Source organism: Nicotiana tabacum, chromosome 8 (assembly GCF_000715075.1).
Source record: "Nicotiana tabacum cultivar K326 chromosome 8, ASM71507v2, whole genome shotgun sequence".
Lineage (NCBI taxonomy): Eukaryota > Viridiplantae > Streptophyta > Magnoliopsida > Solanales > Solanaceae > Nicotiana > Nicotiana tabacum.
The window spans coordinates 929,903-1,001,991 of record NC_134087.1 but is presented as its reverse complement, the minus strand read 5'-3'; positions in this window follow the sequence as shown (position 1 = coordinate 1,001,991).

Here is a 72,089-nt window from a genome sequence, read left to right as displayed (position 1 = left end):
TTCTATAGACCTACTACCAGATACTCACCCAATATCTATTCCTCCTTTTATAATGGTCCCCACATAGCTGAAAGAGTTAAAGGAACAACTAATGGACTTGCTTGAAAAAGGTTTTATCAGACCTAGTACGTCACCGTGGGGAGCACCTATGTTGTTTGTGAGAAAGAAAGATGGTTCCTTACGAATGTGTATTGATTATAAGCAACTTAATAAGGTGACGATCAAGAATAAGTACACACTTCTGAGAATTGAAGATTTATTTGATCAGTTACAAGGTGCCAAGTGTTTTTCAAAGATAGACCTGAGGTTCAGGTTCCATCAGGTAAGGGTTAAGAATGAAGATATTCTGAAGACAACATTCAGGACTAGATATGGGCACTTTGAGTCTTGGGTTATGTCATTCGGTCTGACTAATGCCCCAACAATATTCATGGATTTGATGAACCGCGTGTTCAAGACCTTTTTAGATCTGTTCATAATTATATCTATCGATGATATATTGGTGTATTCTCATTCAGAGGATGAGCAAGCAGATCATCTGCGTATTGTGCTCAAAGTTCTAAAAAAAAGGAAGCTGTATGCGAAATTTTTTGAATGTGAATTCTGGTTGAACTCTGTAGCTTTCCTTGGGCATGTTATTTAGGGTGAAGGTATCCGGGTGGATACACAAAAGATTGAGGCAGTAAAGACTTGGCCTAGACCCACAACACCGACGGAGGTTCGTAGCTTTCTCGGTTTGGCAGGTTATTATAGGAGGTTTGTGGAAGGATTTTCTTCCCTTTCAGCACCTTTGACAAAGTTGACTCAGAAGGGAGTAAATTTTCAATGGACTGATGCTTGTGAATGGAGTTTCTAGGCATTAAAGGACAGATTAACATCAGCACCGGTTCTAACGCTTCCAGAAGGGACCGATGGTTATGTGATCTATTGTGACACTTTAGGCATTGGATTAGGTTGTGTGCTGATGCATCATGGTAAGGTTGTGGCTTATGCTTCTAGACAACTAAGAAAGCATGAGAAGAACTACCCGACCCACGATTTAGAGTTAGCTGCGGTGATTCATGCACTAAAGATGTGGAGGCACTACTTGTTTGGCATTCATGTTGATATCTATACAGACCATAGGAGCCTCCAGTACATCTTCAAGCAAAAGGAATTGAATCTATGTCAAAGAAGATGGTTGGATCTACTTAAAGACTATGATGTTGATATCTTATACCATCTGGGGAAGGGGAACATAGTAGCTGATGCCCTCAGCCGTAGATTTGTAGGTAGTTTGTCGTATTTACATCCAAAAAAGAGGGTAATAGCCGATGAGGTTCATCAGCTAACTAGTCTTGGAGTTCGGTTACTAGACTCAGGTGACGTTGGAATTACTCTTCAGGATACGACAACATCCTCTTTAGTAACTAAAGTAAAGGAACACCAGTACAAGGATCATGTGTTAGTTCAATATAGGGATACCACCCTTCAGAAGGAGAAGACGCCATTTGAAATTACAGAAGATGGGGTCCTCAGATACCGAGGACGATTATGTGTGCCTAATGTTGCAGGGCTGCATCGGCAGGTTATGGGAGAAACTCACTATTCTCGTTATTCTATCCATCCAGGAGCAACAAAGATGTATCATGATATCAGGGAAGTGTATTGGTGGGACGGAATGAAAAAGGATATAACAGAATTTGTCGCCCAGTGTCCTAACTGTCAGTAGGTTAAGATTGAGCATCAGAAACCCGGTGGGTTATTGCAAGCTATGGAGATTCTGACTTGGAAATGGGAAGTAATCAATATGGACTTCATCATAGGCTTACCTCGTACCCAGCATAAGTTCGATTCGATATGGGTGATTGTTGATAGGCTTACAAAGTCAGCCCATTTTTTGCCCGTTAGAACTACATATTCCTCAGAGGATTGTGCAAGACTTTATATTAAGGAAATAGTACGACTGCATGGTGTCCCTATATCTATTATCTCGGATAGAGGAGCTCAATTTACAGCTAACTTCTGGGGGGTCCTTCCAAAAAGGATTAGGGACTCAAGTAAGTCTTAGTACAGCATTTTATCCCCAGACAGACGGACAGGCTGAACGTACTATTCAGATACTGGAGGATATGTTACGAGCTTGTGTAATGGACTTCAAAGGTAGCTGGGATGATCATCTGCCACTTGTTGAGTTTGCATATAATAATAGCTACCATTCCGGTATTCAGATGGCTCCATACAAAGCTCTTTACAGACGGAAGTATAGGTCACCTATAGGGTGGTTTGATGTTGGAGAATCTGGATTACATGGGCCAGACCTAGTTCAGCAAGCTCTAGAAAAGTAAAGACTATCCGGGATCGACTATTGACAGTTCAGAGTCGTCAGAGTCATATTCTAACGTACGGCGACGAGATTTAGAGTTTGGGGTTGATGACTGGGTATTCTTAAAGGTGTCACCTATGAAGGGTAAGATGAGGTTTGGAAAGAAAGGCAAACTTAGCCCACGGTACATTGGGCCTTATAGGATTATTTGGAGAGTGGGCCAAGTAGCTTATGAGTTAGAATTTCCCTCGAAATTAGAGTCTGTCCATCCAATTTTTCATGTATCTGGGCGATCCTACCCGAGAGGTTCCCACGAATGATGTACAGATTACAGAGGATTTGTCATACGAGGAAATTCTAGTTGCTGTCTTAGACCGACAAATCCGTAAGCTGCGGAATAAGGAGGTAGCCTCCGGGAAAGTATTTTGGAGAAACAACAATGTGGAATAAATGACTTGGGAGGCTGAGGAAAACATGAAGTCTAGATATCCCTACTTATTTCATCATCCAGAGAAGGGTCCGACTGAGATGTCATTATAATAAGGTACGTGTATAAATTCTTGTATTGGTTATTGACGTTGGTCATGTGAGGCCATTGTCATTATTCATAATTATGGTCATGTGTGTCGTTGGGTTATTAAGCTTCTACGGGGAGAGTTGGTAGTGGTGTTGTTACAGAGATGACCTTGCCGAAGTTATATAGATCACAGAGAGTTGGACATTCGAGGACAAATGTTTCTAGGGGGGAGGATGTTACATCTCGCTTTTTTGTATGTTAAAATTTCATTTTCAGTTAACCGACATAGACTCGGGGATGAGATCATCTTGACATTAACGTACTTACGCTATTTATAACAAGCGATAAATAAGTGTTATTCATAATTTATGTTGCTCACAGTGGCCGAGAAGATATGATAGGATTCCCTTAGTGGCTTGATGATATTATGTACACCCATACCTATGCATGGCACGACATTTATACGCACGTGCATGGCATTATAAACGTTTCAGAATTTACAAAGTTATTCAGATTTAAAGATGTGTTTCTGTATTCCATGTTTCATCTATGTCTTTTACGTACTAATTTTCATGCCTTACATACTCAGTACATTTTTCATACTGATACCCTATTTCACAGGGCCTGCGTTTCATGCTCGCAGGTGTAGGTAGGCAAGCTGACGGTCCCCCTTCTTAGGATCCCTGATCAGTGAGAGTTGGCGTGCTCCACTTGATCTAGAGCTGCTTTGTTTTTGGTACGATACGTTTGTATATATATATATATATATATATATGTATATATATATATGTATGTATATATATATGTATGTATATGGGTATGACGTGGCTCAGTCCTGTCTTTGTACAACTATGTTTCCATTAGAGGTCTATAGACAATATGTCTAGTTGGGTTGTATGTGGCCTTGTCGGCTTTTAGTTTTGGATGTATAATTGTTTATAGCAGCCTTGCCGACTCGCCCACTATATTCTGCATGTATACGTACATATGCCTTGATGGCAGATTTCCTTCATGTACATTATTCTCGTAACTCAGCAGATGTTATACAGGTTCATATCCTAGACGCATGCTTAGGGGTGTTTGACAGGTAGGACTCATGCACCCGTCGCGGCCCATCGGTTTGGGTCGTGACACTAAAGTAGGCCCAAAGCAAATCCTGGTGTACCAAGCCTTCACTAGTCTCAAATGCCCAAAGTTCCATAGCCAAATTCATGTTTAGGTATGTCAGAGTTCCCTACAGACCTCAAGGATCTCGGGCAGTGCTCATACCCAAACTTTCCTCAAATAGAGACTGATTATGTGCAGTGTGGAAGAGCCAGCCCTGATATGCCAGAGTTCAAGGTGACCTCAGGAATCTCCAAGCAGTACACATACCAATGAGGCATGACTTAATGAACTAAGAGTAAGTGGGAGTGCATAATTTTAAAAAAAGAGTTTTGGTAAACAGTGTAGAGAAAGGTCTTAGGGGGTGAGGAGACTTTTTGAAAACTAGCACTAGTTTGGATAGAAATAGCTTGAGGTAAGTATGAAAAATAATTTGCAATCAGAACACAAGTCAGAACAAACAGCTTTTAAAAAATACTTTGGCAAACCGTTGCCACACAAGAAAAGAGGGATTGGGGACATATTGAATACACCTTAATGGAGCACATAAACAACATGGTGCATAGAGTTCTCAAAGGGTTCTACAGAACTAATATGTTAGTCATTGAAACATGAAGTAAAGATCACAGCAGAAAACATGTTGAGGACACATAAACAGCACAACTAGAGTTACTCTAGGGAAACTAGATAACTTAGCAGGAGTAATGCATAACAGGCAAAGACTTAAATGGACATGCTAGGCAAGTATTGACAAGTGTAGGCATGTTAATTACACAAAAGCAAAGTTTAGGCATGCTAGATAAACAGCAGCTAGTCAGATAGACTAGTCACAGATGTAAGACATGTTAAACAAGATAGCAAACAAGTAAGTAGAGTGAAAACATGTTAATCACATATTTGAATAAGGCAGTATTTGGCATGCTAGGTAAGCAGTAAATAGAAGTAGGAATGAACTCAGGATTGATGAACTAAGGTAGTAAATAAACACATAGGTTTAGATTCCTAAAAATTTAAGCAGAGGCATACCAGTTAGAGAAAGAAAAGACAAGATGTAAGACAGGTGTTGGGCAATTTCCAGCCTTGGCTTGCAGCCGGCTAGACTAACAAAGATCACAAGTAGCTGAGAGAGTAGAGAGCTTTTTAGAGTGTAAAGTAGGGGTTGATGAACTAATGTTTGTGTTTTCAAAATCAGAATGGGGAGATTATATAGCATTGCGGAGTAAAACAAATAAGGCAAAGAATAAATAAGGTATGCAAGTAAAATTAAATAGTTAATTGGGGCTAAACTCAATCAAGTAATTCAACAGAATCCAAAAAGTACCCCTTAATATTAGGGAGAATCAATTAACAGCCAAGTTAGAGGTTCAATAAGGTAAATAAATCAATCACAGATCATACAAGAGTGAGTTAAAGCAATCAAATCCCATAAATCAGGCTAATAAACCAATTAAGGCAAGTAGTACCAATCATGAGTCACAAATAAGGAAAAAATCACAGAGAAGTACCAATCTCGACAAAAAATATAGTTTGAACCCTAATTAGGCAAATAAAATCAGGCAATCTCTTTTTAATTGACAGAACTAAAGAATAACGGGTAAAATATTAAAATAATCAATGAAATAAGTAGAAATCATAGGGATTAAATATAGATATGAAAAATTAGTCGAACAAGTAAAGAGAACCACAGTCAAACACTTATAAAATTTGGAGTTTTTGCAGAAAACTTAAAGGGATGAAACCCTAGTTTTAGAGAAAACAAAGATCGGTTAATAATAAAGAAGTAAAAAAACCCAAAAGAATAGCCATGGAAGTTTGAATATGCTTTAGATATCCAGAGGTTAGACCAACAAACAACAAGAAAACAAACCCTAATATAACAAAAATGTCCAGATATTGATTAACCAGTAATGAAGTAAGGGAACTTTTTAGGAAAATCAACGATGAACTCAGGATCGCTCCAGATTTACGGACATCTGAACTAATTCAAATCCAAACGTTAGGTTTCTTGAACAAAAGAGAAAGGGTAAGAGAATCTGGCCTTTGAATCAAGGATTTGAGCCGTGAGACTTTGATAGAAATTATTCACATACCATAGATGAAATTTTGAAGTACTTAAAACGAGATCTGGACCAGATCTCTTCGAAAATCCTTCCACGAAACCACACAATTGAGCAACCAAGGGAGATGAGAGACAAGTAGAGGCCCCGTACAGCCATAGGACGCCATAGATCGAACAGGGATTCAAGGGGATTAGGGCTGATTTTTGGTGGCAGTGCCTAGTGTTAGGTTTATGTCTTAGAGAAATGGAGAGGAGAGGGTTTCAGGGCAGTTGTTTGGTGAGAATACCAGGTCTGGGGGGGGTCGTTTGGAACTAAAAAAGGAAAGGTGAAATTGTGTCGTTGATCTCTGTGATCAACGATCGTGATTGAAAGGATTTGGGTCGGGTCGGACATTATAGATTTGGGCTGGGTATATTTGGGCTGATTCAATTGAATTGGGGGGTTAAAATTGGTCTAGGTAATTAGGCTAAATCCGAAATAAGAGGGTCATTTGTTAAATACCCTATTTAATTGATAAAATAAATTTTTTAAAAATAACCAATAGGCTGTAAAAAAATAATTTTCATGCCTGGAAATATTTTAAAATAAATATTTAAAAAATATAAAAGGCTATTTTCTGGTAAAATAATGTAGTAATGCGTGTGTGGGCTATAATTGCAAAGTAATTACAATTGCAGCCTAAAAATACAAAAGTGGCTATTTGTGCAACAATTGAAACTTAGTACAAATGCAAATGATAAAATTAAATCACAAAAATTATTATAAAACTATTTGTGATGCAATTAGTGATTGTTTTATAAATAAAATGTTGGGAGAAATTAGTCAAAATATTTTTAAAATGTAGAAATTGTATAAAAAATACTAATTGATGCCAAAGCATAGTTTTGAAAATATTATGGGAAAAATTGAGTATCAACAATACCTCAAATCAAACTTGATGAACTTCCAACTTCTAAAACTCGTGCTGAAATATATCACATCAATCCGGAATGAATTCAAATTTTGCACACAAGTCCCAAATGACATGAAGCTATTCCAATTCTCGGAACCAAAATCTGAATCTAATATCCATAAAATCAACTCTTGGTCAGACATATAAACTTTCCAAACCTTCAAATTTTTAATTTTTGCCAATTTGTGCCGAAACCTTCTAGAAACATCCAAAAGTAAATTCGGGCATGCGCCCGAGCCCAAAATCACCATCCGGACCTAACAACGCCATTAAAACTCCAATCCAAGGTCAAATACTAAGAAGTTAAACTTGGTCAACTTTTCCAATTTTAAGCTTCCAAGTTGAGAATCATTCTTCCAAATCAATTCCGAATAACCTGGAAAAAAAACCGACGATTCAAACAAGTCATAATACATCATACGGAGCTATTCATGCCTGTAAACTATCGAGCGAAGGGTTTATGTACAAAGAACGGGGAAAATGATCGGTCGAGTTGTTACATGAGCTTACTTCCAATATTAATGAAACACACGATCACTATGAATATGCTCTATCAAAATGGGATCATACACATGTATCTAGGCCCATTTCTGAAATAGAAGTCAACCAAGCAATTAGATCGTTCAAGCCCCTTAAACCCCCTGGACCAGATGGGTTACATCCCATTTTCTTTCAAAAACACTGGACTGCCACTAAAAGTGATATCCTACAGCAAAGATGCCTTTGAATCTACTACCATCCCAAGTGATAAAAATACCACCTTTATCACTCTCATCCCAAAAGTAAAGAACCCTGAGCAGGTTTCTCAATAAAAGCCTATTAGCTTTTGCAACACTATCTATAAAACCATTACTAAAATAATAATGAATAGGATCCGCCCTTTCCTCAAACACCTAATTAGTCCCAACCAGTGCAGTTTCCTACCAGGTAGAAGGGCAGTTGATCATGCCATCATAGTGCAAGAAGCAATCCACTCCTTCAAACGCATGGCAGGTCGCTAGACCTCGAAAAAGCCTTTGACAGGCTTGAATGGTCTTTCATCCGCAAATCTCTCCACAGCCTAGGATTCCCCGTAAAGCTTGTGAACCTAATCATGAATTGTATCTCATCCCCTACCATTTCCATCATGATTAATAAAGAACCAACAAAATTCTTTGAACCATCAAGAGGTATATGCCAAGGAGACACCCCTCTCTCCATACATCTTCATTATTTGTATGCAGTCTCTATCTCACCAAATTGACCAAGCAACAACCAATAGAGATTGGACGCCAGTTAAGATCAGTAAATCTGGACCACCAGTCTTGTACCTGCTTTTTGAAGATGACCTTATATTATTCTCACGAGATGACCACCATAACACTAGCACTATTATAAATATATTCAACAATCTTTATAGTCAGTGGGGGCAAAAAATAAACTTCTCCAAATCCAATGTATTCTTCTCAAAAAATGTGCACATCAACACTCAAGATTATTTGACTAGAGCACTAAACATTTGCAAATCCAATAATTTTGGAAAATAACTTGGTTTTCACCTAACAATAACTTCCCAAAAGGAAAGGATTACCAATTCACAATTGATAGAATGAACAATAAACTTTTCGGTTGGAAAGCAAAAACTCTCAACATGGCAGGAAGAACTACTCTGCTACACTCAATCTTGGCCGCTATACCTAACTACTCCATGCAAAATAACCTATTACTAACATCCACTAGAAATCACATCGACCGCATTTAAAGAAATTTTATGTGGGGATAAACTCTGGAAAAAAAATCACCTTGCCAGCTAGGAGACTGTAACCACTCCCAAATCACTAGGGGGAGAAAGGCTATATAAAACTGTTGATAAAAATTATTCTATGCTAGCAGGATTACTTTGGCATTTACATAAGCGTGCAAGCTCCTTATGGGCCAAAATACTTCAAGAAAAATATGTTCAACATATACATACAGGAACATACCAGACCAAGCCAACTGATTCATACATATGAAAAAGTATGACCAAAGCCATTGGCCTCTTCTAAACAGGGTTCTATTGAAATATAGGAGATGGATCAACCCATCAACCTCTGGAACGAAAACTGGCTTCCAAACAATAGTTGTCTACACCACACGATCTATGCCCCTTACAACATATGGAGGAACAACTAACAGTATCATCAATCATCTCAAACCGCTCGTGGTTTTTGGGAAGATTATTTTTATCTTTACATCTTACCACTGTTCAATTAATCAACCACACTATTATCCCATTCTCCACTAACAAGCCTGACCAATCTTTCTGGAACCAAACATCCATTGATAATTTTACTACTAAATCAGCATATATGCTCCAACTCTAGATCACCAATCAACTACCATCAACCACACGTGTCACTTACTCTTGGCTTTGGCACTTCAACTACTTGAACAAACACAAATTCTTCTTGTGGTTACTTGTGCACTACAAGCTCCCTACTAGAGACTTCTTGTACCAGAGAAAAATCTTCAATCACACTTCTGTCAATTCTGCCCAAATATTATAGAAAACATAAACCACATCTTCTTTATATTCAAGCACTCTTTCCACTTATGGACTTTATTCAACTTACACATGCCCCAACCACACAACCTTGCAAACTGGATAAAGGATAAGTCCACAAAACACGTTGCTATCTAATACCAAATGCCTCATTCAAAGCATCATACTCCACCATAATGCCATTCATCCTCTAGAACATTTGGATTAATAGGAATTCAAATCTCTTTAACCAAAACTCACTACCTACATGCAGCAAAAATATCATGCTTCAAGTAGCAAAATACCTCTAAATTACTCACTCAAGCTACAACATCTCTAAAATCAAGGCTGCAAAGCCCAGTAAGGTGGTTACCACCACTAACTAGCCAATATAAGCTCAACGTTGATGGTGCTTATGATACAACCCACCAAACTAGTGGTACTAATGGAATAATTAGAGACTACAACGGCTCATAGATTATGGGTTTTGCATAGAAAGCGACTGCAAATTCTGCAATACACGCCGAGCTGCTTGCACTACTTGCTGGACTGGAACTATCCTTCACAAAAATCTCTTTCCAATTATAGTGAAAACAGATTCGCAGGTATTATGTAATTTATTTAAGATTGAACAACCTCGATTCTTACATCTTCTTATTGATTGCATTTTTCTTCTTGATGCTGGTGGATCGGAGATTATAAATCATTTTTGTAGGGAAGGCAACTCTGTGGTTGACGCTCTAGCAAAGTATGAACGTACCATGCAATCAACAACGATGGAGGAAGACAACATAACATACTGGGAAACTCCTCCGGCCTTTATTTTACATGCTTTCAATAAAGACAAATTGAAGACAAAAGTTATGCGGTCTACCCCTATATTATTTAATAATAATAACCAGATCTATTAGTTTCTTTAACATAAATTATTCCTTTCATTAGAAAAAAATATTTAAATTCCAAAGATATATCAATTTTTTGCACTAACAAAGTTCGAACTCCAGGAATTTTTTTCTTCTTTTTGATCTGTCACAGTTCAAGCTCTAGGAATTTTTTGTTGATCGTTCAAAATCTATGACTGTCACGACCCAAAAACCACTATTGTGATAGCACCTAACTCGATCCGCTAGATTTCCCAAGGACTGGTAGTACAAATCATGAGCTTCTAAGATTTAGAATTAACAAAGCTGGTATGAAATAAAGTACATCATATGTTTGAAATATACAAGAACATATTAAAATTCTAAAGCTACCAAGATCAAGAGGCAATTATGACCGAAACGCAGGTACATCTTTAAACCCAGCTCCCAACATCATCAATAGCTACGGTCCAAAAATCTGCATGCAAGATGCAGAAGTGTAGTATGAGTACAACTGACCTCATGTACCCAGTAAGTATCTTGTCTAACCTCGTCAAAGTAGTAACGAGGCTTTCTTGTTAAAAGATAGTCACTGGTAAAACCTGCACCGAAAATCAGCAATAGAACTATATTACGATATAACAGAAAGGAATACATGGAACGAATATACAAAACAATAATTGAGTGCTAATAGAGATCACAATTTAGCTACTTCCAATACTTCGACCAATCTTTCCTTTAGAACGAAAACCAATAAATCACGACAGTCACTCCATAACATTCATATCATGAGGAATGTACTTAGATATAAAGTCAATTACATGGCAACACCCTTCGTGCTTTTATCTCATCCTCACCCAATATACATATAACAGTACTAACCGAATGACAGGAATACCAATAACAGGAATTATAAAGTAGGAAATATGCAAGTAGCAATATGAATGAGGATATACGTGTGGGCAACAGAAATAGACTAGGCAGAAGACATATGAGTAATGACAACAATTAGGAAAATACAAAATATCAACTTCAACTAACTAGTATGGTGGAGGCCTAGGTACATGCATAACAAATAAGAAAGGAACACGTGATCTTTACAAGTTAACAAGTAGATGCATGAATGACTAGCATGGTGGAAGGCTTGTACTAAAGTAAAATAGAATAGATACAACATGAGTGTAATTATAACAACAAAAAATAGGCATGGTATTTGCAAGTTAAGCAAGTAGAAGGTATGAGCAACACAATAACAATTGAGATAGAGATCGATGACAGAACAATAGCAACAAGTCACATCATATATATAATTACGACAATAACTGCTCAAGGTAAAGACATGAACGTATACATGGAAAACAGACATCACAACATAATGCATGTCCCTCATCCTCGCCTGCATGGAAATACCCATCGTGCCATGATCTCATGATAATATAAAAGCATAACATTATAAATGAAATGTCATGACATCACCCTTTGTGCTTTTACTCTCACATGATATGGCACGGCATCACCTTCGTGCTTTTACTCTAATGTGGCACGACATCACCCTTCGCGCTTTTACTCTAAATAATATGGCACGATATCACCCTTCGTTCTTTTACTCCCAAATGATATGGCACGGCATCACCCTTCGTGCTTTACACTCTCTTTCACATGATAATATATATAGAATGTCATGGCATCACCCTTCGTGCTTTACACTCTTCCTTACCAAGTATATGTATATCAATGACAAACAAGGCAGGAAGCATAAATAACATCAAGGAGAGTGTTTAACGAAAATTCCAAACAAATCCCAATCACAATTTCCCAATGCCAACAATAGTTCAATAACGCTCAAGAACCGTATTATTCAAGTGTTTCAACAAATCTCACGAATGATCTACAACACGTGTATAAAATATAGTATCTTAAGAATATTAGTCGTAGCAACGTATTAATGATTACGTATAATGATGACTGAATTAGATGCATCAATGTATTCTCGGAACTCCATCAAATTTGATCAAGTTATAATAAGCTAAGTCTTGGTTTCTAATATTTAATACTATGTTCTTAGTGTCTAAGAGTCAAGTAAAGCATGAAGCGAGAAGGTCATGTGATTCTACAAAACACAATTTATAACATAATTTACCCTCGAGCATGGTTAACCCTGGCACATACATATATGCTCATCACCCCATATATGTATCACCCCCGCATGTAATAAGCAATATCAAATAGTAGAAAAAATTCTCTCAACAAAGTTAGTCAAGACACTTGCCTTAATTCTGCTAACTCAATACTCAATTAGCTTTTTCCTTTACAAATTCACCTCCACTCGGCTCAATCTAGCCAAAGATGACTTAAATACATCACATAATGCAAGAGAAAACAATTTCAATTAATACAGTTGTGACTTTTATACAATTTCTAAAAAGTCAACAAAAGTAAACCCCCAGGCCTGCCCGGTCAAAACCCGGGTCCAAGGGTTGGTCTTGACTACCCATAATCTCACGAGTCCAAATACGTATTTTGTTTCCAAATCCGAGTCCTATTCAACTCTCAAATCTCAAATTTTTATTTTTCAAAACTTTGACAAAATCCCTAAATTTTCCCCTAGATTTCTCATGAATTTGATGTTAAATCTTATGTATAATGATGAAATATAATTGAGAATTGATTAGAGGTACTTACCCAATGAAATCCCTTCACAAATTTGCCTCCCATTGAAGCTAGGGTTTAAAATATAACAAAATGAAGCTAAGTCTCGGAATTCTCAGCTATATGCAAGCTGCAGATGTTGCATTTGCGACATAGGGTTCGCAAATGCGAACGATCTATCACAAAAGCGAAGTAGAAGGCCTCCTGTTGAGGTCGCATTTGCAACCCAATACTTCGCAAATGCGAAGGCAATTATTTCGCAAAAGCAGCAGGGTCCTCACAAAAGCGAAATGCCACCCTTCGCAAATGAGAGGGGCTTCTTCGCAAATGCGAACTTCCCCCAGCAGCCCAATTTTGCAAATGCGATGGCTGCTTCGCAATTGCAACTATCGCATTTGCGACAGAAACATTGCAAATGCAATGACACTAGTACCAGCACTCAAAAATCATAAAAATTATTTCGAAACCAATCTGAAACTCACCCGAGCCCTCGGGACTCCAAACCAACCATGTAGCCAGGTCCAAAAATACAACATGAACTCGCTCGCGCGATCAAATCATCAAAATAACCTCTAAAAGCACGAATGAGATGCCAAAACATATGAAGATCAAATTAAACTTCAAGAACTTCTAGAATCGTAACCAAGCATCCGAACCATATCAAATCAACTCTAAATGGCACCAAATTTTGCAGAAAAGTCCCATATGATGAAACGAACCTACACGAAGCTTCAAATCACATATAACAACCTCGAAATGAAGAATTTCACCTCAAGTAAAAATCAATGAACTTTGAAACTTCAACTTCTATAACCGATGTCAAAACCGATCAAATCACGTCCAACTGACCTAAAATTTTATGTACAAGTCACACTTGATATTACAGACCTACTCCAACTTTCAGATTCGGAACCCGATCCTGATATCACAAAGTCCATTCCCGGTCAAACTTCCCAAAAATCCAACTTCCTCCATTTTAAGTCTAATTCAAGTACAGACCTCCAAATCACAATTCGAACGCGCTCCTAAGTCCAAAATCACCCAACGAAGCTAATGGAACTGACAAAACTCCATTCCGAGGTCAAATGCTAAAAAATCAAACTTGGTCAATTCTTCAAACTTAGAGCTTAAATCTTGAAGCTCATTCTTCCAAATCTATTCCGAATAACTTGTAAACCAACACCAACAATTCACGCAAGTCATAGTACACCATGCGAAGATACTCGAGCCCTCAAACTACCGAGCAAAGTGAAAATGCTCAAAGCGACTAGTTGGGTCGTTACAATAACATTGTTAGGGAGTTTAAGTTATATAAAATCCAACTTCAGGATACTGTGTTATATAAATTTGAACTTAAGGATACATTATTGTATAAATTCAACTTCAAGACACTATCTTGGAATTTAACTTTTACATTTTCAAACTCCAAAAAGGTCATGGAGTTTTATTTATATAAATTTGTAGTCCAAGAGTTTTGTCCAATACTTCCTTTGTCTCAATGTATCTGATGCAGTTTGGATTTTGAGAGTCAAATGAATTTTTTTTACCTTAATTTTTTCATATGCCTTCTAAATATTTCGTATTATATATTATTGTGATTGTACTACTTTTATGTAATATTTAAATATTTAAATTTTATTTTAAAAAAAATTTAACCTTCATCATTGAGTTGAGGTCAAGCATTTACTTTTACTTAGCTATGCCTAGAGGCCGATGCAGGGGCAGAGCTCAGCCCAGGGCAGCAGCACCCACAGCGGAGCCTCAGGTTGACATTGATGATGAGGTTCCGGCTCCAGCAGTTCCAGTGGGCCCAGCTCAGATCCCAGAGGGGTTTATTGCCACCCCAGTTCTTCAGGATCTTTTGGTCCGTCTAGTGGGCCTTATGGAGAGTGTCACCCGGGCAGACTTGCTTCCTATAACACCAGCCGTCTCTCAGGCTGGAGGAGGAGCCCAGACTCCTACTACTCGCACTCTGGGGCAGGTAGCTCCCCAGATTCAGACTCCAGCGGTTCATCCAGTTGGAGCAGTTCAGCCGGGTGTGGTAGCCCAGACCGGTGATGGAGTAGCTATGTTTATCGATGCTTTGTGGAGGCTGGATAGGTTCACCAAGGTCTTCACTACCACTTTCAGCGGTGCATCTACGGAGGATCTCAGGATTATCTAGACAGCTGCCATGATGTTCTCGGGAACATGGGGATAGTTGAGACCAATGGGGTCAATTTTGCTACATTTCGCTTGTCTGGATCCGTCAAGACTTGGTGGAGAGATTATTGTTTGGCTAGACCAGCCGGATCGCCATCTTTGACTTGGGAGCAGTTTACTCAGCTATTTCTGGAGAAGTTTCTCCCCATCACTCAGAAGGAGGCCTATCGGAGGCAGTTCGAGCGTCTCCAGCAGGGTTCCATGACGGTTACCCAGTATATGACCAGATTTATCGACTTGGCTCGTCATGCTCTTGTCATACTTCCTACCGAGAGAGAGAGAGGGTGAGGAGGTTTATTGACGGTCTTATCCAGCCGATTTGTCTTCAAATGGCTAGGGAGACTGGGAGTGAGATATCTTTCCAGGAGGCGGCCAATGTGGCCATGAGAGTGGAGATGGTTCTGTCACAGGGAGGTGGTCATGGGTCGTGATAAGTTTTGCACACAATTTAGCCATGTCAGCTGCGCCGCTTCCACAATAGTCAACGGTAAAATGTATTTATTAGTATCAATTGCATCAAGTTGAAGTGCTCAAATGAAAAAAGTGCAAATTCATGTATCGACTTTTAAAACCTCTGCAAATTTAAGTGGCCAAGAAATCATTACAACATATAATTAACGGGTGATACTTTTGGCTTGACTCCTGAGACAGGGTGCTTCAATTTTAGTTCCCTTTCTGAAATTTGGTTCGACAATGATGTCATAATTGGTGCTATTTCGGATATCACGTGACTTTTTGTGGGTGTTACAGAGTGGCTGCCCAAGAAGAGAAAAGCAATGATTTTTATAGAGCGATATCAATATTTGAAGCAGTAAATTACTGGATAATAAATTACTGTAACAATAAATGGTATTATATTAAATATTTTAATTTTATTTATTTATTAGTTATACATATAGCCTTACTTCGTACCTCTATGAGAGTTGAGTCTAGTCTGGTAGGATTTTTGTCTAAGATAGCTATTGATAATATTGTGTCTTACTATTACGTTTTTCAATGCATGACTTATTTATTATCTATCACTTTTACCTTGCATCTTTCTTCTGAATTTAATGTTGTTCCTATTTTTCCTATTTTATGTGGTGATATTAATATTGTCTCCCTTTTGTCTTTCGGTTTTCTTGAGCCGAGGGTCTTTCGGAAATAGCCTCTCTATTTCTTCGGGGTAGGGATAAAGTCTGCGTACATATTACCTTCCCCAGACCCCACTAGTGGAATTTTACTGGGTTGTTGTTGTTATACGTATAAATATTAAATGCTAATACATACCATAAAGCATTTAAAAAGAAGAGAGAAATATAAGAGACATGGCGTGTTTTTCTAATTCCAAAGTGATAAAAGTTTTCGATTTATTGTAGTTTGACAATTGCTACGTAAATATGAAATAGTGGGTTAAGTCCCAGAATAAGCCAATAACCAACAAATGGTGAACTGATAGTTCATTAGTTGATAGGAGAATGATATATGATTCATATATACCTTTTATCTACAAATAATTACCATAATTGTCGCTGTTTATGTAGGAAAAACTTTATTATATGTCAATCTCGGGCCCAATCAAGACTACGTAGCATAAACTGGTTGTGGAGGTGGTCGTTATAGTTAGTCCTTCTTTGATTTTTTATTTGTTTTTAGAATTTCTACGTCTTAAAATTGTTGCGACTTTTTTAGAAGCTAAATTGGTGTTTGCACTATTAACATTCCTTTTAAGATTGTATTCACACCGCGAAAGGACTGTAAGCCGATTCGTTACCAATATCTTGACGTCCCAATTCCTTTTTAGTCGATTTAAAAAAATCGAAGCAATTGTAAGTAACATATCAAGAAAAAAAATTATAAAGTAGCTTTAAAAAAATAGCAAAGATCACAAATATAATGATCTATATAACTAGGTAATACTCTAATCATATCTCACTTCATTCACCTATAAATAATGCTAGGCTTCGATGTGAAATTTGCATTATTAATATGGATAAGAAGACGAATATCCTTTCAACTATTGATGCCATAGATGAAGAAATAAGGAAGATAAGGGCTGAGAATAGGAAGAAGGAGATGGAATTGTGTAGCAATTCCCCGGTGGGAAAAGCCATGAAAATGCACTAAGAAAGCAAGGGAAAAAAATAGAGAAAACAAGAAGATAAAAATTGATTTTTCATTCAACATCCTCTAAAAAGTTCAATACATCAGTATTTAAAGGAAAGGGAAAATTGTGCAAAAAAACTAACTATGGGGTGAAAGTAAAAAATTACTATTAATTTTAGTACTAAAGTATAACTCCGAAAAACTATTTGAATCTTGTAGCCACATCTTCATCAAATCGTTACATTCCATCCCCCTTAAAACAACCTTGTCCTCAAGGTTGGGATTTTGGAAACGTGAAAATTAGTGAAGCCCACGACAGAATTACTCCAACAACCCATTAGGCCTTCTTCAAGATTAGACCATGCTCCACAGTTTTGAAATCTCAAAAGGCTACAAACAACATAGCAGGCTCTTTGAAACAGTGCTGCAATTTTTCTCCGAATGAGACCTCAATGGTATAGGTAAGGGATTAAACCTTTAAACAGCTTCTTTAATAGGCATTTGTAAGCTTCCAGAAAAGAAATTCCACCCATGCCAGCTGGCCTTCTAGATGCTTTTGCCACAACAAAATCTTTTTCACAATTGAAAAGATCAGCAACAGCTATGAGGTCTCTAATGGTGCACTTCTCTATATTAGTTGGGTCCGCATTTGAATACCAATCTGGAATATAAAAATCACTTCTATGCATTCTTTGCGACTGATATCCAAGAACCATTACATCATGTTGCCTGCTCAGCTTGTCTATTATATAGCTTTTACCATAAGCAATATCTTGTAAACTAGCTGCAACTTCACCGCCTTGATAGCTCTTAAGCATATTTCTGAGAAATAGTTCTTCAGTAAGATAGTCTCTATGGGCAAGTACAATCAGTAACTTGTAAGCCAAGACCTTACTATTAGGACCATAACCATCTTTTCTGAGCTTTATGATATTTGGAGACAGCTGCTGTCTCTCAGATACAACACAAACCAAGCACCACCAACCAGTTGGCAAGTGCTGTATTTCCGACTTCCAACTTGCAGGTTGTCCACCAAATTTCAGAATTATGATCTTTACATCTTCTCCAATTCCAAGTTCTTTTTGCACCTCTTTGCGAAACTTGTATAATCTCCTTGCAACCATTGGTATGCCATTTGAAACAACTGCCTGTAGCATCTGAAGTATATCAAAGGTACCAGATTCTAGCACAATCATTTCTTGCATCTTACGAATTATAACCGAGAATTCAGTCGTTACCCGCCTCAAATTATAGGACAAATAATTCAACCAGGTAGGAAGTAATTGTTCACCAATAATGCAATACTGCCGCAACCATTTCTGGTGTATAATTGACAAAAATGGAAATTGATCTACATGTTTGGATGAACCAAAACCAAAATCCTTATTCCACTGGGAGAGTATGAGCTTCAATCTATTTAGTGAGACTAGCCAGAAAAGCACAACCTTGTATCCGTAGATATCAGCTTCCGGACCAAGTTGCAAGTCTAAAGAGGCAGCAAGATCCACCAAATACATCATTCTTTTCTTTCTCACATTTTAAATGAGGAAACAATCCGCAACAAGTTAGAATTACTACAAGAATAGAGAGCATAACCAGCAATTACATTCCATCTTATTATGAACTTCTCTGGCACCTCCTTGAGAACAAACTGAACATCTCCTACTTTAGCAGACTTAATATATTTTACTACAAGAATAGAGAGCATAACCAGCAATTACATTCCATCTTATTATGAACTTCTCTGGCACCTCCTTGAGAACAAACTGAACATCTCCTACTTTAGCAGACTTAATATATTTTCCAATCACAACATTGCAGATAGAAACATTGAGGGAGAACCCATTGGCCTTTCTCTGTCCGGTGGCAAATAATTCGCAAATGCATGAACCAAAATAACTTTCAAACCAGGCATTAACTCTATTAACATAATTCATTATGATTTGCTTCATAAACTTTTCACAAAAAATTCCCAGATTTGGATTGTGAACCCAAAACCTTATGGCATATATGATGAAATTTTCAATCACACGAAACTTGAAGTATATATTCATAAAAGAACTCCCACCTAACGGAGGCAACAATGTGATCTCACTGGAACTTGAACCTTCAGTCACATCTTCTCTTCGACTTGCCACATTATCACGGACTAACTTGTCAGGTAGCGGCTTAATTGTCTCGAACCAATGTGTCACATTGTTCTTGAAGCTCCTGTGAGTTAATATCTTGAGTCCTTCGCTTCCGTTCAACTCCTCTCGCATGGTTTTATCAATAGCACTAGAGAATCTTCCTCTTACCTTAGATAGACAGAGTTTTGTTAACACAAAACTTTTCCAATTGGTTTCATTTTCAGCTTTAGTAAGAGCTCCATAATTCAATGTCGCAATATTAGATGAAAATCCCGCTTTGTCTCCCTGGAAATATATATCAAACACCTGGCCCTCTTTATTTTCATCAAGACCATAACTAAAAACTGAACCAACAGTCTCTACATCACATTCAGGGATGAAAACCTCTTGATGAATCTGCCTGGCTCTTTGAAGACATTTATTGAATGTTTGGTCTGCATCTTTTTCTGAATTTTCCTCCTCCTCAGAAGCAACTACCGGAGAAAAATACTTTCTCGGCTCGCTAAAATTGACAATGCCAATAGTAGTGTTAAAAACTATTCCTCCATTGCTCTCTAAACCTTCCTTATCCACACGAGCATAAGAAGAATCATCGAACATCTTACCTGCTTCATTTCTTGAGGTTCCCTTTTCATTTTCAACTTCCATGGGCGAATCCTTATCCCAATCAGCTGGTTCTTCATGTTTTCCAGAATCCAAAATTGAAGGACTTAGATATTGGTAATCATCCCCTAACATTTCATTCGTAAGAACAAAATGCTTGGCCATCAATAAACCCTTGTTAGAATTGAGATCATTGTCATCTGGAGCTTCAAACACAGCAATGCCATCCCAATTGACCAAGTGACATTAGTGAGGAGGGAAACTGAACAGAACTAAAAATGTTACAGATCGGATTTTCTGCCAGCTCCATATTATCCTTGGTCTCCAAGGATTCCTCGCTAGGCTTTAGCTTGTTATCTGAGGGCAAATCTATTCTCTCACTGCTCTCTTCTTCCATTTCTGTTGTGGACTTAAGTTCAACCAGAGATCCAATTTCGACCTCACCTTCTCCATCAATTCGGCACATAGAAAGCTCACTGAAAATGGTTTTAGTATTAGGTTCACTTATAGATCCCAATTCTTCCTTGACAATTGGACCATTGCCATCGATTTCACAAACATGGAATGAAGCATCAATGTTCTGAAACCACTGCAACTGCATAAAACTATACTGAAATATGAAATGTGTTTCGTTACATTGAGGACGTTCATCAAGCACCCAGTTCCCATTACTTTTAGAAGTTTTCTCATTTCTTCTTATCGACACAAGTTCAACCCCTCCCGTTTCATCTTGTTGAGGACTTTTGTCGAACATATGGACTCCGATATTACCCAAAACTATAGCATCTTCATCATCAGATTCCAATGGTGGTCTGTCGCCAAGATCGTGGCAAATGAGGTCAAATAATACCACAGATGAAGGAAAAACAACAGACTCACTAGAATAATTTTTCGTTGTGTCCAGTGTTACCTTGGTGTTTGGTTCATCAGTGCTTGCTTTAAGCAAGTAGACTCCATCAAAGTCGCTGAAGCTGGGGAGCCTCCATTAAATTCGATATTAGGGGAATCCAGAGAAATGGCGCTCCATTGTCGGTAGGCTTCACAATCACTCCGAAATTGCTCCAACCAGCGAATGTTCTCTCACATCAACGAGAGGATTTCAGAGAAAATAGACTGTTCATTGGTGATTAGGCTAGGTTCAGTTGAAATCTATTGCTCAGTCTTCCCACCTTGAACCTCATAGGGATTATGTGAATCATGTGAATAAATATGGAAATACTGATTTTGGTAACACCTTGAAGGCTGCTCGGAACTTGGAGCATGGAAGAAATGGGTCTGCTCTTCCATTTTGTGAAATTCGTAAGGATTTTGTGGATAAGAGTAATAGTGGATAGGCAATGCGCAATCGGGGCCGAGAATCGTCGGTTCTCATACCAATTGTAACAATTTCCCGATGGGAAAAGCCATGAAAATGAACTAAGAAAGCAAGGAAAAGGAAACAGAGAAAACAAGAAGATAAAATTTGATTTTTCATTCAACATCCCCTAAGAACCTCAATACGGAAAGGAAAAATTGTGCAAAAAAACCTAACTATGGGGTGAAAGTAAAAAACTACTATTAATTTTAGTACTAAAGTGTAACTCCGAAAAATTCTCTGAATCTTGTAGCCACATCTTCATCAAATCGTTACAAATTGCTCCTATCTGCATGCATGGAAGATCCAAGAAAGGTTAACCATAAGAACGATATAGTGGATTTTTATAATTTTTTAAACATGAAAATCAGGGAGGTTAATGAGGAAATTGCTAAAAGAGTTGCTCAAAGCCAAACAACTAGAGCTGCAAATAGCAGCAACTGATGCTTAATGTCACGGTCCAAATTTTTCACCGTCGGTATCGTGATAGTGTCTAACATCGCACTTACTAGGCAAGCTAACGTTAGAGTTATATTCACTTTTCCCTTTACATTTTCATAATTTAAATTTAACAAAACTAATTCGAACCGAAATAAGAGCGAAAATACATATTTAACTGATTATCCTTATAATATTAACAAAGCCGAAACAGTTACTACCCAAAAACTGGTATCACAACCCATGAATATTCTATGAATATCTACAAGTAATGGTTTGAAATAAAGGTACATCTGTCTCGAAAGTAAATAAAATAAAGATATAGAACATAGGAGGAGACGTGGGGCCTACGGATGCCTGTAGGACTACCGTGGGTCTCCTTGATAAATGCTTGCAACCGACCTCTCGATCAGCCACTACCAGCTCCAAAATTTGCATAGAAAGTGCAGTATCAGTACAACCGACCCCATGTACTGGTAAGTGCCGAGCCTAACCTCGACGAGGTAGTGACGAGGCTAAGGTAGGGCATTTACAATATAACCTGCGTACAGTTGATAATAAAGCAAAAGGAAGTACGGAACGAAATGGACCAGTAATTTGCAGTAAAATAAATACGAAACTCAATTATTTTGCCAGTACTCAACGATAACCAATCCTTAATAGAGTTAAAATGCTACAGCATAGAATCACAGTAGAGGAAAAATACATAAACAACAAAATGATGCGGCACACATCCCGATCCCGCCATATAATCAGTAACAATATGAGCATTCAACCTTATTGCTCCTTGTTGCGACATACAACCCGATCCCACTAGTCCACCCTTATTACTCCTCAATATATCATCTGTATTCCTCCTGTTGCGGCATGCAAACCGATCCCACCTGTCCATCCTTATTACTCCTTGTTGCGACACACAATCCGATCCAACCAGGCAATCATATTTCACCCTTATTCCTCTTGTTGCGGCGTGCAACCCGATCCCACCATATAAGTACCAATCACACAATAAGAACAAGCATTTCACAATTTAGCTCAAACCCTCCACAACATCTATGCCTCAAACCAAACCAAATTGAAATCTATACAAATATGAAATCTCATCAATTATTACTAACCAAAATATATCATGAAACACCCGTAAACCAACTTAAACCAATAATATAATACAATGAAACTACGGAACAATTAATACCTTCGATAAAGAAAACTACATATAACAAGAAGCAATTAGACATGGAAGCATCAATGAGCATGTAGCAATAAAGATAGGAAGACAATATATCGGGAACATGGAATGGAACAAGCTAACCAAATAATTTGGCAGTGTATAGGTACTCGTTACCACACCTATACGCCACACACATGGAATTACGCATAGCAGCTAATTCGGGGATCCCTAATCCCTCGAGTCAAAGTTAGACCAAACACTTACCTCAAGCCAATTATAACGACCTGACCGGTTGTTTCATGAGTTATCACTCCGTTCCCCTTATTTTTTTCTTCTTATTGCCTTTTTCAACTGTATTATGTGTTATCGGGTTGGTTGGTTCGGGTTCGGAGAGGTTTTGGTAAGGTTTGAGACACTTAGTCTCTTTTGAGTAAGCTTAAGTTGGAAAAGTCAACCGGATGTTGACTTATGTGATAAAGGGCTCAGATGTGAGTTCGGATGGTTCAGATAGCTTCAGGAGGTGATTTGGGACTTAGGAGCATGATCAGAATGTATTTTGGAGGCACGGAGTAGATTTAAGCTTGAATTGGCGAAATTGAAATTTTGGCGTTTTCCGGTTGGTAGGTGAGATTTTGATATAGGGGTTAGAATGGAATTCTGCGAGTTGCAGTAGCTCCGTTGTATCATTTGGGATGTGTGAGCAAAATTTCAGGTCATTCGGACGTGGTTTGATAGACTTTTTGATCGAAAGCAGAATTTGAAAGATTTGGAATTCTTATGCTTGAATCCGATGCAAATTTGGTGTTTTGACGTTGTTTTGAGCATTCCGAAGGTTGGAACAAGTTTTAATGATGTTATGGGATAGGTTGGAATGTTTAGTTGAGGTCACGAGGGCCTCGAGTGAGTTTCGGGTGGTTAAATAAACCATTTCATGTTGAAAAAGATTGCAGAAAATCTGTTGTAGTGTTGCAAACAGTTGTCCTTCGCGTTTGCGAGTGGGCCCTTGCGTTCGCGAAGGGTTAGGATGGGAGGCTGTGAAGTTGGACTTCACGTTTGCGAAGGTGGTCCCGCGATCGCAAAGGGTTGAGGCCAATGGTCATCGTGTTCGCGAGGGATTAGCCGCGTTCGCGTAGAGGAAAGGTAAGCAGCTGGGTCCAGGTTGGTTTGTTCTTCGCGTTCGCGGATGGGGAGTCGCGTTCGCGATGAGTAAGGAAGCCTTCGCATACTGGGAGTCGCGATCGCGATGAGGGAAAAATTGGTCAACTCAAATTGTTCTTCGCAAATGCAAGGCGTTGACCACGTTCGCAATGAAGGATTTTTAAGTGCTGGGCAGATTGTTTAAAAGACCAATTTCCGCGATTTTGGGTCTAAGTTCCTCTATTTTTGGGCGTTTTTGAAGCTTTTTGAATGGGATTGAAGAGGGAATCAAGGGGGAACACTTGGAGGTAAGATTTATGGACTTAATACTAAATCCTAATGTGATTTCTACCTAATTAATCATGGAATTTATAGAATTTAAGCCTAAATATTGAAGAACTATGGCTTGTAATTGGAGACCTAGAACTTGGGATTTGAGGGGTCGCTTGTGGTTGGATTTTGGTGATTTTGATATGAATGAACCCGGTGATAAGGAGTCTATTGATGTAAATTTTATCAGATTCTGAGACATGGGCCCGGGGGTCAGGTTTGGCCAATTTTGGAATTTGTGTTGTAATTTAATTTCTTTCGAGTGGGCTTTGTTCCCTTAGCATATATTAATAGTTTTGCATTGATTTTGGTTAGATTTGGAGCATCCGGAGGCCGATTCGAGAGGCAGGGGCATCGCGAGCTAGAGTTTGGACCAGATAGAGGTGAGTAATGATTGTAAATGTTGTCTTGAGGGTATGAAACCCCAGATTTCATATCATTGTGCTATATTGAGGTGACGCACACGCTAGATGACGAGCATGGGGTCGTGCAATGTTGGAGATTGTGATTTAGTCCATCCCGAATGACTGTTTTACTGTGTATTTGATTGAAAACTGTTTGCTATCATCATGTTTTGGGCTAAATGCCATAATTGGGCCTCGTGCCAACTGTTTTGGACCCTTAGGGGATTTTTACTACTATTCCTCATTGTTTTGACTTTATACTTGGACTCAGTTATGCTATATTCTAGTGTTTTTATAACTCAGCCATGTTTACTCTGTTTTGACATCTTAAATGATATTTTGACTTGAGCATCTTATTTTACTGTGCCCGAGTGGCTTTTAGAGATTTCTGACTGAGTAGGGCCGACGGCCTGTGTTGTGAGGTTATTATGGGATCGGGCTGCGCGCCGTAACGGTATTGAGCTGATTCATAATTATGAGGTCGAGGTCCTGAGTTGTACGCCACAAGGTGGCTTGATATGAGGCCGAGAGCCTATTGATTTTGCCACGAGATGGCTTGATATTGCGCTTGGGCCCTAAGGGGCCCCTCTAGGAGTCTGTACACCCCAGTGAGCGCAGGTACCCAGTGTGATATGTGATATAGCCCGAGGGGCTGATGTTGTTCCATGTTATTGCCCGAGGGGCTGATTCTGTTGCTATTGTGCCCGAGGGGCTGATTTTACGTGTTTATCTTTTCCCATTGCTTTTCATTTACTTGTTTAACTGTTAAAAGATATTTTAAAGAAGCTTATACTGAACTAAGGTGTTTTATGAGATTTCACTGTTTTGTTGCTTTGCAACGGGTTTTTTTTCACCGTCTCTTTGTAGCATTTTGCTGTGATTTTACGTGTTTTCTTATCGCTCAGACTTCATTTATTTTTATTACTGACTGAGTTGGAGGACTCACATTACTCCCTGCACCCTGTTTGCACGAAAACTCTTCGAGTTTCCGCACAAAGAGGGGCAGCTGTGAGCATGTGATTTTTGCCTTACGAAAAAAACTACTCCAAAATAAATCAAAAATAAAATAAATTTCTTTTACTGTGTAATTTCTGAATTTGCGTGGTGTTAAATATTTGTTTATGTCCGTAAATGTTTACTTTGTCATGATAAAATGAAAAATAAAATAAAATACATGTTGCATGCATATAGGATATAACTATGCATTTTAAAAGATAATTTAAATAAAAAAAATATATGCGTTAGTTCTATTTTAAATATCCCACTGTGTGATTAATGTTTTTGACTATGTGTTAAATAATTGTTATGAAGTAATTAATATTTTTGTGTAAGGTTAAAAATTATTTTATAATTTTTATTAGGATTTTTTATAATTTAAATAAAATTAGAAAATATATATATAAATTGTGAAAGGAAATTGGACCTGGATTAAAATCTAGGCCCAAGTGAATTAATTCCCCCCAGCCCAATCCAAAATAGCCTGTCCGGTCCAATTCAATGCAGCTACGCCAAACGACGTCGTTTGGTGATCATTCATCAAGGGCCGTTGGATTAAGTCCATCCAACGGCCAAGATTTCATCACCCTAACCCGTGATCATTACCCGACCCACTGCCCCGGTTCAACCCGCCCCCCAACTTAAACCAAACGATGTCGTTTGGTTAAGTGGATTGATCCTAGCCATCCATTCTACTTGATCCAACGGACGATACCAATCCACCCCACCCCTATATAAATCCCAAGCCTTACCCCGGCCCCTAACTGAACACCCCCCTCCTACACTGTTCATCATCGTCCCCCAAACCCCCACTCCTAACCCTAGCCGCCCTAGGATTCCACCGCCTGAAACCCGGCGGCATCAACGCCGCCGGTCACCATCTTGACACCCCAGAACCCTCTGAACGTCCCCTACACGAATATGACCTTAGATTCCTTCGAATCAGGCCCCAACCCTTCGAATCTTAAATCGAAGGTTGGCCTGAAAACCTGATCTAAACCAATCAGCACCTAGTTAACACCATAGCTTCCCCTAGTCATCCTGAGTATGGATCTGTTGTTTGTTTGGCTCGAATCAGTTCCGAGTTTCTCGAATCTTCTTTTGAAGATTCGGACCAAACAAGAACAAGCTCAGATTTGTTTTAAGTTGACACCAAATGACCCCTAGGCTACCCTCACCCTTGTGTCATGTTTGGGTCTTCTCGAATCTGACCAGAAATGGTTAAATCCCAAATCGAATATTTAAGAACCCTAAAAAATTACCAAACTTTCGGATTCTGTTCAGATTAAGTAAAGATTGAGGTTCAATTGACCTTAGTCGAAGTATTTTCAGTGGAAAATACTTCGACTAAGGTCTGTTTGATTTCAAACAAAAATCCAAATCCAAGCTGAGTTCGAGTCGGATTAAAATTGAAGATTCAAAGGTATTTTTTCTATTATTTTGTGTATTCTACGTGTGTTGTTGTTTGTCTTAATAGCTTGTTAATTTTTCATGATTTTATTTGATTAATTCTGTCACTTTTGTCTCATGCCCGTCTATATGGTCAAATATGAAACTGTTTTCAATTGGTTGTGATTGTTCATAATGTAAGTAATCGACTCGATTAAGTTCGTCGATTAGTTATATTATGAATTCTCACTTATGATAATGCTAATAAAAAAACAGTCTGCTTCTATTGTTTTAGACTAATTATTGACAAATGTTGTAAATAGTCAACTGATTAATACTCGTCAATTAAATCATGTTTGTTTGTGAATCAGTGAATTCAAATGTATGATGTATATGTTGTTTTCTGAACAGGGCATTGTCAGTATATTGACAATGCTCCTGTGTATGTTTGATCTTAGCTCAATTATAAGTTCAGTTTGCATTATTATGCTGAACCCAGTGTAATATTGTCAAGTTTGAGTTCAAGTTTACAAATGATGATTAGATGTAATTGTGATAGAATGTTTACATTCTTAGGATTCAGTCCAGAACCTAAGAGAATTGGTATTAGCTGTGTTAAATCAGGTTGATAATTAAGTTTGAACAGATTTTTAAATCTGTTTTGTAAATTCTGTTATGATTTTTACATTTAAGGCAGTAATAATAGTGATCACAGTAGGTATTTCTGGGTTAGAAACAGTAGGGTAATGTGATAATAGTAGTGGGCTGAAAGTGGAATGTAATGGCTATAATTTAAGTAATAAAGGGGAACAAGGGATAATGGGGCTGCTGAAAATCATGTTAGGATCACATAAAGTATTAAAAAGTAGTTTTTAATGGAAACTTTCTAATTTTTAAAGGGATAAAGGGTCCAGCCACCATGACAAAGGTGCAACCAGCCCTGTATAAATACAGGAGCTGGACAGCTTAAAAGGGGCAGACTTGAAGAGACCTTAGAGGATTCTCAAAAAAAGGAGTTTTAAGAGAAAAAGAGAGTGTGAAATTGGGGAAGCAAACAGATTTTTAGGGGCAGTTTTCAGACAGAGAGATAGAGCTTAAGGCAGATTTTAGGAAACTGAAAGAAAACTGAAATCTGATATTATCTCTTTTCAGTAAGTCTGTTCGGATTTGTTCAATAACATTGTTCAGTTAAAAATTCTGAAATTTCCTAAAGAGTGCTATCACTGTGCATCTGGGTTCTTTGGGTCTTATAATTGTTTAAATCTGTGGGAATACTGGTATTTTGCTGATTTAGTTACTGCTGCAACTGCTGAAACTTACTTCTTCTACCTCCATTTCCAGGTACATATCCTTTTAAATTCTATGTTGGAAAGAGATTCAGTATGACGGATAAAATGAAGATTGAATTGTAATACTATCTTTATTCATATGAGTTCTTTAATTAAAAACTCAGTTTTATTTTCTGGATCAAATAAGTAGTATATGTTAATAGAATGATTGTAAATTAAATATCTTTTATTGAAGACTGTATAAGTGTTGTAACAAGGTTAATTTTTCTAAATTTTCATTAAAGTATGGTTGTGATTAAGATTGTCAAGATAGGAAACAATGGCATAAAGTGGGCCATTATTTAAATTTTATGGTGTTGTTAGTTAAGTAAAGAGTAATGTAGAAATATCAAGAAAACTACACTACTAATTCTTATTATTAAATAAGGTTTAGATGGTCTTGATGGTATATGTTTATAAAGATAATAGATGTGTGTATAAGCGTTGGTGAAAGGTGATATGATATATCTTGTTACGATATTAAAACATTATGAATGTTTACGAAATACAGTTAGGTTGTATGTAAGGTAATTTTATTGAAGTAACTTGTATAATAACTCCTTTCCTGTAAACTCGATGCCTATTTGCCTTCATAAAACAAAGTGACCAAATAATTAGGCCTATTAGATTAAAAGCGAGTATATGAGAATGAGAAGAGATGTACAAGCATAAATTGCCACACTTTACATCAATGATAATTAGAAATAGAATTTGCATTAAGTAAATAATAAAAATTCTCGGAAAATATTTCCTTCCTTTATGAATCATTTATTTTCAGTTTCATATGCAATTTATTCTTTGGCATATATATACACGACATATTTGTTAAAAAAAAAATCATATTTTTACTATGTTCTTTGAATTTGAATAGTTGGAATGAATATAACTTATATTCGGAAATCATAATCGACGAACAACCTTTAATAGATTGCGAATTCTTTTCAAAGAATTTATAGGCCTCTAAATAGGAGTTTCTCATGATTTTCACATAAAAGAAATACATAAATATAAACAATTTGTGGAAAATCCCTAAACCATTACAAATATTTTGCGCAATTAGGGATACGTTCGCGTACCCTTATTATATTTTTAAAAGTAAAAATTCGGATTATGCGTACACGCAATTTTGAACGAATATTTAATAAAAGGATTTTTCCAAAGGCGTTAAATCAATTTCATAAAAAAAACCAAGATGTACGGTTCACTATTCAAGAAAAACAAATATTCTTGACTCGACACAATTTTGAAAATGATTGCTTAATAAATATATTATCAAAAGTTATTGTGTACACGTACGCGTGACACAAGTCCGCCATTTTTTAAAACACGAATATACGTACGCGTAATTCGATTCAAAGAAGGATCCTCAAACACAGTAAGTATAAGCGGTAGCAAAAATCATGTAACATCAATATATTTAATAAAAATCAAGATAATTAAGCCAATAATAAAAACAGTTAAGCGACCGTGCTAGAACCACGGAATTCGGAAATGCCTAACACCTTCTTCCGGATTAACAGAATTCCTTACTCAGGATTTCTGGTTCGCAGAATAATAAGCAGAGTCATATTCTCTTCGATTCAGGGATTGAAATTGGTGACTTGGGACGCCTTAAAATTCCCAGGTGGCGACTCTGAAATAAATAAATAAATCCCGTTTCGACTGTTCTTTAATTGGAGAAAACTCCCCACGCGCCCCGCGGGCGCGGCAAAAAGGAGGTGCGATAGCTCTGGCGACTCTGCTAGGGATTAAAAGTCAAACTGTAACCCAGAACCAGTGGTTCAGGGTTTAAAGAATTCAAGCTTAAAATATCTGTGTTAATTGGTTTTATTTACTATGAGATTTTCAACTGTTTATATGCTAATATGCTAAATGTTGCTGTTTACCGCTTTAATATTATTTGAATTGTGAATATATACAACTGCTACGAAACCCCCTTCTTTCTGAGTCTTCTGAATTTATGGTGTACACGTGCGCGTGACCCACCTTTCTGTTAGAGTCCTACCAAATAAGACGGAGTTGGGACAAGTAACTAGGCCGGGCAGACTTTCGTGCTCCCGGTACGTTGCCCCCGCTTCGGCTTAAACTGTCCGTTTGGGTAAGCCAGGTTTAGAACAATCAACCTAAGGTTTTACACTTAGAATAACTCAGCCATGTACCGGATCCCTAGTAGGAACGAATATTTGCATCATATGCATTTGGCCTTGGAGACTCAACACAGGGGTTGGGTCTGTCTAGGACAGGTGAACCCAAAAATAAAAAGACCATCATGATGCATCCTACTTGTTACTTGTGCATTCATTTGCCTCGAACATGCTTGTTGACCAGCTTAAATAAAATCATGGTAAGAAGAGAGGAATAAAATGGGTTGTTTTAAATTTCGAAAAAAAGAAGAGAAAAGGTTTTAAATCTTGAAATAAGGGTATTTAATAAATTTTCAAAAATGAATTTTGACTTTATCAAAATTAAATTTCAGATACAAAATGAGCATCACACAAAGTCCCTCATCTACAAGTACGGAAGAATTTCTATGTCAGCTTCAAATGTGGTGGTATGATTTAGGCGAAGACGGTCAAAAATGGGTCGTCAAGCATTTGGGAAATCTCACGGACATTATGAAAGTTAAACCCCGTGATGATCTGATTGCGGCATTAGTAACTTTCTGGGATCCTGTTCACAATGTTTTTCGTTTCTCTGACTTCGAGCTTACTCCTACATTAGAGGAGATAGCTGGATATACTGGTTTTGAAGGAAGTTTAAGAAATCAAAGCTTGATATTCACAAAGGCTCCTTCGGTACATCGATTCTTCGGTCTTTTGAACATCAGCAGTCAAACCAGGAAAAGCAATGTCATCAATGGATGTTGTTCCTTCAACTTTTTGTATTCAAGGTTCGGAAAGTCAGATGGGTTTGAAATTCATGAAAAAGGCCTTACTAATAAGCAAAACAAAGACACTTGGCAAATTCACCGTCGATTTTCTTTCATGGTGGATTTTCTAGGAGTCATGGTCTTCCCAAATAAAGAGCGAACAATTGATATTCGCACCGCAAAAGTTGTGCAAATCCTTACCACCAAAGAAAATCACACCCTTGTCCCCATCATTCTATCAGATATTTATCGGGCTTTGACTTTATGCAAATCAGGAGCAAAGGTCTTCGAAGGATACAAAATTTTGTTGCAAATGTGGGTGATTGAACATCTCCAACAACAGCCCAAGATCATACAATATGGGTCGAACAAAGCTAATTGCATCGAGAGCTATGAGGAAAGAACAAAAAATTATCAAGCTCCAGAAGGGATAGAAGCATGGGTATCTCATCTAAAGGCTTTAATGGCAAATCAAATTGAATGGACTCTGGGATGGCTCCCGATGAGAGAAGTAATACATATGTCAACCTCAAATAGTTATCTACTACTATTGGGATTGAGAAGCATTCAGCCGTATGCACCACTAAGAGTCCTAAGGCAACTAGGGAGATATCAAATAGTTCCTGATGAGGAAGATTTGAGTATGCAAGTAATCGAATTACACCCAGAAGCTACTATTCCCGAAGCTCTACTTCAGCAGATGTGGAATGGATGTCGATACTTGAAAAGTGATACTCAAGTCCCAGACACTACAAAGGGTGAGATGAATCCTGGATATGCAAGGTGGTTCGAAAAACAATCTCGCGTGGATGATGTACCAGAACCTGAACTAAAAAGGCCAACAAAAAGACCCCATGTTCAAAACTTCAATGATAAAATCCAAGAGCGGTTGATCTGGGGAGAAAAAGAAAAAGGGTACAAAGCAACTATCCATGCCCTAAAAGAAAATCTAAGAAGCCTCAGTTTGGAGAAAGATTTGCAAGAACAAGAAGCCGAAGGCGAGAAAAAGAGTCTAGCTTGTGAGAATGAAAATCTTCATGCTCGATTCCAAAAAATGAAAAGAGTTTCTGAAACGCCAAAGAGGAGCTGGAAGGATCAAAAAACCATCGCCAATCTCTTTGAAAGAATGCAAGATTATGATTTCATTCTTGCGGAAAATGAAAGGGCATTGAGCAAAGCAAAAGAAAAGATCCAACAATTAAACGAAGAAGCCAGATCTAATAAGGAACGCCAAGATAGGCAATCCAAAAAAGACAAGGCACAGTTCAAGAAGGAAAAAGACTATTGGATGCGATCAGAAGACCAGCTTCGTGCACAACTAGAAGAGGCAAGAAGATGCAACAGAGAACACCAACAAGCAGACCTCGACAGGGAAAGAGCGCAAGCAAGATTAGAGCAGGCCAGACTCCGAGCTTTGTTAGAATCAGCTCTAGATCGTGAGAACCGTGTCAGAGATATAGCCACCACTCGTCAGCAGCAATTGCAAGACCAAGACCAACGTCTCCAAGGTTTCAGGGCACAAATCCACGACCTGGCAGTCTTCACATCTCAAAGTTATGTAAACTGCCAAGGAATGGATTATGAAAGATTTACTGAGCATGCGCCCACTTTTTCTCGTCATCTAGCAATGGAGTTGGAGAGGATGTATCGTACGCTGGGAGGCCATCCGGGTCAAGTACCACATTGAGCAGATAATCCAATATTTGACAACAAAAATGGAAAGTGGGGCATGTTGTGAGATGTTATGAATTGTATCTTTTATTTAAGTGTGTGTGTTTTCAAGCCATTTTCTTAAAGTTTTCAAATGTAATTCCATCTTTGTGTAATGAATAAAAATGATCGCCTTTGGTCCGAACTACGCAAGGTCTGATTCATGTTTGGCATGATACGTAGGCAATCTCTAAGATTCAACCACCACGATAAAATATATATATTAAATAAAAGTGAATGACAATTTTTCAATTTCAAGAAAGCTGGGACGACACAAGCAACCGAGCGAATGCATAATAGAAAGGGATTATTTGTCTAGGAGCATTGCATCTCAACGTGTGATTATATATGTGTTAAACTCTCAAAACTAACAAGTTTGTCCATTTCCAGAATTCAAGCAGTTAGTTTCTCTAAAGAGTATACTGGCATATTATCACTATCACACAAGATCAAAAGGACCAATACCCGAAAGTATGTCTATCCCAGATGTTGACACAGGTATGGAGATAGAAGAGATGGATGTCGGGAAAATGAAAGAAGAGATGTTTAAGCTCAAGCAGCAAATGGCTGAGATGTACCAAGCTTGGTCTACAGGACAGTTACCCCCATCTTACCCAAATAACCCTGCTCCATCAATGACCCAAACTTAGGATAATATCACCACCGAATTATCCCCAAGTTCCCCATTTATCAGCACTACCGAGGCACCACCTCTCAGACACCACAGTCTCCACCTCCAAAACCAGTTTCGTACTTTCCTCCACCTATGACTCCTGTTTTCGTAGCACCTCCCCCTGCTACATTTCACAAATCTCCTAGCGAGCCTACATTCTAGGCCCAGGACAACCAATATTACCCCCCGGAGCCCACCTTCAAAGCCTCCGAAATCAATTCAACTGCTCCTCGGTTTGATCTCCCAACCGAAATTGACAAGCCAACCAAAAATGTTGAACAAGAAGAGATGTTCAGGAAGGTCAAAAGTCTAGAACAATCGTTCCGAGACATGCGGGGATTAGGTGGGCAAGTCAGTGTAGCCTACAAAGATTTATGCTTATTCCCTAATGTACAATTGCCAGTTGGCTTCAAGATGCCCAAATTTGACCTATACAGCGGGCACGGCGACCCAGTAGCCCACTTAAGGGGTTTCTGTAGCAAGATGCGAGGAGCTGGGGGAAAGGATGAATTATTAATGGCATACTTCAGTCAAAGTTTAAGCAGATCAGCTTTGGAGTGGTATACACGCCAGGACCATGGAAGATGGTACACCTGGGATGACCTGGCACAGGCATTCGCATACCATTTCCAATACAATCTGGAAATCATCCCAGATCGATTATCTTTGACCAAATTTGAAAAGAAACACAATGAAAGTTTCAGAGAGTATGGTTTTCGGTGGAGAGAACAGGCAGCAAGAGTGGATCCTCCTATGAAGGAGAGCGAAATGGTAGATTACTTCCTCCAAGCCTTGGAACCAACTTACTATGCCCACTTGGTTTCAGCGGTTGGAAAATCATTCAACGAGGTAGTAAAGATGGGAGGTATGGTGGAAGAAGGCCTCAAAACAAATAAAATCATGAGCTATTCAGCAATTAAGGCAACTACTCAAGCTATTCAAGGCGGGGTAGGAGGAATCGGAAGAAAGAAAAGGGAGGAAGCAGCAGTAGTTGATTCAGGAATTTGGCCGGGACCCAGAGGTTCACCACTTTACTATAATCAACAACGACCTCGCCAATCAGCTTACCACCATGATTCATCCCAACACTACTATCACCCTTCAGAGCCTCATTTTGCCATTAACCATGCTCAAGCATACAATCAGCCACCTGTTCACACCAATTGGCGTGCTCCTGTCACACCAAATACTTACCCACGAGCTTATCCCGGACCAGGTTTCAGGCCTAGGCCAGCATTCAGGGGAGAAAGGGAACAGAAAAAGAAAACTTACACTCCATTGGGAGAGTCTTACACTAGTCTGTTCCACAGGCTGAGACAGCTAGACATGCTGAGACCAATACAATCCAAACTACCCAATCCTCCACCAAAGAATCTGGATTACACCATTAGCTGTGAATATTGCTCCGGTGCACCAGGCCATGATACGGAGAAATGTTGGCATTTGAAAAATGCAATACCAAGAGCTGATTGATACTAATAAAATCGAGGTTCAAAACCCCGAAGCTCCAAATATCAATAGAAATCCAATGTCAGCCCATCAAGAGGCTAACATGATAGAAATCACACAAGCTGATGGAGAGACAAAGAAGCCGTCACAAACTGTCATGATGATCAAGTCTCATGAAACCAAGCCAGATAAGCAGTTGATGGAGGAGAAGCCGGTGACTAAACAGAACAAAAATGGTGATGAACCGTCTATGATAGTCGATGAGGGGTCATCGAGCAAAGTTGCCGCAAAACAAGAAAGGCCGAAAGTGATAGTACCAGGGGTTGCTAACAAACCTGTTGTATTCGTGGAAGGAGCACGTACAGATCGGGTTATTATTGCACCTATAATCCAGCTGCCGATCATCAACAACAAAGCCATCCCATGGAACTATGAACGGGTGACTGTAAGCACGTGAATTTTGACCTTCCCCGGGAATTTTTACGTTCTTAAGCTTAAATATCTAATTTAGGACTAGTATAACTATTTTAACTATTTTTACTTTATTTCGTTGCAAATAAAAAAAAAAATCACAAAAAATATATATATAATTCTAGTTTATGTATCTCTCATAAACTTGAAAAATACAAAAATTTGTACTTTATTTTGGTACTTTATATAAATTCGAAAATTATAAAAAATATATATAGTTCTATTAATGTTTGCAGTCATTATAATTTTGAAAAGTACAAAAAATATTACTTCATATTTTTGTCTTTATTAAAAAACAAAAATTACAAAAAAATAGTTTTATTAATATTCTATAGTCGTTTTAATTTTAGAAAAATACAAAAATATTACTTTATATTTTATCTTTATATAAAAAATGAAAATTACAAAAAATAGTTTTATTAATATTTTGTAGTTATTTTAAATCGTGAAAAAATATTAAGAAAATAATATAGTTTTGTTTTAAATAATTAGTCTTATTTTATTAGCTATTTTGCTTACATAGGACTATTTAAGCAACGTGTTCCTATTTCTCGAGTCCGGGCAAAAGAATAATATTCGGGTTCAAACTACCCGGTTTTAGGCCTAATTTCGGACCTAACCCATAATAAACCGTGTCCAGGACACATGGGGAACCCCACCACGCGTGGGGGACATAAACCTTGAACCCCACCACGCGTGGGGCTCATTTTTCTGGGCAAAACCCAGTACAAAACACGGACAAGGGCCACAAAGCAAAAAAAAAAAAACAAAAAAAAGATTTTGGAAAATTTTAAAAAGCAAAAAACTACTGTTCCTCTTTCTTCTTCAAACGAAGAAAGAAAGGAAACCTACTGGGAAAAAGAGAAAAACCAACGACGCCGGCACCCCCCACGCACCCGCCACCACCATTGTTGCCGTTGCGAGCTCCCTCACGTCTGCAACCAGTCACCTTCCCCGGCTTCTTCTTCCCTACCCCGAAAAAACCAGAAAAACGGACGACCAAAAAATCCTACCTCCCCGCGTCCAAACCCAACACCAAACGAACGCCATAACCACCACCCCCCCACGTCCAAAGTCACCATCAACGACGCCCAGCTCCATCACACCCGTTGCAACCCAAAACCAGTCGCGACGCCACTTCACACGTCCGAACGACCATCGCTTCCATCCTCCATTAAATCCGGCGAGTACTGCTGCTTCGCTTTCGTCGTCAAACCTTCAGCTCCCAAACACCACCTTCAACCAACCCACCTGCTCGTCGAACCCCCTCCTCCTCACGTCCAGCAAAAACACCAACTCCCTCACCTTCCCCATCGCCCCGACGACCCACTGTTGCTGCCCAGCTCGCAGTCCCCAGTCCAGCATCCAAACGACCCCTTTTGCTTCATATTTGCGTATCAGTCTGTTGCGTCGAAGAACGGAAATACAGCAGCAACCAACATTTCGTGCGTTGGCGGTCTTGGCCGAGGTTTCAGTCTCCATTGAGGTCGTCGTTGTTCGTCGAGGTCCGGAACGTCGAGGTTATTCCGAGTTTTCGTTGTTGTACCTCGTTCAGTGAAGTCCAGCTAGAGTCCCGTCGGGGTCTTGTTTCGTTCTAGGATTGTCGAGGTTCGAAGGTTGGTGTTCTTCGTCCCTTGTTTCATTTTGTTCGTTTCGCATGTTATGATTCAAGGCAAATGAGAGTATTTGATATTGATGAATGTCGACAATGAAATTTTGTTGTTTTGTTAAAAAAAAATGTTTATTTTATGGATAGTTACTGCGTGTTTAAAGTGAATGTGAGAATGTATGAGCGGTTTGCGAGTCATCTTGGTTGAATCGTTTTTTATTATTTTTTATTTTACCATGGATATTATTATTTATTAGAATCGTTGTTTTCCTTCAATCTCATATGACGTCATCGGTAGAAAATTTTAATTATTTTTAGGCTTGCCTTTAATAAAAATGAGACGAGCCTCGAAAAAACGCACAAGCTGCGGGGCCCTCTAAGTGTATATATTAAATACTTAGATTCCGGGACGGGTCGTTTAGCAAATTTCACGGCCCTCCCCAAAAATAATAATGCGCTAGTTGCTTTAGGCGCGCCTTTAATAATTTAATTTTCTTAAACTCGGGTGCGCATTTCATGCGACCCAAATCCAAATTCTAAAACATCAAATAAAATATGTTTCAGATTGTGGGTGCATTTCATGTGACACAGTCCAAAGATATGTTTTAAGCGATGTTCACATTTCTTAATAATAATAATAATTAATAAAGCGGTTAAAAGATAAAATTTGCACATGGTTCATAATTGTATTAAAAATCAGATAAATAAGCCGAATATAACAGTTGAGCGACCGTGCTAGAACCACGGAACTCGGGAATGCCTAACACCTTCTCCCGGGTTAACAGAATTCCTTATCCGGATTTCTGGTACGCAGACTGTAATATAGAGTCATTCTTTTCCTCGATTCGGGATTAAAATTGGTGACTTGGGACACCCTAAATCTCCCAAGTGGCGACTCTGAAATAATTAAACCAATCCCGTTTCGATTGTCCTTTAATTGGAAAAAACTCCCCCTGCGCCCCCCGGGCGCGGAAAAAGGAGGTGTGACAGCTCTGGCGACTCTGCTGGGGACAAGAGACCAGAACCACTGGTTCAGGGTTAAGAATTCGAGCTTAAAATAATTGTTATTATTTGGCTTTATCTATTATCTGATTTTTACATGTTTGAGCCTAATGTGTTAAATGCTGCTTTTACCGCTTTGATATTATTTGAACTGTATATAAACTGTGCCGAAACCCATATCCTTTCTGAGTCTTCTAAATCATGAAGAAGTGTGTACTTCGTACGACTTCTTTTCTGTATAGTGTCAAATCCCAATTTAGAACGAGGTTCGGACAAGTTGCTAAGCCGGTGAAGCTTCTGTATTTCCGGTACGCTGCCCCCCTCGGCTCGAGCTGTCCGCTCGGGTAAGCCAGGTCTAGAACAAATACCCAGGTTATGAACTTAGTATAACAAAGCCACATGCCGGATCCCTAGTAGGAACGTTTATTTGCATCATGTGCATTTGACTTAGGGGACTCAACACAGGGGTTGGGTCCGTCTAGGACAAGCAACCTGAAAATAATAGACCATCTTTGGCATCCTATGTGCTACATGTTGTATTTATGCAAGGGTGAATGGGTCATTTGGCGGACCAATGATATTTGCGGACAAATGACACTCCTTATCATGCTGATCACGTTAAATAAGAAAGTTGCACTATTTTTGATAAGCATGCCATTATGTTAATTAAGGACATGGGGAACATTGTGGAATTCAAGAAGCCTTGGTATTCCACATGTCCCCCACGCTTCATTTTGGGAAAAGCACCTAGGGAACATTTGTGGAATCCAAGAAGCCTTGGAAATCCACTATGTCTCTCACGCTTCATTTTTGGGAAAAGCACATGGGGAACATTTGCGGAACCCAACAAATCTTGAAATTCCCTATGTCCCCTATGCCACATTTTTGAAAATATAATAAATATAAAAAATAAAATATATAAAAAACGTTGAAAATTCAAAAAAAAGATTTTGTATGTTTCATCATCATCCACAAGTTAGAAACAGTGGAAAAGAGGAAAAAATAACAGTGTATAAATGTGATTACTTATTGTTAGAAAAAAAAACAAATGTCCAAGTAGTGTCGAAACTCTGCCGAATTTTGAGAAAACAAGAAAATATGTGTCTTATTAGTTAGTTTTATTAATAACAAAGGAAAAGTAGAAAAAAAAATCATCATTGTTTTGTTTTGTTTTTCAAAAAAAAATAGTTTGTCTTGCCATAAAAATAAAAGTAAAAAAAAAGGGTCTTGTGTTTTTTTAAAAAAAAATATGTTTATTTATTTGTTTATGAAAATGCTTAAATTAAAATAATCCAAAAATATTTTCCCTTATTGACTTCCTTAGAAAGTTTTTTTCAATTGTTAAAATAAAAAAAAAAAAAACTAAATAAACAAAATAAAATAATAATATAAAATAAAAAAAATCCGAGAATATTTTGATCCTTCTTTCAAAATTGACAGGGAATTCAAAATTCAAAAAAAAAAAAATATTTTTAGAGCGTTTCTTTTATTAAAGGTAAAATTCCAAAAAAAATATATTTTTCTTCTTTAGAATAAAAGAAAAAAGCAAATGAAATTCAAAATATATCTTAGAAGTATTTCTTTCAAAAAAAAAAAGATTAATCAAAAATCCAAAAAATATACTTCATTTCTTCTTTTTTAAGTAGTTCTTTTGCCCGAACTACGCGGGTTTGATTCTCACCGGATGTGAGATACGTAGGCAACCCTCATCGGGTCCAACCCCACCTTTTGCTAAAATAGCCAAAAAAATAAATAAATAAATAAAAAAATATATGTCAAACTTTAATTTTGTCATAAAGGAGTCAGGTGACGCTGTTTTATCAAGACATAGACGAATGTTCCTGAAAGGGACGCCGGAAGGCTGACTTTGCATAAACAGCCACCTTTGGGGTCATTTTGAGATATGGACCCACACAGCCTAAAAATCTTCGTCCCCGAGACGTTGAAAGGCTATGTTTGTAATATTGAGTTTTCTAATTTCAAAAACAATAAAAAAAAAAGTCATAAAGAAGTCGGGTGATGCTGTTTTGTCATAAATAGCCGAATGTTCCCGAAAGGGACGCCGGAAGGCTGATTTTGTGCAAACAGTCACCTTTTGGGTCGTGTCTGGGAGTTTGGTCCAGTTGACCCACACAGCCTTAAAAAGCTTCGTCCCCGAGACGTCGAAAGGTCGTGTTTGCAACACAAGGGTTTTATCGTAATTTGAAAAAAAAACAAAGAGTAAAACGGTCAGGTGAATGCCGTTTGGATGTTTAGTCAAAAAAAAAATGAAAGAATAAAATAAGCCGAGCCAGCTTCGGCCGCGTCTTAAACCGTTCTTGCCGAAATAGCCTTAGAGTATCTTTCAGTTGTCGAACGGTTATTTTCGTAAAAGAATGGACAAGTTTGTAAAGTGTCAAAATAATCTTCTCCGGCCTCAAAATTCATGTGAAATTTGGAAGGGGCCACATTTGCAAAAAATAACTGTTTCGTTGCATTTGTCAAACGGAGAAAGGGAGCTGATCATCTGTTTTTGGAGTTTGTAAATCTTTTAATTAGAATATGAGTGTTGTTTGATTTTTTCAGTTATAGGTCATCTTCAAACCTTTGAAACCCGGTATTTTTTAACATGAAAATTGAAAAGTGTTTATTTTTGTTTATCTCTTATTGACCCAAACTACGCGGGTTTGATTCTCACCGGATGTGAGATACGTAGGCAACCCTCATCGGGTCCAACTCCCCTTTCCATTTTACCAATAATGATATACCATAAAGCATATATGTACACACATGTATATAAATACATATACTGTTTGTTTTGTTTTCCAAGATTTTTGTTTAGAGTCAAAATAAAGGTTTCTGTTTTGGCCTAAAAGGTCACCTTAATAAATGTGCAGGATGAGCACAGAGAAAAATGAACCATTCTCGGCCCTCAGCGAGGTCCCCCTACAACTCCACATGTGGTGGAATGATTTGGAAGCCAATAGCAAAGAGGTAGTAGGAATAATATTGGGAGGTTTTGTAAATTTGTTGGGCGTTAGGCCAAGGACAGATATTCTTGAAGCTCTAATACCATTTTGGGACCCAACCCGCAATGTGTTCCGTTTTGTTGACTTTGAACTTTCACCAACACTTGAGGAAGTCGCCGGATATGCGGGATTGAATGAGAGGTTAAGAGGGCAATATTTGCTTTCGCCAAGGCCAGTGTCTCCGCATGCGTTTCTGGATCTACTAAGCATTAGTCGGAAGGTACAACATGACGATTTATCGAGAGGATATTGTGATCTCCATTTCTTGTATCAGCGGTACGGAACCCCGCAGGGTTTTGAGGAACCGAACCTTGGGTTAACTCACGGAGGGAACAGAAACAAATGGGAAGCAAGACGTACTTTGGCTTTTATCACAGCATTCTTGGGAGTCATGGTCTGTCCAAGGAAGGATAAAAAGATAGAGATAGGTCTGGTAGGGATGGCCGACGTGGCAATCAAAAGAACCAATAGTACTGTGGTTCCTTTGATTTTGTCCGAAATCTACCGGGCTCTGACTATATGCCGAGAAGGAGGCAAGTTCTTCCAAGGTTGCAACCTGTTACTTCAGCTATGGATGCAGGAACATCTCCATCACCGAGTAGGATACATGAACCACGGGTTGACCGAGAGGAATTGTATCAGCGGATTCAAGAAGCGCATGACAGGCGCCAGATTTCCTGAAGGTGTCGAAGCATGGTTTACACGGTTAAGGTCAACAACAGCTGACCAAATTGAATGGGCATTCGGTTGGTTGGCTGATACTGAGGTGATCTACATGTCGGCTGAAGAATGTCATGTTCTCTTAATAGGCCTTCGCAGCATCCAGCCATATGCCCCTCATCGGGTATTACGACAATTGGGCAGGTTTCAAGTAGTCCCTACTGACGAAGACATGAGCAAGCATGCCTTGGAATTAAGCCCGGGAGTCATATTCCCCGAGGGGAAGATTAGAAAACTGTGGCATGAATGTAGATTCTTGGAGCCCAAGACCATGGTGCGAGAACTAGCCAAAGGTGAGGTAGACCCAAAGTACGATGCTTGGTTCGAAGGAAGGTTTCAGATTCGGCAAAGACCTGCTAAAAGGGCACACGTCCAACACTTCACAGATGATTCGCAAGAGCAATGGGGATGGTTAAAAAGGGAGGAAGGTTACCGGGTTGAAATCGGGAAGCTAAAGCAACAAGTCGAAAGACTTACATTTGAGAACAATGTGCAAGCCGCTTCGGAGCAGGCTGAAAGAAACAAGCTAGCCCAAGAAAACCAAATCTTGAAGGCCCGCCTTCACCAAGACAGTAAGAGTGACGTTGACCGACAGAAGCGTCGCTCTGACGAAAGATTGATAGCAAGTTTGAGAAGTCAGGTCATCCAGAGCCAAGAAGAATTAGAACAATCAGAAGCATGCATAGCAAGGATGAAGGTCAGATGGGCAAGGCACACAATGGCCCGGAAGCAGCGTTTGCAACAGGTCATAAGGGATTATGAGATGAGCATCGGAATATTGAGGGAGACGAACTCCACTCTACATGATCGGATCGTCAAACAAGCACGAGATGCCCAAGCCGACAGAAGGCGATGTTACGATGCAATGACCAGAATGGAAAGACAAATGGAGATATTCCAGGATCAGCTTGCCAACAATGCGCAAACACTGGGGTTGAAGAACCGACAGATAAGGCATTTGTTCGCAGAAAGGGACAACATTCGAGGAAGGATCGACGAGATTGGGCATTACATCTACATGAGATGCCTGGCATGCGAGCAAATGCCTCGGAAGACCCTCCTTGTTTCCATCATGGGTTGCGTCCACCGAATCATGAATGAGTTGAAAGGTCTGCAGAGAGACCTCACACCAAGGGCCGCGGAAAGGCCGAATGATGCCTCGCGGGCCCCTAAGTTGGAAAATTAATCTTTGGTTGAGTCTTGTTTATTTGGTTTTGTTGTTTTTCCATATGTTGTTTTCTTTTCTTTTAGTCAAAACGGCTTAAGAACTGTGGAGTCTGTACTATTGCTATTCCTTGCTTGAAGTAATTTGTAATAGCAAAATTTTGAGAATGAATTTAACGATTTCACAAGAATTTTGTGTTTCTTTACTTTAAGGCAGAACTACGCCTGGTCTGATTCACGCGGGGACGTGATACGTAGGCAATCCCCATAAGATTCGACCGCTTTTAATAAATAAAGAAAAATGTAAATAAAATAAAACGCGGGGTTTCGCAAAATACTTTAAAAACAAACGAATGAACAAATCGGGATGACGCATGTGGTTTGAAGCAAAGCATGTAGAAACGGTTAACTGCTTAGGTGCTTTGCATCCTCTATGTGTTATGATCAAATCTGTTAAGCTCTAACACTAACAAAGTTTGTTGTTGTCTGACATAAGACAGTTAGTTGTTAAAGAATTCTGGCAACACATTCATACCAAACCAGATCCAAAGGACCGGTGGCAACAAGCATGACTACTTCTGAGAATAGTAATGAGGAAGAAAGGCCGATGAGCCAGTTGCTAAAAGAGGCAATGGAAAAGATTGAAAGGATGGGACTAGAGATGCATGCAATGCAGCTAGCCCTGGCCAAAACGCAAAAGAGCCCTGAGACACTGGGACACGTGCCGGAGTACCCTCACTCTGGCCCTTCCACAAGCCACCCAAATCCCCTCTATCATCAAGGAAGAAGCCCTCATGATTCCCAAGCTCCACCACACCATCAACCTCTCCCAACACCTAATATTCCCATTTTTGTGGGACCTGCATCAGCCCCTTTGCAGCGAACGACCAGTGAGCCATTGTTTCAGGCTCACGATACACAATACTATCCCCCTGAGCCTACATTCCACGCACCGGAACCACAGGCTTACAATCCCCATCTGGAAGTACCGGCAGAAGATGAGAAGCCGGTTAAGGCCCCTGAACAGGATGAAGTGTTGAGAAAGTTCAAAAGCCTGGAGCAATCCTTCAGGAACTTACACGGGCTGGGCAATCAAGTCAGCATGGCATACAAAGATCTGTGCCCTTTCCCAGATGTCCAACTCCCGGCTGGGTTCAAGATGCCCAAGTTTGATTTATATGAAGGGCACGGTGATCCCATGGCCCATTTGCGGGGATTCTGTAGCAAAATGAGAGGGGCAGGAGGCAAGGATGAGCTTTTGATAGCTTATTTCGGCCAAAGTCTGAGCGGATCTGCATTGGAATGGTATACCAGGCAGGATTTCAGCAGGTGGTACACGTGGGATGACCTGGCGCAGGCTTTTGCAGGTCATTTCCAATACAATCTGGAGATAGTCCCTGACCGTCTCACGTTATTGAGAACTGGGAAGAAACCCGGGGAAAGTTTTCGCGAGTTCGGGTTCCGCTGGAGAGAACAAGCAGCTAGGGTCGATCCTCCCATGAGAGAGGGAGAGATGGTAGACTACTTCTTGCAGACATTGGATCCAACCTACTTTGGTCACTTGGTGACAACGGTTGGAAAATCTTTCAACGAGGTGGTCAAAATAGGGGTCATGATAGAAGAAGGTTTGAGATCGGACAAGATCTTAAACTATTCGGCACTTAAGGCCACGACCCAGGCTATTCAAAGCGGCACGGGAGGTGCGCTAAGAAGAAAGAAAGAAGAGGTTGCCACGATCGAGGCAGGCAGTTGGTCCAGGGCTGGCAGGCCGCACTACAACCAACCCAGGCCTCACAGGTCAAATTACCCATACAACCCACCTCAAAATTTCTATCCACCTCGAGAACCACATTGTTCCGTACACCAAGCCCAGGTATACACTCAGCCTCCGGTTCGCCCACAATGGCGCGCACCGGCTCCCCAGAACATATGTGCACCACCACAAAACACTTACCCTCCACCAAGGGCATATAGAAATCCTTCGGGGGCAGGTTTCCGGGGAAATCCAGATGCCAGAAATGACAGGTTGCGGAAGCAAAGAACCTTCACCGAACTGGGAGAAACCTACACCGCTGTGTTCCACAAGCTGCGGCAATTAGGTTTGGTTAGTCCTGTCCATACTCGGGAACCAAATCCCCCGCCTCAGAATTTGGATCGTTCAATCAGTTGTGAATACTGTTCAGGGATGCTCGGGCACGACACCGAGAAGTGCTGGAAGTTAAGGCATGCCATACAGGATCTTATTGACACCAATAAGATCGAGGTCCAGACACCAGAGGCTCCTAACATCAACCAAAACCCGCTGCCAGCGCACCACGAAGCTCACATGATTGAGTTGGTGTGTGAGGGAGGAGAATTAAGAAAACCCTCACAAACAGTGATGATGATCCAAGCTGCCCCAAAAGAAGTCTTAACCAGTGGAGGAACAAATGTACAGTCGCAGGGAGAAGGCGTCAAGCCGGTAGTAATATGGGGGAAGAGCCCGTCCGTCATAGCAAGCAAACCCGAGCCAAGCAAGTTGGTAATACCAGGGATCCTGCCCACACCGGCAGTCATGTTGAAAGGGGTATGTGGAGAACGGGTAACCATAAAGCCGGTGGTCCAACTGCCAATGCTTGACAGCAGGGCTGTGCCCTGGAAATATGAAAAAGCAGTGGTGACGTACCAAGGAAAACAGGTGGAAGAAGTCAGTTGTGAAGCGCAAGGGCTGACTCGATCAGGTCGATGTTTTGCTCCGGTGGAGTTAAGGAAAACCAACCCAGTGGCAACCAAGAAGCCAGTGTCAGAAGAAGAGGCTGAAGACTTCCTGAGGAAGATGAAAGTGCAAGACTATTCTGTGGTTGAGCAGCTGAGAAAAACACCTGCCCAGATCTCACTATTGTCATTACTCCTCCATTCCGAGGAACATCGCCGAGCCCTGTTAAAGATATTGAACGAGGCCCATGTACCCAGTGAGATTTCTGTAAACCACCTGGAAACCATTGCCAGCAAGATTTTCGAGGTGAACAGGGTAACATTCTCAGATAATGACCTGCCGGTGGAAGGTACGGAGCATAACAAAGCTCTATACCTAGCTGTCAAATGTGAAGACTCGGTGGTAACCCGAGTATTGGTGGATAACGGCTCAAGCGCCAATATTTGTCCATTATCCACCCTGGACCAGTTAAAGATTGACCGTGGAAGAATCCGGGAGAATAGCATCTGTGTCTGAGGGTTTGACGGAAACGGAACAGCCACTGTGGGGGATGTGGTACTTGAACTAACCATTGGCCCGGTCCTGTTTACCATGGAATTCCAGGTATTGGACGCCACGGTATCTTACAAATTGCTGTTAGGACGACCCTGGATTCACGCAGCTAAAGCGGTGCCTTCCACCCTACATCAGACGGTGAAGTTCGAGTGGGAAAGACAAGAGGTCGTGTTGCACGGCGAGGATACAACATGCACCATGGGCGGAACCATTATGCCTTTCATAGAGACCACTGATGACAAGGGTCCCTGGGTCTACCAGATTCTCGATACAGGGTCGGCCAACAAAATTTCTGAAGGAGAAATCATCCCGCACCCTAGGGTAGCTGCCGCAACAGTAATGATGGTATCAGAAATGCTGGGTAATGGGTTTGTGCCGGGAAAAGGCCTGGGAGTTGAACTTCAAGGGATAGTCCAACCTGTCTCCCTTCCTAAGAATCTGGAAACTTTCGGGTTGGGATTCAAACCAACCGCAGCAGACAGGAAGCAAGCGCGAAAAATGAAGAAGAGGGTCTGGTTTCTGCCTAAACCAGTGCCACGCCTCTCGAGGTCTTTTGTTAAAGCTAGTGCCAAGGGGTCAGCGATCCCAAAGATTCGAGGACCTTTGATCGGCATAAGTGAAGACCTGAATCAGAGTTTTGAGAGACTATTCGCGGATGTCAGTATGGTGGAAGCTGGAGAGGGTTCCAGCAGAGCAGAGATACAATTTGTGGGGCCTGAGGCCAAGACCAACAATTGGACGGTTACTCCTCTTCCTGTCCGAGGGGAGTCTTGGTAGTAGGCTTTGATTAATGTTTTGTTTGTTTGTTTGTTTGATCGGATTATTCAAGGGTGTAATCCCAATTTTACTTTCGTTTTGTAAAAGTGTGAACCCTTTTTATCCTGCAAATTTAATAAAGTTCTTTTCTTTTGTCCCATTTTAATTTCTTGTTTTGTGCTTTTTCTTTCTGAACAGTTCTCTTTTTACTGGTCCTAATGACATGGCATGCACAGCGGATCTTCGACCTAGTCTAATAAATCAATCTGAATCTGACTCAATGATGCAAGAGGTCGTTTGTGATGATGAATCCGAATATGACGAAGGGGAAGCCTTCGAAGAAGTAAATCGAGAACTGTGCCAATTTGAAGAGAAACCCAAGCCTAACCTAAATGACACTGAGGCTGTAAACCTAGGAGACGCTGATAACATCCAAGAGACCAAAATTAGCATCCACATTGAGCCGAATGTCAAAGCAGAATTGATCGAAACTCTCAGGGAATTCAAAGATGTTTTTGCATGGTCATATGATGACATGCCTGGATTGAGCACCAATTTAGTGGTTCACAAACTACCCACTGACCCGGCATACCCTCCGGTCAAGCAAAAACTAAGGAAATTTAAAACAGAAATGAGTGTAAAAATCAAAGAAGAAGTGATCAAGCAGTTGCAATCGAAGGTCATTCGGGTCACTCGATATCCCGAGTGGCTGGCCAATGTGGTACCAGTCCCAAAGAAGGATGGAAAAATCAGGGTGTGCGTCGACTACCGCAACCTCAACAAAGCAAGTCCCAAGGACAATTTCCCGTTACCCAACATTCATATCCTGATCGATAACTGCGCTGGGCGCGAGATCGGATCCTTTGTGGATTGCTATGCGGGATATCATCAGATCCTAATGGACGAAAAGGATGCTGAGAAGACAGCGTTTATTACGCCATGGGGAACCTACTGCTATCGGGTAATGCCGTTCGGTTTAAAGAACGCTGGGGCAACGTACATGCGAGCAATGACTGCTGTGTTTCATGACATGATACACAAAGAAATAGAGGTGTACGTCGATGATGTGATCATCAAATCTTGGCGTCAGGAGGACCATGTGGCAGACCTAAGGAGATTTTTCCAAAGACTCCGGAGGTATGATATCAAGCTTAACCCGGCCAAATGCGCATTCGGGGTTCCATCAGGAAAGTTGCTAGGATTCATCGTCAGTCGACGGGGGATTGAGTTAGACCCATCCAAAATTGAATCCATCCGAGACTTGCCACCGCCAAGGAACAAAACAGAGGTAATGAGTTTGCTGGGTAGACTCAATTACATCAGCAGGTTCATCGCTCAACTCACAGCAACTTGTGAGCCCATATTTCGGCTACTGAGAAAGGATGCTGCAGAAGGTTGGACGACAGAGTGTCAGGAGGCTTTCGACCAAATCAAAGGGTATCTGTCTAATCCACCCGTGTTGGTCCCGCCTAAGCCCGGGAAACCCCTAATCCTTTACCTGACAGTCTTGGAAAATTCATTTGGTTGTGTACTGGGGCAACATGATGACACAGGAAGGAAGGAGCAGGCCATCTACTATCTTAGCAAGAAATTCACAGTGCATGAGGTCAAGTACACTCAACTCGAGAAAACATGCTGCGCCCTAACTTGGGTAGCTCAGAAGTTGAAGCACTACCTGTCTTCATATACTACTTATCTCATATCCCGCTTGGACCCATTGAAGTATATCTTTCAGAAACCTATGCCCACGGGAAGGTTGGCAAAGTGGCAAATTCTGCTCACAGAGTTTGATATCATCTACGTAACGAGGACGGCCATGAAAGCCCAGGCACTGGCAGACCATTTGGCAGAGAATCCCGTTGACGAAAAATACGAGCCCTTAAGAACGTATTTTCCTGACGAAGAGGTGATGCACACGACTGATTTGGAATTACCTGAGGAACCGGGTTGGAAGCTTTTCTTCGATGGAGCTGCAAACGCAAAAGGGGTTGGAATAGGAGCAGTACTCATTTCTGAAACAGGACGGCATTATCCTGTTACGGCTCAACTGCGCTTCTATTGCACCAACAATATGGCCGAATATGAGGCTTGCATTCTGGGTTTGCGCCTGGCTGCCGACATGGTTGTCCAAGACGTCTTGGTCTTGGGAGACTCGGACCTCTTGATACATCAAATTCAGGGAGAATGGGAAACACGAGATCTAAAACTCGTACCATACCGACAATGCTTGCATGATCTAAGCAAGAAATTTCGATCGGTAAAGTTCAAATATATCCCGAGAGTTCACAATGAGGTTGCGGATGCCTTAGCCACCTTAGCATCAATGTTGCACCACCCTGACAAAATGTATGTTGATCCTCTACACATCCAGGTCCGTGATCAGCACGCCTACTGCAATGCCGTAGAAGAAGAAGCAGATGGCGAACCCTGGTTTCATGATATCAAGGAATACCTCAGGATGGGGATATATCCAGAACATGCTTTTGGGGACCAAAAAAGAGCCCTTCGGCGTTTGTCGAATGGTTTCTTCCTCAGTGGAGGAGTATTGTACAAAAGAACCCCGGATTTGGGATTGTTGAGATGCATAGATGCCGGGCAGGCAACGACGGTTATGGCGGAAGTACATGCCGGAGTTTGTGGGCCACACATGAGCGGATATATATTGGCAAGAAAGATCCTTCGAACAGGGTGATATTGGCTAACCATGGAACACGACTGTATCACTTTCGTAAGGAAATGCCATCAGTGCCAGATACATGGAGATTTGATTCATTCTCCGCCAACAGAGTTACATACGATGTCAGCACCCTGGCCGTTTGTAGCATGGGGCATGGATGTCATTGGGCCCATCGAGCCAGCAGCGTCCAACGGTCATAGGTTCATTCTAGTGACCATTGATTACTTCACCAAATGGGTTGAGGCTAAAACCTTCAAATCAGTAACTAAGAAAGCAGTGGTGGACTTTGTTCACTCCCATATCATCTGCAGATTTGGGATCCCAAAAGTGATCATCACGGATAACGGTGCGAATCTTAATAGCAGCTTGATGAGAGAGGTATGCCAACAATTCAAGATTACACACCACAATTCCACCCCATATCGTCCTAAGGCAAATGGAGCAGTCGAAGCAGCCAATAAGAATATCAAGAAGATACTGCGAAAAATGGTGGAAGGGTCCAGACAGTGGCACGAGAAATTACCCTTTGCTTTATTAGGGTACCGCACTACCGTCCGGACCTCCATAGGCACAACTCCTTACTTGTTGGTATACGGAACTGAGGCCGTGATACCAGCGGAGGTCGAAATTCCGTCCCTCCGAATTGTCACTGAAGCCGGGATTGATGATGATGAATGGGTAAAAGCTCGATTGGAACAGTTGAGCCTGATAGATGAGAAAAGATTGGCAGCAGTGTGCCATGGTCAACTGTATCAGAAGAGAATGGCAAGAGCATATAACAAGAAGGTGCGCCCCAGGAAGTTTGAGGTAGGGCAGCAGGTGTTAAAGAAGATCCTCCCACATCAGGTCGAAGCAAAAGGCAAATTCGCCCCAAATTGGCAAGGGCCTTATATCGTGACCAGAGTATTGTCCAACGGCGCTCTGTGTTTGACAGATATCGAGGGTAGATGTGTCGACATGGCTATCAATTCAGATGCAGTCAAGAGATATTATGCGTAATTTCTTTAATTATGGCAATTTTTGGTTTATTTGTTTGTATTTGGCATTTGATGGATAATGAGATGACGGAGGCAATTCTTTCTTCTATCCAAACGCTGTTTAACCCTTGCTTCCCCCTTTGAGCCTTAAGTAATTCTTTCATACCCCTCTTTTGGAATCACTAATGGAAAGGACATGAAAAAAAAAAAAAAAAAAAGAAGAAAAATCAAGAAATACAAAACCGTGGGAACTACGTTTGACCTGATTCCTCAAAGAGGATACGTAGGCGCCTCACGGCTCGGTCATAGTATGCATCATAGTGAATATAGGATGCATAATGTACATAGTGTGCGTAAAGCGTGCGTAACGCACATAGCGCAACATAAGTATAAAAAATAAATTCCCCAAGCAAGATACCTGGGGCAGGAATTATGTTTTAAAATTCCAACAAAGGTGTGATTCCGAAAGTTGTAGCACATCACCCATCAAATTATTTTCATTTTTTCATATCCTTTCTTTAACTCCACACCAGAACCAACATTCAACGTCCAAAAGACCTCCCGATCAATGTTCAAAATATGTCGAGTCAGGCAAATAAGACCGAGAATAATACACCAATCCCCAGCAAAGAAGAGGATCGTGAGACTGGGAATGAATTGATAGCCAAAGGAGTCTCCAGAAGAGAGGGTCGTATCTACAACGCCCCGATTCCTCGAAAGAAATAAAATGAGAGAGTCTCATCGGTGAAAACCTTCGCAGGCACCGAGAGGCGATGTAAGATGAGGGCTATGAAATGAGAGAGTCTTATTGGTGAAAACCTTCACAGGCACCATAAGGCGCCGGGAGATGAGAGAAAAGAGAGAGTCTCATTAGTGAAAACCCCTCGAAGGGCACTATGAGGCGACAAGACAGATCAACAAAAGCTACAACATTCGAAATGGACACTCCTTTATCAGCCCCAGCAAATCAAACCATCGGGCAAATCGATTGATACAAATAGACTGGGTCAGGGATCGGTGGTGCACGTCATGATCACGGGGACCAGTCATGTCCTCCAGATAAGTTCTTTTGAGTTTTTTCTCCCACCAAAATATTGGTTCAGAAAGATTTTCTCCTTTTTCTATCTTTTATTTCTGTTCCTAAAATGTGTCTTGAAAGGATTTTTCAAAGCTTACTACCAGAAACCGGAGGGGAATTCATCCAATGCAGGATAATACAAACAGTCTTAAAGGCCGATCCCAGGCAATGCAGTGAACGTGCCCGGCAATTTTGGAGGAAGTAAGCTCATAAAGGGAGTGGTTTCGAGAATTAAAAGGACTCCCACAGCATGTGCTTAAAGAGAAAGTAGAAAAAGGGATTAGTTGAAAGCCAATCCCCGGCAGGCTAGAGACCCCCAGCAGGAAAACAAAGGATTGATGATGGCGGCAAGATACAACGCCAGGGAAATCACCAAAACCGGGGCAGAAAATTTTCTGCCGATTGTCAAAAATTTTCTCGGAAGAACGGGGAAACAATTTCAAATACATTTAAGTTCTAGGTCGCCCACCAGTATAATGCGGGAATACATTTAAGTTCTAGGTCACCCACCAGTATAATGCGGGAATACTTTTAAGTTCTAGGTCACCCACCAGTAAAATGCGGGAATACATTTAAGTTCTAGGTCGCCCAGCAGTATAATGCGGGAATACATTTCAGTTCTAGGCCGCCCACCAGTATAATGCGGGAATACATTTAAGTTCTAGGTCGCCCACCAGTATAATGCGGGAATACATTTAAGTTCTAGGTCGCCCACCAGTATAATGCGGGAATACATTTAAGTTCTAGGTCGCCCACCAGTATAATGCGGGAATACATTTCAGTTCTAGGTCGCCCACCAGTATAATGCGGGAATACATTTTGTCCGTTCATTCCATATTCTAGGTCGCCCACCAGTATAATGCGGGAATACATTTCAGCTCTAGGTCGCCCACCAGTATAATACGGGAATACATTTTGTCCGTTCATTCCATATTCCAGGTCGCCCACAAGTATAAATGCAGGCATGTCATCACCATAGGAGACGCACTTCCTCAGTTTAGTTTCACCATAGGAGACGCACTTCCTAAGTTTAATCTTACCAATAGGAGACCCGCCTGTAGAACGGAGTTTGTTGTAGGACAAAGAAAAATAGAAATCAGGCGTCCACCTGGAGAACAAGGACAAAGAAGGAAGAAATCAGGCGTCCACCTGGAGAACAAGGACAAAGAAAATAGAAATCAGGCGTCCACCTGGAGAATAAGGACAAAGGAAGGAAGAAATCAGGCACCCACCTGGAGAATAAGGGAATACAATTGAAGCATTGAAGTCAAAAGCCCGCTCATATGAGAAAGGAGCACACTTAGAATCAATGAAGCAAAGGAATACAACAGGAACCTCCAGCAGGAAGCAATAAAATCCCCAGCATCCACAAAAGGCTGGTCAAGAAAGGCAACAAGAAAACAAGAGGGGAAAAGAACCCAAGGTACGGAAGTAGAGAACAGATGTGGTCCGCTCAAAGAACTAGCACCTACAACTAGTTGTATCAAGGTTCAAACCTGAAGTCTGTATGAAGCACCATTCAAGACTCAAGACCAAGTTTCAGAAGACTTACAGATAGGAATCCTTGTAACTAGTAGCTGATAGGCTTAGTTAGTCTTTTTTTTTCAGTCTTCGTTTTGTTGTAACGACAGGACCGTGGACCGGAACCTCAACGGAACGGCACCTCGATCGGCTCTTCACCTCGGTACACTTCACTATCTCTCTCATTTCCGAACTACACGTGGCCTGATTCCTGTATAACCAAGGATATGTAGGCAGCTCAGATACCAGGGCTCGGTCACATTCCCTCCCTTTCCTTAAAGTGTAGTCCGTCCAAGTAATGGTCGGGTCAAAAAACACGTTTAGTCGTTCTTTGTCGGAAAACTCTTCGTGTTTCCAGTCAAAGAGGGGCAGCTGTAAGCACGTGAATTTTGACCTTCCCCGGGAATTTTTACGTTCTTAAGCTTAAATATCTAATTTAGGACTAGTATAACTATTTTAACTATTTTTACTTTATTTCGTTGCAAATAAAAAAAAAAATCACAAAAAATATATATATAATTCTAGTTTATGTATCTCTCATAAACTTGAAAAATACAAAAATTTGTACTTTATTTTGGTACTTTATATAAATTCGAAAATTATAAAAAATATATATAGTTCTATTAATGTTTGCAGTCATTATAATTTTGAAAAGTACAAAAAATATTACTTCATATTTTTGTCTTTATTAAAAAACAAAAATTACAAAAAAATAGTTTTATTAATATTCTATAGTCGTTTTAATTTTAGAAAAATACAAAAATATTACTTTATATTTTATCTTTATATAAAAAATGAAAATTACAAAAAATAGTTTTATTAATATTTTGTAGTTATTTTAAATCGTGAAAAAATATTAAGAAAATAATATAGTTTTGTTTTAAATAATTAGTCTTATTTTATTAGCTATTTTGCTTACATAGGACTATTTAAGCAACGTGTTCCTATTTCTCGAGTCCGGGCAAAAGAATAATATTCGGGTTCAAACTACCCGGTTTTAGGCCTAATTTCGGACCTAACCCATAATAAACCGTGTCCAGGACACATGGGGAACCCCACCACGCGTGGGGGACATAAACCTTGAACCCCACCACGCGTGGGGCTCATTTTTCTTGGCAAAACATTACAAAACACGGACAAAGGCAAAAGCATGAGAAAAACAAAAAAAAGATTTTGGAAAATTTTAAAAAGCAAAAAACTACTGTTCCTCTTTCTTCTTCAAACGAAGAAAGAAAGGAAACCTACTGGGAAAAAGAGAAAAACCAACGACGCCGGCACCCCCCACGCACCCGCCACCACCATTGTTGCCGTTGCGAGCTCCCTCACGTCTGCAACCAGTCACCTTCCCCGGCTTCTTCTTCCCTACCCCGAAAAAACCAGAAAAACGGACGACCAAAAAATCCTACCTCCCCGCGTCCAAACCCAACACCAAACGAACGCCATAACCACCACCCCCCCACGTCCAAAGTCACCATCAACGACGCCCAGCTCCATCACACCCGTCGCAACCCAAAACCAGTCGCGACGCCACTTCCTCACGTCCGAACGACCATCGCTTCCATCCTCCATTAAATCCGGCGAGTACTGCTGCTTCGCTTTCGTCGTCAAACCTTCAGCTCCCAAACACCACCTTCAACCAACCCACCTGCTCGTCGAACCCCCTCCTCCTCACGTCCAGCAAAAACACCAACTCCCTCACCTTCCCCATCGCCCCGACGACCCACTGCTGCTGCCCAGCTCGCAGTCCCCAGTCCAGCATCCAAACGACCCCTTTGCTTCATATTTGCGTATCAGTCTGTTGCGTCGAAGAACGGAAATACAGCAGCAACCAACATTTCGTGCGTTGGCGGTCTTGGCCGAGGTTTCAGTCTCCATTGAGGTCGTCGTTGTTCGTCGAGGTCCGGAACGTCGAGGTCATTCCGAGTTTTCGTTGTTGTACCTCGTTCAGTGAAGTCCAGCTAGAGTCCCGTCGAGGTCTTGTTTCGTTCTAGGATTGTCGAGGTTCGAAGGTTGGTGTTCTTCGTCCCTTGTTTCATTTTGTTCGTTTCGCATGTTATGATTCAAGGCAAATGAGAGTATTTGATATTGATGAATGTCGACAATGAAATTTTGTTGTTTTGTTAAAAAAAATGTTTATTTTATGGATAGTTACTGCGTGTTTAAAGTGAATGTGAGAATGTATGAGCGGTTTGCGAGTCATCTTGGTTGAATCCTTTTTTATTATTTTTTATTTTACCATGGATATTATTATTTATTAGAATCGTTGTTTTCCTTCAATCTCAGATGACGTCATCGGTAGAAAATTTTAATTATTTTTAGGCTTGCCTTTAATAAAAATGAGACGAGCCTCGAAAAAACGCACAAGCTGCGGGGCCCTCTAAGTGTATATATTAAATACTTAGATTCCGGGACGGGTCGTTTAGCAAATTTCACGGCCCTCCCCAAAAATAATAATGCGCTAGTTGCTTTAGGCGCGCCTTTAATAATTTAATTTTCTTAAACTCGGGTGCGCATTTCATGCGACCCAAATCCAAATTCTAAAACATCAAATAAAATATGTTTCAGATTGTGGGTGCATTTCATGTGACACAGTCCAAAGATATGTTTTAAGCGATGTTCACATTTCTTAATAATAATAATTAATAAAGCGGTTAAAAGATAAAATTTGCACATGGTTCATAATTGTATTAAAAATCAGATAAATAAGCCGAATATAACAGTTGAGCGACCGTGCTAGAACCACGGAACTCGGGAATGCCTAACACCTTCTCCCGGGTTAACAGAATTCCTTATCCGGATTTCTGGTACGCAGACTGTAATATAGAGTCATTCTTTTCCTCGATTCGGGATTAAAATTGGTGACTTGGGACACCCTAAATCTCCCAAGTGGCGACTCTGAAATAATTAAACCAATCCCGTTTCGATTGTCCTTTAATTGGAAAAAACTCCCCCTGCGCCCCCCGGGCGCGGAAAAAGAAGGTGTGACAGTGACTGTAATGTACAAGGGCAAAGAAATCAAGGAAGAAGTGTGTGAGGTGCAAGGCTTGACTCGTTCGGGAAGATGTTTTACTCCCGAAGAGCTAAGAAAAACTAAAAACAATCCAATACCAACAAAGAAAGTTGTGACGGAGGAAGAGGCGGAGGAGTTTTTAAGAAAGATGAAACTCCATGATTATTCTGTTGTGGATCAATTAAAGAAGACCCCCGCTCAAATTTCATTGTTATCATTACTGATCCATTCAGAGGAACACCGTCTGGCGTTGATGAAAATCCTGAATGAAGCTCATGTTCCTGAAAAGATCTCTGTAAATCATTTGGGAAAAATAGCCAACAGAATCTTTGAGACAGACAGAATTACATTTGTTGATGATGAATTACCTGTGGAAGGTACCGAGCACAACAGAGCTCTTTACCTCACCGTGAAATGTGAAAATTCCGTAGTAACCCGGGTATTGGTTGACAATGGGTCCAGTGCAAACATATGCCCTCTCTCCACTTTAAACAAATTAAAGATTAAAGAGGAGAGGATCCAGAAGAATAGTATCTGCGTACGAGGATTTGACGGTGGAAGCAGAGATTCATTTGGCGACATAGTGTTGGAACTGACAATAGGGCCAGTTGAATTCACAATGGAATTCCAAGTGTTGGACATAACTGTTTCTTACAACTTGTTGTTGGGTCGACCATGGATCCATGCTGCTAAAGCAGTCTCGTCAACACTACATCAGGCTGTCAAGTTTGAATGGGATCATCAAGAAATAGTCGTGCATGGAGAAGAAAGTTTAAATGCTCACAACAGCACCATTGTACCGATCGAGAAAACAGAAATTGACCAAGGACCATGGGTATACCAAGTGTCCGACACGGTGTCGGTAGAGAAAATTCCAGAAGGGAAACACCTTTCGAATCCAAAGATATCCTCTGCATCAGTCATGGTAGCTTATGAAATGCTGAAGAATGGCTTTATACCCGGCAAAGGTCTGGGCTTATCTCTGCAAGGAATTGTACAACCAGTATCTCTCCCCGAGAACTGGGGAACATTCGGTTTAGGGTTCACACCTACCGCCAATGACGTGATAAGGGCCAGGAAGTTGAAACACCAAGCATGGGTTCTTCCAAAATCAATACCACAGCTGTCGAATTCTTTTGTCAAGACCGGTGCTAAAAATCGCCCGATAACAACAATTCCTAAATCCCAGGTCAATCCTGAGGAGGAATTAATTGAAAGGTTCAAGAAATTGTTTAGTGATGTGAATATGTTGGAAGGCGGAGAAGGATGTAGCAACGCAGAAGTTCAATTCGTTAGACCAGAAACAAAGCTCAATAATTGGAAAGCCACTTCTCTCCCAATTCGAAAGGAGTCTTGGTAGTTTATTTTGATTTTCTTTCAGTTTGTTTGGGTTATTTCAAGGTTGTAATCCCAAAGTTTATCTTAAGTTTGTTTGAAGTGTGCAAACCTTGTTATCTTTCATCATCCAATAAAAAGCAGTTTCCTTTTATTATCATTCCTGATAGTTTTCTTTTCTTTTTCTTCTTTCCTATACAGTTCCTTTTACGCTGGCTCTAGTGATATGGCATGCATGAGGAATCCTCAGCCCAGTCTTAAAAATCAATCTGGTTCCGAAGTAATAATTCAAGAAATATATTGTGATTATGAATCAGAATATGATGAAGATGAGGTTTTTGAAGAGATTAGTAAAGAGTTAATTCACTTTGAGGAAAAAATCAAACCTAACTTGAGTGATACCGAGGACATCAATATAGGGGACATGAGTAATATCCGAGAAACTAAAATAAGTGTCCATCTGGAGCCAAAGATCCGAGAGGAGTTAATTAAAGCACTCATAGAATTCAAAGATGTTTTTGCATGGTCGTATGACGACATGCCGGGCTTGAGCACTGATTTAGTGGTCCACAAATTACCCACCGATCCAACGGTGCCTCCTGTCAAGCAGAGGCTGAGAAAATTCAAGCCTGATATGAGTATGAGAATTAAGGAAGAAATCACCAAACAATTGGAAGCAAAGGTCATTCGAGTCACTCGATATCCTGTTTGGTTAGCTAATATCGTTCCTGTACCAAAAAAAGACGGCAAAATTAGAGTATGCGTCGACTATCGCAATCTCAACAAAGCAAGTCCAAAGGATAATTTCCCATTACCCAATATCCATATTTTAATCGACAATTGTGCCAAGCATGATATAGGGTCTTTCGTGGATTGTTATGCCGGGTATCATCAAATTCTAATGGATGAAGAAGATGCAGAAAAGACGGCATTCATCACACCATGGGGAACTTATTGCTACCGAGTAATGCCATTCGGTTTAAAGAACGCCGGAGCAACCTATATGAGAGCAATGACCACAGTGTTTCATGATATGATACACAAGGAGATTGAGGTATACGTGGACGATGTGATCATAAAATCAAAGCATCAGGCCGACCACGTTGGGGATTTGAGGAAGTTCTTCTTAAGACTTCGCAGGTACAACCTCAAGCTTAACCCTGCCAAGTGCGCATTTGGAGTTCCATCCGGAAAGTTGCTGGGATTCATAGTCAGTCGACAAGGCATTGAGCTAGATCCGTCAAAGATCAAAGCTATCCAAGAACTGCCACCCCCAAGAAACAAAACTGAAGTAATGAGTTTGTTGGGAAGGTTAAATTATATCAGCAGGTTTATAGCTCAGCTCACAACAACCTGTGAGCCAATTTTCAAATTGTTGAAAAAGGATGCTGCAGTCAAATGGACTGATGAGTGTCAAGAAGCGTTTGATAAGATAAAAGGGTACTTGTCGAAACCACCCGTGTTGGTCCCGCCAGAGCCAGGAAGACCTTTGATTCTTTACTTAACGGTTTTGGAGTATTTATTTGGTTGTGTATTGGGACAACATGACCTCACTGGCAGAAAAGAACAGGCCATCTACTACCTTAGCAAGAAGTTCACGGCTTGTGAGGTTAAGTATACTCATCTGGAAAAGACATGTTGCGCCCTAACATGGGTAGCTCAAAAATTGAAACACTATTTGTCATCCTACACTACCTACCTCATTTCTCGGTTGGATCCATTGAAATACATTTTTCAAAAGCCTATGCCAACAGGAAGACTTGCAAAGTGGCAGATACTACTCACAGAATTCGACACCATCTATGTGACTCGAACTGCAATGAAGGCTCAAGCACTGGCCGATCATTTAGCCGAAAACCCGGTCGATGAGGAATATGAGCCGTTGAAGACTTATTTTCCTGATGAAGAAACAATGCATATCGACGAGGCGGAACAAATTGAAAAACCTGGTTGGAAACTTTTCTTTGATGGAGCCGCTAACATGAAAGGAGTCGGAATAGGAGCTGTAATCATTTCTGAAACAGGGCATCACTATCCTGTTACGGCTCAATTACGATTTTATTGCACCAATAATATGGCTGAATATGAAGCTTGCATTTTGGGGTTAAGGCTAGCCGCGGACATGGGTATCCGAGAAATCTTAGTCATGGGAGATTCGGATCTTTTGGTACATCAAATTCAAGGAGAATGGGAAACCCGAGACTTGAAGCTCATACCATACCGACAATGTCTACATGATCTTTGTCAGCAGTTTCAATCAGTGGAATTCCAACATATTCCAAGAATCCATAATGAGGTTGCCGATGCATTGGCTACCCTAGCATCAATGCTGCACCATCCGGACAAAGCTTATGTAGATCCAATACATATTCAAGTCCACAATCAGCACGCTTATTGCAATGTGGTTGAGGAAGAATTTGATGGAGAACCATGGTTCCACGACATCAAGGAATATATCAGGATGGGTATATATCCCGCACAAGCCACAGGAGATCAAAAGAGAACCATAAGGCGACTGGCAAATGGATTCTTCTTAAGCGGAGGAGTTTTGTATAAAAGAACACCAGATCTCGGATTATTAAGATGCATAGATGCCAGACAAGCTACAACTGTCATGTCTGAAGTACATTCGGGATTTTGCGGATCCCACATGAGTGGATATGTGTTGGCAAAGAAAATCCTCCGAGCCGGTTACTATTGGCTTACCATGGAGTGAGATTGTATCAGTTTTGTACGCAAGTGTCATCAATGCCAAATACACGGAGATTTGATTCATTCTCCACCATCCGAGTTGCACACAATGTCGGCACCATGGCCCTTCGTTGCCTGGGGCATGGATGTGATTGGACCAATTGAGCCGGCAACATCAAATGGACACAGGTTCATTCTGGTAGCTATTGATTATTTTACCAAATGGGTTGAGGCCAAGACATTCAAATCAGTGACCAAGAAAGCTGTGGTCGATTTTGTCCATTCAAATATCATATGTCGATTCGGAATCCCGAAGGTGATCATCACAGATAACGGTGCTAATCTTAACAGCAACTTAATGAAGGAAGTATGTCAACAGTTTAAGATTACACATCGTAACTCTACCCCATATCGGCCCAAGGCGAATGGAGCAGTAGAAGCAGCCAACAAAAACATAAAGAAGATACTTCGAAAAATGATAGAAGGTTCAAAACAATGGCATGAAAAGCTACCATTTGCATTATTGGGATACCGCACTACTGTTCGCACTTCAGTAGGAACAACTCCTTATTTGTTGGTATACGGCACTGAAGCAGTAATTCCTGCAGAAATTGAGATTCCTTCCCTTCGGATCATCGCCGAAGCAAAGATTGATGATGATGAATGGGTCAAAACCCGTCTAGAACAGTTAAACTTGATTGACGAAAAACGATTGACCGCAGTATGCCATGGTCAATTATATCAAAGAAGAATAGAAAGAGCATACAACAAAAAGGTGCGTCCCCGGAAGTTTGAAGTAGGTCAGCATGTGCTGAAACGTATTCTTCCACATCAGGTTGAAGCAAAAGGCAAATTTTCCCTGAATTGGCAAGGACCATTCATTGTGACCAGAGTATTATCGAATGGTGCACTATGTTTAACAGATATTGAAGGCAAATGCATAGATATGGCGATCAATTCTGACGCGGTAAAGAGATATTATGCGTAACTTTTTGAATGTTTGTATTTAGCACTATTTCGAAGATTGAAATGACAAAGGCAATTTATTCTGCTATCCAAACACTATACCATTTGCTTCCCCTTTGAGCCATACTTGTTTCTTTCCTACCCTCTCTTGGAATCAATAAAAAAAATCACTATTATTGGTGAACTACGTTTGACCTGATTCCTCAAAGAAGGATACGTAGGCGCTTCACGGCTCGGTCATAAGGTGCACAATATACATAAAATGTGCACAAAAAGAAACATCAAGCGACCCCAATCAAGAAACTGGGGCAAGAGGAAACAAGAAAAGATTCCAAGAGTCGTAATTTTAAACACATACCAAAATTGTTTAGCTTTTCCATTTCTAACCCCATACCATAAAGACCTTTCGACCAATCTTAGAAAAATGCTAAGTCAAGCAAATGAAGATGGTTCATAACATTCTGGTACAAACAAGAAAAGAAAGTAAAAACGAGAGAGTCTTATAGGTGAAAACCCAAACGGGCACCATAAGGCGACGGAAGTTAAGAGAAAAGTAAAAATGAGAGAGTCTTATTGGTGGAAACCTTTGTAGGCACCATAAGGCGAAAAGGAAGTGAGAAATAAACAAATAAAGAAAGTTTATCAGTGAAAACTTTTTAAGACATTGCAAGTCCAACAGGTCTGTGAAATGAGAAATGAAGTTGGGTTATGGAAATTTCGGCAAAAACAAAAATGAGACAATTGAAAGGAGATTGATTAAAAGACTGGGTTTATTAATCCGAAATGCATACCCTGATCATTGGTGCCAGTAACTCCAATCAGATAAGTTTTCATTCTTGCTCCAACAGTCATCCAAAATTGGATTTTTCTTTTTATTCTATAATTGTCGAAATCAACGTGTTTCGTCACTAATAATCTTACTTTTCTAAAAGCTTTGAAATGAGTTTTATTCCAAACAAATAAGAAGGAATGTCAAGGTATACTACCAAGATTCAAGGTTACAAAATACGGCCACGAAAGGTGGGAGATAAAATATGGGTGTAAGAAAGATGAAATCAAAAGTGGATCAGCAAAGTCAGAAGAGGCATATGATTACAGTTAAAAGGTTTTGAAGGAAAACACACAGAGGGGAATCCTATAGTCAAGGATCAATTACAAAGACAAAACAGTCTTTTCAATCATTCCAAGGCAATAAAGAGAGACGAAGAGAAACATCACCATCGGCAAGAATACCACAGCCAGCCACCCTGCTTTAAACTAACAAAGTTTTCTTTGATTTAAAACAAGGGCAAGTATAATATTTGTATCAGGGAATACCCGATAGAATTAAAGAAGTCAGGCGTCCACCTGGAGAATGAGGATGAAGAAATTGAAGAAGTCAGGCGTCCACCTGGAGAATGAGGATAAGAATTGAAGAAGTCAGACGTCCACCTGGAGAATGAGGATGAGAAAAGAAGAAGTCAGGCGTCCACCTAGAGAATGAGGATGAAGAAAAGAAGAAGTCAGGCGTCCACCTGGAGAATGAGGATGAGAAAAGAAGAAGTCAGGCGTCCACCTGGAGAATGAAGATGAAAAATTGAAGAAGTCAGGCATCCACCTGGAGAATGAGGATGAGAAAAAAAAGAAGTCAGGCGTCCACCTGGAGAATGAGGATGAGAATTGAAGAAATCAGGCGTCCACCTGGAGAATGAGGATGAAGAAATTGAAGAAGTCAGGCGTCCACCTGGAGAATGAGGATAAGAATTGAAGAAGTCAGGCGTCCACCTGGAGAATGAGGATGAGAAAAGAAGAAGTCAGGCGTCCACCTGGAGAATGAGGATGAAAAATTGAAGAAGTCAGGCGTCCACCTGGAAAATGAGGATGAGAATTAAAGAAGTCAGGCGTCCACCTGGAGAATGAGGATGAGAATTGAAGAAATCAGGCGTCCACCTGGAGAATGAGGATGAAGAAATTGAAGAAGTCAGGCGTCCACCTGGAGAATGAGGATAAGAATTGAAGAAGTCAGGCGTCCACCTGGAGAATGAGGATGAGAATTAAAGAAGTCAGGCGTCCACCTGGAGAATGAGGATGAAGAAATTGAAGAAGTCAGGCGTCCACCTGGAGAATGAGGATGAGAATTAAAGAAGTCAGGCGTCCACCTGGAGAATGAGGATGAAGAAATTGAAGAAGTCAGGCGTCCACCTGGAGAATGAGGATGAAGAATTAAAGAAGTCAGGCGTCCACCTGGAGAATGAGGATGAGAATTGAAGAAGTCAGGCGTCCACCTGGAGAATGAGGATGAAGAAATTGAAGAAGTCAGGCGTCCACCTGGAGAATGAGGATAAGAATTGAAGAAGTCAGGCGTCCACCTGGAGAATGAGGATGAGAATTGAAGAAGTCAGGCGTCCACCTGGAGAATGAGGATGAAGAATTAAAGAAATCAGGCATCCACCTGGAGAATGAGGATGAGAAAAAGAATAAGTCAGGCGTCCACCTGGAGAATGAGGATGAGAATTAAAGAAATCAGGCGTCCACCTGGAAAATGAGGATGAGAAAATTGAAGAAGTCAGGCGTCCACCTGGAGAATGAGGATGAGAAAATTGAAGAAATCAGGCGTCTACCTGGAGAATGAGGATGAAGAAATTGAAGAAGTCAGGCGTCCACCTGGGGAATGAGGATAAGAATTGAAGAAGTCAGGCGTCCACCTGGAGAATGAGGATGAGAATTAAAGAAGTCAGGCTTCCACCTGGAGAATGAGGATGAAGAAATTGAAGAAGTCAGGCGTCCACCTGGAGAATGAGGATGAAGAATTAAAGAAGTCAGGCGTCCACCTGGAGAATGAGGATGATAATTGAAGAAATCAGGCGTCCACCTGGAGAATGAGGATGAAGAAATTGAAGAAGTCAGGCGTCCACCTGGAGAATGAGGATAAGAATTGAAGAAGTCAGGCGTCCACCTGGAGAATGAGGATGAGAATTAAAGAAGTCAGGCGTCCACCTGGAGAATGAGGATGAAGAATTAAAGAAATCAGGCGTCCACCTGGAGAATGAGGATGAGAAAAAGAAGAAGTCAGGCGTCCACCTGGAGAATGAGGATGAGAATTAAAGAAATCAGGCGTCCACCTGGAAAATGAGGATGAGAAAATTGAAGAAGTCAGGCGTCCACCTGGAGAATGAGGATGAGAAAATTGAAGAAGTCAGGCGTCCACCTGGAGAATGAGGATGAGAAATTGAAGAAGTCAGGCGTCCACCTGGAGAATGAGGATGAAGAAAGAAAAGAAGCAGTCAAGGCACCCACCTGAAGAACGAGGGAATGAAATTGAAGTGTTGAAATCAAAAGCCCGCTCATATGAAAAAGGAGCACACTTAGAATCAATAAAGCAGAGGAGTCCAACAAAATGCCCAACAAGAAACAACAAGAGTTCCAAAAGGAATACGGAATAAGACAAATGCCCAAGAGTCACCAAGATATCAAGACAACAAGAAACGCAAGGGCATGATCTAGATAAGATTTTATAATTCATGTACCATAGTCTAGTTTAATTTTGTATTTTCTTTAAAGTAAGATGTAATAAGGAGGTCAGCAAGCAGTAAAAACAGCACGAAGCAGCAGTAACATCACAGTCCCACGGTAGTCCCAGCTACCCAAAACTTCCCGAACTACATTGACCTGATTCCTTTATAGCCAAGGATATGTAGGAAACCTTTGAAGCAGAGGTTCGGTCAAATCTTTCTAAAAATGCTTCCCACGGAGTATTCGAACGGGCAAAAATCGCTCGTATCCGCTCACTTTATCTTTGCACGAAAACTCTTCGAGTTTCCGCACAAAGAGGGGCAGCTGTGAGCATGTGATTTTTGCCTTACGAAAAAAACTACTCCAAAATAAATCAAAAATAAAATAAATTTCTTTTACTGTGTAATTTCTGAATTTGCGTGGTGTTAAATATTTGTTTATGTCCGTAAATGTTTACTTTGTCATGATAAAATGAAAAATAAAATAAAATACATGTTGCATGCATATAGGATATAACTATGCATTTTAAAAGATAATTTAAATAAAAAAAATATGTGTTAGTTCTATTTTAAATATCCCACTGTGTGATTAATGTTTTTGACTATGTGTTAAATAATTGTTATGAAGTAATTAATATTTTTGTGTAAGGTTAAAAATTATTTTATAATTTTTATTAGGATTTTTTATAATTTAAATAAAATTAGAAAATATATATAAATTGTGAAAGGAAATTGGACCAGGATTAAAATCTAGGCCCAAGTGAATTAATTCCCCCCAGCCCAATCCAAAATAGCCTGTCCGGTCCAATTCAATGCAGCTACGCCAAACGACGTCGTTTGGTGATCATTCATCAAGGGCCGTTGGATTAAGTCCATCCAACGGCCAAGATTTCATCACCCTAACCCGTGATCATTACCCGACCCACTGCCCCGGTTCAACCCGCCCCCCAACTTAAACCAAACGATGTCGTTTGGTTAAGTGGATTGATCCTAGCCATCCATTCTACTTGATCCAACGGACGATACCAATCCACCCCACCCCTATATAAATCCCAAGCCTTACCCCGGCCCCTAACTGAACACCCCCCCTCCTACACTGTTCATCATCGTCCCCCAAACCCCCACTCCTAACCCTAGCCGCCCTAGGATTCCACCGCCTGAAACCCGGCGGCATCAACGCCGCCGGTCACCATCTTGACACCCCAGAACCCTCTGAACGTCCCCTACACGAATATGACCTTAGATTCCTTCGAATCAGGCCCCAACCCTTCGAATCTTAAATCGAAGGTTGGCCTGAAACCTGATCTAAACCAATCAGCACCTAGTTAACACCATAGTTTCCCCTAGTCATCCTGAGTATGGATCTGTTGTTTGTTTGGCTCGAATCAGTTCCGAGTTTCTCGAATCTTCTTTTGAAGATTCGGACCAAACAAGAACAAGCTCAGATTTGTTTTAAGTTGACACCAAATGACCCCTAGGCTACCCTCACCCTTGTGTCATGTTTGGGTCTTCTCGAATCTGACCAGAAATGGTTAAATCCCAAATCGAATATTTAATAACCCTAAAAAATTACCAAACTTTCGGATTCTGTTCAGATTAAGTAAAGATTGAGGTTCAATCGACCTTAGTCGAAGTATTTTCAGTGGAAAATACTTCGACTAAGGTCTGTTTGATTTCAAACAAAAATCCAAATCCAAGCTGAGTTCGAGTCGGATTAAAATTGAAGATTCAAAGGTATTTTTTCTATTATTTTGTGTATTCTACGTGTGTTGTTGTTTGTCTTAATAGCTTGTTAATTTTTCATGATTTTATTTGATTAATTCTGTCACTTTTGTCTCATGCCCGTCTATATGGTCAAATATGAAACTGTTTTCAATTGGTTGTGATTGTTCATAATGTAAGTAATCGACTCGATTAAGTTCGTCGATTAGTTATATTATGAATTCTCACTTATGATAATGCTAATAAAAAAACAGTCTGCTTCTATTGTTTTAGACTAATTATTGACAAATGTTGTAAATAGTCAACTGATTAATACTCGTCAATTAAATCATGTTTGTTTGTGAATCAGTGAATTCAAATGTATGTTGTATATGTTGTTTTCTGAACAGGGCATTGTCAGTATATTGACAATGCTCCTGTGTATGTTTGATCTTAGCTCAATTATAAGTTCAGTTTGCATTATTATGCTGAACCCAGTGTAATATTGTCAAGTTTGAGTTCAAGTTTACAAATGATGATTAGATGTAATTGTGATAGAATGTTTACATTCTTAGGATTCAGTCCAGAACCTAAGAGAATTGGTATTAGCTGTGTTAAATCAGGTTGATAATTAAGTTTGAACAGATTTTTAAATCTGTTTTGTAAATTCTGTTATGATTTTTACATTTAAGGCAGTAATAATAGTGATCACAGTCGGTATTTCTGGGTTAGAAACAGTAGGGTAATGTGATAATAGTAGTGGGCTGAAAGTGGAATGTAATGGCTATAATTTAAGTAATAAAAGGGAACAAGGGATAATGGGGCTGCTGAAAATCATGTTAGGATCACATAAAGTATTAAAAAGTAGTTTTTAATGGAAACTTTCTAATTTTTAAAGGGATAAAGGGTCCAGCCACCATGACAAAGGTGCAACCAGCCCTGTATAAATACAGGAGCTGGACAGCTTAAAAGGGGCAGACTTGAAGAGACCTTAGAGGATTCTCAAAAAAGGAGTTTTAAGAGAAAAAGAGAGTGTGAAATTGGGGAAGCAAACAGATTTTTAGGGGCAGTTTTCAGACAGAGAGATAGAGCTTAAGGCAGATTTTAGGAAACTGAAAGAAAACTGAAATCTGATATTATTTCTTTTCAGTAAGTCTGTTCGGATTTGTTCAATAACATTGTTCAGTTAAAAATTCTGAAATTTCCTAAAGAGTGCTATCACTGTGCATCTGGGTTCTTTGGGTCTTATTATTGTTTAAATCTGTGGGAATACTGGTATTTTGCTGATTTAGTTACTGCTGCAACTGCTAAAACTTACTTCTTCTACCTCCATTTCCAGGTACATATCCTTTTAAATTCTATGTTGGAAAGAGATTCAGTATGACGGATAAAATGAAGATTGAATTGTAATACTATCTTTATTCATATGAGTTCTTTAATTAAAAACTCAGTTTTATTTTCTGGATCAAATAAGTAGTATATGTTAATAGAATGATTGTAAATTAAATATCTTTTATTGAAGACTGTATAAGTGTTGTAACAAGGTTAATTTTTCTAAATTTTCATTAAAGTATGGTTGTGATTAAGATTGTCAAGATAGGAAACAATGGCATAAAGTGGGTCATTATTTAAATTTTATGGTGTTGTTAGTTAAGTAAAGAGTAATGTAGAAATATCAAGAAAACTACACTACTAATTCTTATTGTTAAATAAGGTTAAGATGGTCTTGATGGTATATGTTTATAAAGATAATAGATGTGTGTATAAGCGTTGGTGAAAGGTGATATGATATATCTTGTTACGATATTAAAACATTATGAATGTTTACGAAATACAGTTAGGTTGTATGTAAGGTAATTTTATTGAAGTAACTTGTATAATAACTCCTTTCCTGTAAACTCGATGCCTATTTGCCTTCATAAAACAAAGTGACCAAATAATTAGGCCTATTAGATTAAAAGCGAGTATATGAGAATGAGAAGAGATGTACAAGCATAAATTGCCACACTTTACATCAATGATAATTAGAAATAGAATTTGCATTAAGTAAATAATAAAAATTCTCGGAAAATATTTCCTTCCTTTATGAATCATTTATTTTCAGTTTCATATGCAATTTATTCTTTGGCATATATATATACGACATATTTGTTAAAAAAAATCATATTTTTACTATGTTCTTTGAATTTGAATAGTTGGAATGAATATAACTTATATTCGGAAATCATAATCGACGAACAACCTTTAATAGATTGCGAATTCTTTTCAAAGAATTTATAGGCCTCTAAATAGGAGTTTCTCATGATTTTCACATAAAAGAAATACATAAATATAAACAATTTGTGGAAAATCCCTAAACCATTACAAATATTTTGCGCAATTAGGGATACGTTCGCGTACCCTGATTATATTTTTAAAAGTAAAAATTCGGATTATGCGTACGCGCAATTTCGAACGAATATTTAATAAAAGGATTTTTCCAAAGGCGTTATATCAATTTCATAAAAAACCAAGATGTACGGTTCACTATTCAAGAAAAACAAATATTCTTGACTCGACACAATTTTGAAAATGATTGCTTAATAAATATATTATCAAAAGTTATTGTGTACACGTACGCGTGACACAAGTCCGCCATTTTTTAAAACACGAATATACGTACGCGTAATTCGATTTAAAGAAGGATCCTCAAACACAGTAAGTATAAGCGGTAACAAAAATCATGTAACATCAATATATTTAATAAAAATCAAGATAATTAAGCCAATAATAAAAACAGTTAAGCGACCGTGCTAGAACCACGGAATTCGGAAATGCCTAACACCTTCTTCCGGATTAACAGAATTCCTTACTCAGGATTTCTGGTTCGCAGAATAATAAGCAGAGTCATATTCTCTTCGATTCAGGGATTGAAATTGGTGACTTGGGACGCCTTAAAATTCCCAGGTGGCGACTCTGAAATAACTAAATAAATCTCGTTTCGACTGTCCTTTAATTGGAGAAAACTCCTCACGCGCCCCGCGGGCGCGGCAAAAAGGAGGTGCGACACCAGCAGACCGTGCAGAGATCACTAGGTAGTTACTCGGTGTTCGCATCCCAGTGTTTCACCTTCCTATCTTTATCTTCTTCTGTACTGAATTGTAGTAGACTATTTATTCTTTTATATACTCTTAGACTTATGTTAGATGCTCATGACCGGTGACACCCCGATGTCGGGCTGTATTTGTTTCCGCAAATTGTACTATTTCACTGTTCTTTTGGGATTTAATCATGCTAATGACTTAAATTAAATCATTATATATGTTTAAATGAGTTGGATGTTGTGTGGGCTGGCCTTGTTTCACGATAGGCGCCATCACGACCGGGTCTGGGTTTAGGGTCGTGACACCAACGGGAAATTCAAAGCTCAATTACCATTTTACCTCTCGATTCCACCTCCAATCCTCTCGTATCTAGTCATAATTAACTTGATAACATCAATTATCACTAAAAAACAATTCCAATGCATAATTATAGGTTCCCCAATATTTTTCCCAAAAAGTCAAAAACCGACCTCGGACCCGTTTGGTCAAAACCCGAAATTTGGACCAAAACCCAATTACCCATTCACCCCCGAGCCTGGATATACAATTGGTTTTGGAATCCGACCTCAATTTGAGGTCCTAATCTACAAATTTCAAAATTCTTAAGTTCTACCTAAAAATCCCCAATTTCACCATGAAAAACTCTAGATTCTAGGATGAAATCTTGTGAAAAGAAGTAAAAGAAATTGAAAGAAATGAGTTAAGAATCATTTACCTATGATTTGGGGAAGAACTAGCCTTTGGAAAATCGCCTCTTGAAGTCTAGGTTTTGAAAAATGAGAGAATGAATGGAAAATCCCGTCTAAGTCCAAAGTTATCAGCTGCGGATGTCGCATTTGCGACCTGAGCTTCGCAATTTACGAAGCTCGCAAATGCAAGGAACCATCGCAATTGCGAAGTCCTCCACATTTCTGCTGCCTTCGCAATTGCAAAGGTAAGTTCGCAAATGCGAACATGATCCTCCGCAAATGCGATGAAATGATTTCAATTGCGATCCCTGCCCTTCCCAGTTTTACTTCGTAAATGCAAAGAATTCTTCACAATTGCGAAGACTGCTTAGCCCAGCCTTCCTTCGCATTTTCGATGAAGGCCTCACAAATGCAACCTCCACAGTGATCGCAAATGCGAACCCTGACCTCGCATTTGCGAGGTCTGAGACCTGCAACACAGCTGAATCACACCAGCTATTTTTGTAAGTTCCAAATTACTCTGTAGCCTATCCAAAATTCACCCGATCCCTTGGGGCTCCAAACCAAACATGCACACAAGTCTTAAAACATCATACGAACTTTCTCATGCGATCAAATCGCAAAAACAACACCTAGAAATGAAATTGCATGAAATTTTCAAGATAGTTTCAAAACTTCTATTTTCTCAACCAAAGGTCCGAATCACGTCAAATCAATTCCGTTTTTCACCAAATTTCACATATAAGGTTTAAATATCATAACGGACCTGTACCGGGCTCCGAAACCGAAATACGGGCCCGATACCAACAAGATCAAATCCTTTAAATTATTACATTTTCAGTCTTATCAATTTCCTTCAAAAATTCATTTCTCGGGCTAGGGACCTCGGAATTCGATTCCGGGCATACACCTATATCCCATATTTTACTACGAACCTTCCAGGACCATCAGAACACGAGTACGGGTCCGTTTACCCAAACGTTGACCGAAATCAACAAAAATCAACTTTTAAAGCCAAAATCATCATTTCTTAAATTTTTCACATAAGGGCTTTCCGGATACACGCCCTTACTGCATACGCAAACCAAGAAAAAATAAAATGAGATTTTTAAGGCCTCGAATACGGATTCGAGTTCTAAAACAGAAGATGACCCTTTGCGTCATCACACTTAAAGAAGCTCTAAAATTCTTTCCTTTGAAATGGAATTTCTATGTTATTTTTTTGTATTTCCCTTTTCTATTAATTTTGAGCACGTAATTTTTGTTTACGCGACAATTATTCCAAAAGAAAATCGAAAAATAAAACTAATGGTTTTGTTGTACAAATTTTTGTGAATTTGCTTGGCATTTTTTGTAGTTTTTATCTGTGATAATTTAGTTTTATCAATTGAAAATACAAAAATGTATGTCGCGCATAAAGTTGGGATCTTGTGCTACTATTAGGAATTAATTAAAGTCATATTTGGTTTTGAATGAATAAAAAATCACAACATAGTTTAGTTAAACGGGATTTATTTATTTATTTCAGAGTCGCCACTTGGGAGATTTAGGGTGTCCCAAGTCACCAATTTTAATCCCCAATCGAGGAAAAGAATGACTCTGTATTACAGTCCGCGAACCAGAAATCCGGATAAGGAATTCTGTTAACCCGGGAGAAGGTATTAGGCATTCCC